Here is a 72,089-nt window from a genome sequence, read left to right on the forward strand (position 1 = left end):
GGAGTATTCTTTTTTTGTGTGATTTTTGCACAACATGACCCACGCTCGTCAAAGAGTACCCCTAGATAGGGGACCCTTTGGACATTATTTAGTTTGCCCCCCCCCCTACAGTAAAATTTGGCCTTAGATGACTTTCGGGGGCCTATGGACATGGTGTGTGATTTAGTGAAATTTGTAGTCAGGTCTAAAGAGTCCATAAAAGGTATAAAATCATCTTAAAGTAATTGGAGGCCCACGGTGGTTCTTGCAAGCAGGACCACATCATCTCCATATAGGAGTGCAGGGATCATCTTGGCACCAACGCCTGGGATGTCTTTGCAACTTGAAATTAAAGAATGCCCTAACATATTTATGTAAAGCGGAAACAGCAGGGGGGCCAAGATGCACCCTGCCAAACCCTTCTCTTCACAGCCCAGGTATCCGTCAAACTGTCGTCCCCATTATATCTGACTGTGGCCCTGCTATTTTCATGGGCAGAATGTAAAAAAGCTACCAGGTCAGCATCAAGGTCCATGTTACTTAAAATCAGCCATAATTTAGACCTGTTTACACAGTCGAAGGCTAGAGGCAAATCCAAAAAAGCCATATGTAAAATTCCCTTCTTGGCAATGGTATATTTCCCAACCAATAAGTATAAATTAAGACACTGATCGAACGTCCCTTTGTCCTCTCTAAACTGTACTGGACATCATAAATAACATTAATATGATCAAGCCATGCTGTTAAGCGATACAGTATCAGTTTGTCCATAATTTTAGCAGTGGAATACAAAAATGTAATTGGTCTATAACATGCGGGTCATCCTGTTCACCCTTTTTAAAAATGGAGATAATAACTACCATTACCCATGATTGGGTAACACCACATGAAAATCTGCGTTGAAAACATGTGCTAAAATCTTAGCCCAGATCTTTGGTTCAGCCTTATGTAAATCTGCTGGAACCCCATCTTTCCCCCAGGTGTAGAGGGGGTTGCATTATAGACCTTACCTATACTAAAGTGAAGGGGTACACTGGATGACCCACCGTCCCTGTGAACCTCATATTCTCTTAAGTTAGTGCCGCTAAAACTATGGCCAAAGTGCTGTACCCATTGGCGAGCCAGAATTATGCAGTCTATATTGGAATTTGGCATATCCGAGAAGAAGAGATTGTTAACCACTGACCAGAATTTAGAGCTATCTGCCAAGACACTTGCTTGCCCTAGAGCCTCGTAGGCCTGCTCTCTTATCAGTTTCTTCCTCTCCTGCACTGCAAGTGTGTATGCCTTTCTTCTACTCCTGACCTCTGCCTCATCCCTGGGGTTAAGTTTAAGGGCCTGCAGAAGCTCCCTGTGGGTCGTGGAGCAGGTGCCGTCAATCCCCCTCTTAGCCTTGGGGCATCATACTCTGCTCACAGTGGTTAAATTGGATAATATTAGTAATTTTATAAAAGGCCTCAAAGGTGAGTCTGCCATGTGTATTGGGGTCAATGCAAGCTTGGACTTCAGAGGCACAAACAGTGTACGGATTGTCCAGGAAAGTTTCCGGGACAATCCTTTCCCCAGCAGGCTTGATCTTTGGTGCTAATATTTTTATTTATGATGCAGGCAGTCTCCTCCCCTGTTGGAATGGCAAAAAGGGATTGCACAAGTGTGAAGGGAATATGATCGCTGAGGCTCAACCAGGAGCCACTCATGTGCTCTACAGCGCAATACTAGTGGTGCAGACAGCAATATATAATCAATAGTACTGGGTCTTCCATTTCCTGAATAAGTAGGGACCAACACCAATGTGCCTTTTTTCTGTAAGCAGTGTCGATTGTGGGATAAAAGAAGACCTTTCAAGAATGTGCCTAGTGGTGTGTGCTCAAAGTGATTAGATGATGGGAAAAAAATCCCCCTGCACCGACGTTAAAATACAATTGGATTAACATTGATGAATGTTAAAATCCTCTAAAAGTATCAGGTCATAGAGGACTAATTTAGCTTCCTCATAACGTTCCAAGAGATCCTCTAAAGCTAAGAGGTGTTGTAACTCAAGGCTTCTGGAAAAGGAGTTGTAAAAACTGACCACTAGCAGGGTGGGGAGATTCTTGAAAGACAACTCTACTGCTAACATTCGGGTCTTACAGGAAGATTTGAGTGAAAACATTAAAAGCAAACCCCATCTGGCCCTTCCCATATTTTAAGGAGTAGCATGTTTACAGAATGAAATGAAACCATCTAAGTACAAACTGTCATTACCCTCCCACGTTTCTTGTAGGGCGATGATGTGGTGCGTTGAAAGAAAATGTTCCCAAGATATGTTGCCCCTGCTTGACCTAAGGCCCACACTGTTCTATGAAAGAACCTTCACATATGGGGCTACAGAAAAGGTTGATGTGGGAATGGTACCAGGAGATTTATCATGCATTTGGTCAGGCATAGAGGCTGGAGAAATTAAGGTGTTTGGGACCATATGGAGTAATTTATTGCCCTGGGTCTTTTCCTCCTCCAGCTTTAGTCAGTCGTTTTCATCCAGGCCCTGTGGTCTTGCTTGGGGTTGGAAGCGGTTGCTCATGGGTAGAATTGTGTCCACATTAATTATGTGAACGGGCCTGGCTAAATTTGAGGGTAAATGGCCGTTGAGGGATGACCTGCAGCTGTCTGGGGGATAGAAGTATTGTAGGGGGATAGTTATACTTGTAGAAGTAGAACTCTCCTTACAAACACAACCCACTAGCAGCTTGGCTTGCAGAGAGTGCTTAAAGTTGACAACAATTTGAGTGGAGAAGCGTGGCTCAGTGGTTAGAGGCAGCAGACCTGGAAGCTGAGATCAGCCGTGGACCAGGGTTCGATTCCCCGCCTCGGCGGGTCTCGGGCTCAAAAATTCCACGGACTCGATAATTCTCGTTCCGGTGCCTACTCAACTCACGGGGTCACACTCTGCGACTCTGGGCAATAGCTTGCTTAATCTCCACTACGGCCCCTCGCGGCGGGATGCCTGGCTTTCACCTTGTGGACACCCTGCCAGGGTATCTCACAGGGGAATACCAGGACGGGTTCCCTAAGCAAGCGCTGAGATGCCTACGGGTAGTCGTGCGCTATACAAGAGCGTAATCATTTCATTTCATTTCAACAATGCAATCCCCCAAACCATTCTTTTTGTCCAATCTATCCTACTTTTCTGGTCATATTGATATCGGAAAATTAATTCTGGCCATTTACCACGTTCTTATTACACCAATGAGCAACCTTATGTATAAAATCCAGGGGAGTTTAGTTAGATCCATGGGAAGGTAAAGGGACCCCTGATAATGCTGCTACTAGGGGTGCAGATTTGGGGGACAGGTCAAGAATACATTTGCTCTCATCCTTGGACTTAACAAGTTAGGGCAGGGTATGGATAGATAAAGGCCTTCCTTGAGTGTTGGGGGCATGCCATCAGAACCGCCTGGGCTTCTGCGCTGCAGGAGTCAGTTCCCTAGGTATGATACTGTGCCTATGACTACAAGACATTTCATCTTTCTCTGGGTCTTTAAAACATAATGCCTGAAGGGTTTGATTTGGGTTTTCAGAAACAGAGCAGCAAACCCCCATCCCCCCATTGGTTTTGACATTGTGAAGCTTTTATTGCATGTGGCAAAAGAAGCATGGACTCTACTCTCAACCCCTTCCAACTTTAACATTATTGGTGCTAAGAGGGCTTTGGTTATTGACTCCAGTCTTACAAAAAGAGTGTCCAACAGCTGTTTAAAATTGGGGTCAGCAGATAGTGGAGATTTGGTCCATGTAGACTTGCTTGTGGCATTGTTACTGGCTATTCGCTTCCTCATGGTTGGAGGAAAGTCAAAAACTAAATCATCTCCATCTGTCGGTATAGCAGTCAAGGTGTTTGAAGATATTGCTAACTCATCAGGGAGGGCCACGGAGGGTGTTGGCACAGATGCAATGAAGCTTAAGAGTCCCACTGACATCCCCACAATATCCCCTATCTTTGCCAATGCCTCACCATTCAAATCCATGGAAGGCTTCTGGACAAGCTTATTTTCCTCCAACAAAAGCCTTCTCTCGGTCAGGGCTATCTCCTGCATTATCACATGTGCTGCCTAGTTAGAAATGAGTCAATGGTCGCTACCGTGCAACCTCCCGAGGGCCCCCCTTGCAGAGCAGTTGCTTTCCTTTTGCCCATGTTACCAGCGTTGAGTTCACCAACCTTGTATGAGGCACGAAATAGACTGATTGGACGATCTGGGGGAATGTCTAACATACTCAGTAAAATAAATTACTTTAACAGTACCTTATTGATGAAAAGGGAAATACGTCCTGGGCCCCCAATTACGGCAAGCCGGCAAGTTCCAGATGAGACAACCAAGGGCCCTGGCCCAGCCCAGCCTCCTCCACCTGCTGACAGGTGCCCGGGCATGCCCGCTTGCGTCCTGCGCTGTGGGAGCCCTGTGCCATCTTTAAGTGCACCTCTGGTCGCGATGATTGATGGAGGATAGAATCCCCTGGTGTGGCCCCTCGCTGCTTTGGGCTGCAATCTGTGAGTTACAGGCTCCCCGTCATCCATTTGGATTACAGACCAGTTCCGATGGGCTGCTTGAGTTCGTCAGAAGCCAGCCGGAATGACCAGCTGGCTTCAATTTCGACCAGCTGTAACATAATCAGACAGAAGCTTTCCGACACTCATTATAATCTGCCCCCCCCTAGTGTCAACGCTATGGCATTCAATAACGTCTTACTCTGATGATATTTCCCTCCGTGACATCAACTCGATGTTTGAGTATGGTTGTAATCCAGCACAAGTAGAGAAATTATTGTAGGCCCATATCTATTATTAAAAACAACTGAGAACGACATAAAGAAGAAGAAATCAACATAGAGAATGCAACAGGAGGAGAGATAAAAAAGGAAGAAGAGGAGAATAATGAAATTGATATAGACCAAGGGAAATAAAGGAAGGAGGAAAGAGAGAAGAAGAAAGCAAGAAATAGGGGAATGAAAAAAGAGAAAGAAAGAAGAAAAGGGAATAAATTAATATTTCACAGTTTCCCTGACCTCACATAACCAATGCAAAGTGTATTAAAGTGTTGCTTTAGCAGGTAGGCAGTTGCGTTTTTCCAATTCAGCTGAAAGGCATTTTTCATAATTCAGCTACTCATAGACCACCTATTAGCTAGCTCAAGTAGCTTGCATTTGACTTGTTGGAGTCCCTTTCACAAACAAATGTCATAATGGGAGTTGAACCTGTTAAAACTAGTATGTTACCATTATGTGGAGGTCTTATTTAACATTTTGCAATAGGGGTACCTAATCCTCAATAAATAAGCAAAACATGTAAGGGTGTCCACTACTAAAGACATGTCTACTGTCTCTGTCAAAATCACAGGCCTAAAGTCCATAAGAATATGTTTCATTAAAAAATGTTAACCCTATTGGTTTTATAAAGTCATAAAAGGCATCTCTTTTACCCTGTATGACAAAAACGTAATGGTTTTAAAATAAATACAACGTAAACAAGGCCTTTAGCATTGAACATAAACAAGTCTTTCCTTTACAATGGTTGCCTAGCAAACGCCTTTGGTCCACCTTTGGTCCACAGGAAGAAGAATGAGCTGCCACAGGACCTTCCAAAGACACTCTAAATGTTTAACACCATGACACCCATTTGTCTCTCATTGGAGACTTTGGGACACAGAGGGGCTGATTGTGATGTCAAAAGATATAGGTTAAATCCATTGTTCTTTTGCCCACTATGCCACTCCAGTTTGGACACAGCCATATGCAAGTCAGTCTTAACCCTGTGCCCCATGGGAACAGTCCAGACCTAACTGCCAGGCCAGGTCCTCCCTAGAAAGGAAACAAGCATCTTGGGATCAGTTTCAGAGTATGTCACCCTTCATCAGCCAGGCTAGCTTGAATCCAGTGGCACAGTGAGCAAGGGACCCACGTCTGGGCATACCCATCCCACTTAGGGCGAAAAGTGTTACAGCAATCAAATGATGGACGGAATGCTGACAATGCAAATATTCTCCCCAATGAAAAGATCTGGGTTAAATCCATTGTTCTGTTGCCCACTATGCCACCCCAGTTTGGACCCAGCCATATGCAAATCAGTCTTGACTTTGTGCCCCATGGGAAAAGTCCAGACCGAACTGCCAGGCCAGGTCCACCCTGGACCGGAAACAAGCATCCTGGGACCAATTTCAGGGTATGTCACCCTTCTTCAGCCAGGCTAGCTTGAACCTAGTGGCACATTGAGCAGGAGACCCACATATGGGGATACCTATCCCACTTAGGGTGAGAAGTGCTACAGCAAACAAATGATGGACGGAATGCTTGACAACGCAAACATTCTCCCCCAGTCAAAAGATCTGGGTTAAATCCATCGTTCGGTTGCCCACTACGCCACCCCAGTTTGGACCCAGCCATATGCAAATCAGTCTTGACCCTGTGTCCCATGGGAACAGTCCAGACCGAACTGCCAGGCTAGGTCCTTCCTGGACAAGAAACAAGCATCCTGGGTCCGGTTTCAGGGAATGTCACCCTTCTTCAGCCAAGCTAGCTTGAATCCAGTGGCACAGTGAGCAAAGGACCCACGACTGGGCATACCCATCCCACTTAGGGCGAAACAAATGATGGACGGAAAGCTGATAATGCAAGCATTCTCCCCCAGAAACACTGTCATTGTCTGCTGATGATAATTGTGGTCAATGCTTTCTGTTCCTTACAAGTGGCTAACCATTCTTGTACCCCATTCTGCTACAGTTCAGCCAGGCAATGCAGGACTGATAGGATTACTAACCAATGCATTAGTTTGAAACAGTATTGCCTCAGAGCAAGACACATAAAGCCTGAAACATGACTTGAAAACAGTCAGTAAGTGATAACTACGCTCTGGAAAGACTATTTTCACCAATGCTCAACTCTGGTGAGTTTTGTATGGGCACATGCAGATAGAGAGTACTTCAGGCACATACAATTCTCTACTAAATGACATTACATCTTCATTTGTAACCCCTCTTCTGCAGTTGAGTGCAACATCTCAGCAACCTGAACTTAATTATTCAGGTGCAATCCAATACATCTCCACCAGGAGAGGGAAAAAGTGTATTTTCCGTAAAGGCTTTTGTACTTGCACCTTTCAAGGAATGTTAGAGGGAAGTTACCCCACACTCCCCTGGAATTTGCAACTAGAAACAAGAATCAGATTTGAAAGACACAAAATAAACACATTTCTTGAGTTTAGTCTCTAACTCTAACATAGTGTTTAAATTATTATCTGAGATGGGTAAGGGCTGACCAGGACCCCAATTGAAGGAGGTCACTGGATCTCTTTTAAGATGTAGTGACAAAAGCAGTTCATGTTACATGGAATCTACTGGATGTGACAGAGTTGGTCCAGGTATACCACAGTCATTAACCTATTTAAGTGGTAAAAACAAGTCTTTACATTTTGAATTAAATGTCATCTAGGTGATCACAATACGTTTAAAGGCAACACTAAGTTGACCATTTTGCTACAACCATATACTCCAAGAAAGACTCAAATGAACATTTCCTAGAAGTGGTAAAAGGCAGTCTTTTCATTTGGAATTAATTATTATCATGGTGATCACATTACCTTTTAAGGTAACTCAGAATTGACCATTTTGCTACAAACTTAAACTCTATGATAGCTTTCATAAAGAAAACAGTGTTTTCTCTAAAGTTTCAATCTTTGTTGATGTAGACTCACATTAACATAGCAGACCTGCTAAGTTAAATTTAAAATACAACTTAGCGGGTTCAAAGTATAGAAAACAATCAGGAAATTGCTAGGGATACGAATACTCTCGTTCTACACACCCATAAAAAACAACCCTGATCTCCCCACAATTTTTAATGATAGCTATATGCTTAAATGGCAGGAGGCAGGAATTAGATAGGTCTGCTGCCTCTTTTCCTCTGTTGGTATACACTCCTTTGAAGAATTGAAAAATACATTTGGATTAGACTGGCATAACTTTTTTAAATACCTCCAAATAAGAGATTTTCTGACACGAAAGACAGGTGGGAGGGGAGTATGGGTAAAATAAAATAATTGACGCACTAGTATCTGGTACAAGGAATACGATTGGGGGCATCTACCTACACAATATTGCTATGTTTCCTGACGATATGGAAAAAATATCACAGAAATGGCTAGAGAAAGCAGACATATCGAATAATGAGTTTAATTATGCCTTTGAAATGTCACAAACAATCTTAATGTCTACCAAACTCCAGGCACAAATTTTTAAAACATGCTTCTTTTAATATTACACCCCGGACAGAATAGCAAAATGGGGGTGCGGTGTGAGCACATGCTGCCCTAGGTGTAAACTTTATAGTGCTGATTGCATACATATTTTCTCTACCTGCGAGGGATTAAAATCGGGCAAACAAGAAATAGAGAAATGTCTTTCTACAATTTTAAACAATACAATTGTACTATCCAATGGGGACATCTTATTGGGGGCCACGGATCCCGAAAGTCCCAAGATAACCCATGAACTCATCTGTATTGCAATGGTAGTCTTCAGGCTTTGCATTGCCTCTGCATGGCGGGATACCAATGCCCCCTTGTTTCAATAATGGCTAGCCAGATTCCTTGCTATTGCAAACGTTGAAATTGCCATCTATAAACGCAAAGGTAGGAAACAATGGAAAAAAGGCCTAAAAATTGGGACTCCCCTGATAGTTTTGCGTCAAACTCTAGGCTTTATATAGTGAGTTCTACACTTAAAAGATAATTAGATATGGGCATCACAAGACAGGTAGGGTTTGTTCTCTTGGTTCTTTGCTTGTGTTGTACCAAATTGCTCACTGTATCATCATGTATCCCTTCATGTAAGTTTTGGTTTATCTTGTATATTCGTTCTCTGTGTATTAATTCATGTTTTATAATGGCACACATATCTGTCTGTCCGGGAGGGTGGGGGGGTCGGGGAGCTTGAGGAAAAAAATGTTGCTGCTGTAAAATCTGAATAAAGATATATAAAAAAAAAACATAGCAGACCTGCTTAAATAATTGATGAGAATCCGAGTAAAGCCTCAGCTCATACCTACAGCCTGCAGGATGAGAGGAAACAAATATTTCTACATTATAGTAATTAGAGACATTACCAAGAATCTTAAAAATTATGATTGAGGACTGGCAAAAAACAGAGAGACATAACCAACAGCATAATTGGATTTAAACAACTAACATGAAAACAGAATCAACTGGGGCGACTTCCTGATATTCCCTCCGAAAGAAGAACCTCGTAAAGATTGAATAATGAAGAACAAACTGAACAATCATTGTGGTACCAATCTGTCATATTAGCAGTGCAGAGGAAGTAATCACAGTGTTTATCAACAATAATTCTTAGACTGTCAGCAGTCTCTATTGTGGGGAAGTTTTTGTAATGAATCACAAGAATAAACTGAAAAATACATGCCAAATTTGGAAAAATGTTGCTCATGAAATCAATTAAACATATTACCATTGTCAGTAATACAAATTATTCCTGAATCAAGTGGATACATTCCTACAACACAATTTACTAGAGAGATGACAATTAAGACAATTGAAGATGTGGGTAAGTCACCAAATATCTCATCACTTTGTCTGATGTCTGTACTGCAAGGACCAGGAAGCTCAATGTTCATCCCTGGCTTCTGGGACAGCAACATGAAGAACTCATACTCATAAAGAAGTCTAAGTTTACCTATGTGAATTGGGGCCTGAATGACCCCAGTTACCACCGTGAAACTTCATGATAGTGGAAATTGCCAATAGGTTGTTAATTTTACCAGGAAAACCTAGCTCTTGCCAGCAGTTAGGTAGATAGGGCTATGGCATTGAACCTACTATATATCTCTCATAAAGCAACAAGGGGCTATGAGGAAAGGGAAACACAAACTGGAATAGCGAAGAAAATCTAGTTAACATCTGCTTGGCACTACTACTTACTGACCCCGTGGTCATAGGCAAAGATTAAAAAAACTCCGAAACTAAAATACAAATCAGTAGGGGCCAGGTGTATGTAGGGAATGGTTTGCGATTACCAAATAGTGATTTTTTGCATTTCAGTATTTGGTAATTGCAAACACTCATGTTTGAATGTGTGCTCTACACTTTCTGCGATTCCTAGTGGGGCACAAATAGCTTTACCTCATTAATATTCATGAGGTATGTCTCGGTTTGCAACCAATTGTGAATCTCAAAAATCACTGGGATGGTGGCCTGCTGGTGTCAGCAGAACCCTTAATCTGTGATTGCGTTTCAATATAGCATTTTTTTTTTAAATGAACCCGTTTTTCTCAAAGGAAAAGAGGATTAATTAAAAGAAATAATTAAACATTTTCTTTTCATTTTTTAAGAGCAGGCAGTGGTCTGTGGGACAACTGCCTGCTCTTAAAAAATGTGTTTAACATATCCACAAAGTTACTAATGGGTTACAACCTACTTGAAGTAGGTGTTAAAATGCAAACTTTTCGGTCGTAAAACATTCACTCATACCACTCTGATTCAGTATAAGAAAGGGATGCCTAAACACGCCCTTTCCTAATACCGAAAGCCAATTTGCGATCGGTGATGGGTTACTGCATTGCAAATAGGGCTTTGTAGAATAGAAAATGCATTTTAGCAGTCAAAAAAGCTTGAGTCTGCAAATTGGTCCTTTGGCAACCTCAAAAATGTTTTGTACATCTGGCCCTAGATTGCTTTGTATCTCATTCTGACTTATTGTATCAAGGCAGACAAAGTATCTGATATTGACAAAGTCACATCAATTGATTACATACAAATTACCAGTATATGTCTCTTTAGTCTGAATTAAGCAAGTTAAAAAGATTGTACAAAACAAGATGGCGGGAGAATGACTAATCCCCTGGTTTAGAGTTTGTGGACAGGATACTCCATGGCAAAAGTGATAAAGTACTCAGCCTGCCAAACCCCCAGTCTGCAAGCCTCACGTACAGATGGATGGACCTTAACTTTCCTATTGAGAGAACCTCTTTCTTTTGTTGATGGAAGAATTTCAACAACAACCAATGGAATAGAGGACGTAAGAGGAAGGATATTATGCCCCGCCCTATTTAGGGTGGAAACCATAATGTTTTCTTTCTTCTGTCCTACCAGTGAGGGACAGAAAATGATAATAATTCCACCCTTTATCCTGGAAGATAAAACTCCCAAGATGGGGAGGACTTTATTTGATATTTTTCAAAAATAAACTAACAATTTAGGAGCTTGCTTCTGAAAACAAAAATGATAAAAATGTGGTGAACGGCGGTCAAAACCCATTTTTACCATCCACCAAACCTTTTGTAGATTCAAAGGAACCACTTTAAAGGCAATTCTTCTCAGTGTACAGAGATAACCTCTGGTTTGGCAGTCAGCTCTGATTTTGGTGCATATTTTTCTGCCAGGTTGGTGAAAATAATGTCCTCTGCCAACCTGATGGACTTTACTTCATCCCCCAAAGCTTAAATAAGGCAATACGAATTCCCGGGTAACCAAAAGGTGGGAAGATAATATCAATTGGTCTAAAGTTCATGACTGACAATATTTAAATAAATGCACTGCATCAGAATACAGCAGACAAATTTTTCAATGCGATCCAGCCAAATGACTGTTAACATTAGTCTCACCGATGGAGGCTTCATGGAATTCCAAATAGTGTTTCCAAAGCCAGCCTGGATTTTTGAACTTTCCCAATGACATACCTCTTTCAAACATATTTCAGCTCACATTTTTCTACACTCAGAGAGAGGGTCTAATTTCCACCATCATTCATATGAATTATCATGCAATTGCACAACTTAGAAGAAACAATCCTGCTTATCACAATTCAGTCCAGCTTTAGAAACATTTATGACTCAAAACCTAGGTCACCTTTTCTCGCAGATCGCAGAATGGCCTTAAAACCTTCGATCCTTGACACTGAAGGTTTAAGAACCACTGACATTGTGATAATGGAGAAGACCATTAATCAAAAGTTAAAGGTAGCTTGTTCAAAACAGGCCCAAGGATCACACACTCTTTTCCTTTCCTTTGCCTCTGGACCCATTTGACCACTCCCATCTTTGCTATGACTTGCATTTCACATGTTTGTTTGCTTCAATTATGATTATTGATAAATCATTATGATTCTCCTCATCGTGCTAACTGCCCCAGCATAGTGCATTGTGGTGGTTCTTGCTATTTCATTTTACCTTTCCCCATTTTGCTTTGTTACCTTGTAATTACATGAAATGGATGCAATGTTGCACTTTCTTCTGTTGTTCCTACCTCGCTTCTGTACAATGTTCAGTGATGTTGTGTGGTATGATGCTTGTATAGTTGACAGTTGATGCCATAATACTTTAGCTGATTGGTAATGATTAGTACAAATGACGATTTAAAGAGTAGGACAAGGAAATGTAATAAAACAATGGAGATTAATATTACATATACTGTCTTAATGAAAAAAAACTAAATGTGGGAATGTGTTACTACTCTGCCAATTTAAAGGCACAACATTTAAGACCTTCCATGATTTATATTCCTCACCGGCCAAAATCTGTATGCGGTGATGACGAACAGATTATATATATATATCCACAATGTTTGAGTACCGACACCGATGTGATACACATGCTTGCAGTATGTCCTAGAAAGCATGGCTACTTTTGTAAAATCGCTAGAGATTTTTGAGTCCTCTTACACAGTTGTCTATTATGATTACACCAACTCTTATAATATTATGGGTGGATAATAGAATTGCTATCATGGTAGTGCAGAAAGAGATGGTATTTCTAGTTGCTATAATTGTGCTTTTAAGTTGAGAGCAACAAAATGACTTTATATATAACCATTCAAATATAACAAATGAGAATAATGCTATCTGGTCTCAAATTATTTTGAGAATTTACTTTAACAATGTAAGAAACAAGCTTCCCATGAGAGGGGGGATGGGGCATGATCATCTCCAGCATGTTGATCTCAGGGCGTACAGGGAAATTTGGATGAATTTAATGTGATTTATAAATATGAATGCGATTCTCAAGAGTTATTTGAACTGATCATAAGTTCATGTCAATGTTTATTCCTATTATGGACTTGTTTCACTCAAAAACAAATAACTAAATAAATCAAGAAATATGGGCCAGATGTAGGTAAATACCATTTGCCGATTCTAAAATACCGAATGGAGGCCCATTGGAATGAATGGGGAATACCAAATCGGTAAATACCGAATCGGTAAGAGGGAGAATACCTACAAGGGTGGCAGGGTGTCACATTGACACCCTGTTGCACCCCTGAATAGTGCATGGGTGCACATGTGGCAGACATACATGCCCAAAGGGCACATGGCACTGTTAAAAAAGCACAAAATTGTTTTTTTAACGGTTTTTGTTATTTACCACCAACTTGTAGTTGGTGGCAAATAACAAATCCTTACAAGTGAAAAGCACTCACTTTAGTGCTCCCTACATTAAGGATTCGGTAATTTATCGAATCGGTATTTAAGAATTCGGTAATTTACTGATTCCTTAAATTACCAATTCGGTAAATTACCGAATCCTTAAATTAGGCCCATACATCTCAAATGCTTAATACCGGTCGGTAACGGCCGAAATTCAGTAATTTCGGCCGTTACCGACCGGTATTAGGCTTCCTACATCTGGCCCTATATGTTTTGTCTTCCACACAGACAGTATGGCCTCAACGTTCCAATTCAGACTTCATGAAAACTAGCATGGAAAGAATGAAAATGACTGATACACCAAGATTTATAACCACATATAGCCAGGAACATCTAAAGGGGCATCAGATCAAGTTCTAACATTGGTATCTTCTGAGGGAAGACCCTATTATAGGCCCTTCAATGTCTAGACGCCGAATGATTACCTACTAGTAATTTAGGGCAATGAAATATTATCTAGTTAGATGTGACTATGAAAGGCAAACTAGATCCCAAACATGGTTTCAGGAAGTGCTTTAAGAGCAAGGCGTGCCGCAATGGTGAAAATCGAACCATCATAGCTACACCGCACAATAAAGAGATCAAGATAAGGGGCAATCTGACATGTAAATCAGACTATGTTGTATACTTTCTTCAGTGTCTGTGCAAGAAAATCTATGTGGTTAGCACTACACTGCCGGCACACAGGAGAATTTTGCAGCATAAATGTGCCATCATACACAAAGACTGAAGTTACCCAGTTGCCTGCCATTTTGAAAAAGTGCATCATGGTGATCCCACAGCCCTGAAGTATAGCTGCATGGTACGAATATAAAAACAGAAAAGAGGTGGTGACAGGGAGAAAGCACTGCTCAAACTTAAAACCTGGTATAGCTTGCAATTAGATAGTATAGAACCGGTGGGTCTCAACATAGATGAGGAACTACACACTTGCCTCGTCTGAGAGGGGCATATCAGCACATGATGTCCACCTTATCCATTAACGGTGTAAATATGTCTATAAGTCTGTACAGAGTCGTACTCTGAAGAAAGCCCTTTACATTCTGAGCTGCCACATAGCCATCAGAATGGCTAATATGACGTAACATGTATTTCTCCAATCTGTAGTCTGTTTTCCATTTACTTTCCATTTTTTTAATTTTTGTCATCTATTTCCCATATCTTCTCTGTATTACATTTAGTGGTATCTATACCACTATTTAGAACAAGACTGGCCAACTGAAATTGTCAGGGTATGCCCGCAGGGCGAAGAAATCATTATGCCAGCCTTCTCCAACCATATTCCAATTCATATAAAGTATACCTATGCTAGGAAATGGGCAGTAGCCCAGGCTCCTGCATTATATAAAAATCATATAGGATGGGATGAGGATTCTCCCAGTCATAGAATCATTCCAGGAAGATGCGGATTCACGTTCTTAACCTTTAATGAATGAGAAAAAGTACCCATAGCTTAGAAATCACACTTGTACACACAAGCAGAAATGAAATTCACTTCCACAGAAAAAATTCTAACAGCGGTTCAAACTGCAGTAGCAAAAGAGAGAGCCCTCGCACAGGGTAAATGCATAATAGTTGTTACATCTGTACCTGCCTTAGAGGCAGTGACAAAAGCATCCCAAATGCAAAAGCTTTACATCCTAGATGGATACAATGGGTTAACTCTCTGGCTGCAACAGACGTTGAGTACGTTTTTGACCCTTATTTGAAAAAACAAGAATTTATAGAAAAAAAACAAGAATGTCTTCTGCCTACTGAGATTCTGCCTCTAGGAAAATATGAATGTATAATTTATACAGACGGATCAGCACAACCCGCAATTGGGTGTAAACAAGCTTATAGTGCTGCAAGCGTGATCGTTAAAGGTCGATGACTCGATGGTAAATTCCGACCTATGGTCACAAAAACTCAATCTCTAGGAGATTGTACAGCTCAGCGAGCGGAACTAAAAGCATTCAAGACGGCGCTTGAAAATACTGATTGCAAATTCCCCACACTCATAGTGTGCGATTCCTATTATTGCGTTCAATCCTACAATGATTACTTATACAACTGGATTCAAAACAGTTTCAAAGACGCAAAAGGTGGCACAATCAAGCACAAACTGCTTTGGGAACAAATAATTCTATTACAGAAAGAACTACAAAAGACTCATGTGATACATACACTGAGTCATCAGCGTGATGGCGTTCACATTGCAGGGAATCGATTGGCTGATGAAGCCGCGAAGGCAGCTGTACAAACAGCTTCCGTAGCTGCAATCACTCGTTCAAAAACTAAAATAGACAGCGAAATAATGCAAGCTGTCAATGCCTCAAGTAAAGACAGTGTTAAAACATTACCAAAAGGCTTTCCACTCAAATACTCATACATAACTGGTGCAAATAATGTTCCCTTTGCTCAAATCCCTGGAGAGGGGGATAGAGTAGTTCTAAACATGGAACATAGTTTAGGACTAATCTTAGCAGCACATGAAGGGCATGCCAGTGCACACGCAGGTGTTTCCGCCACAGTGTCATTATTAAAACAAAGATACTGGTGGCCACGCATGAGGAAACAAACTAGAAAGTATGTTTTAGAATGTGAAATCTGCCAAAAGATGAAGGTCTCTACAGTGAAACGTCCTGCGCTGACACCCCTTCTAATTTCAGATAAACCATTAGCTTGCATTTACCTGGACCACTGGGGTCCCTTACAGAGGGATGGTAACTATAAATATATCATGGTCGAAGTGGATTCATGCTCGACATTCATTTGGATGTGGGCTCTGCGCTCGGCTGATGCCCGAATTGTTATAGGAACATATGCAGTCGGCATGCTACATTCTGACCAGGGTCCTGTGTTTATCTCCAAAGCTTACAAAGAGGCCATGGCCAATCTGGGCATTGCATTGCGGTATTCTAGTCCATTACTTCAAGAGGGAAATTTGGTAGTGGAGAGAAAAAAACGGGACATAAAGCTATCTATAACAGCAAGTGTATTAGGCTCCGATGACTGGGGGGTCAAACATCTAATAAGTGTCCAACGCAGTCTTAACAATCTGCCAAGAAGTTCTCTAGGGGGAATCACTCCATATGAAATCCTTTTTGGTACTAGAATGATTGTCCAGGACCTTGATCGTCAAGCTTCAGTGGTGGAACATAAACCCTTTGATATCAAAGATCGTTTGGTTGTTGTGCAGGACATAAATGAAATACGGTCCGCAGACAGTAACGTACTCCTGAAGCCAACAACCACTGAAGAGAAACCACTCATCCAGGCCTGCCTGGATTCCAAAGATTAGGGATCTAGTCAGAGAAAAGATTGCAGACAAGAAGGAATTTGGGCCTTCAGTACCTGTCCTAGCCATCCACGGATCAAGAACAGTGCTGCTGCCACTCCTTGCTGGAAGAAATGAGAACAGCTTTGTGTCCATGGACCTTGTAAAATCATATTATATGGCCGATAATATGTAGTAGGCCAAGTGGACTCCAAAGTTGTAGCAGACAACCGAATTTGGCTACTATCCAAGAGGTTCAAACTGAGAGACTCATCACCTTTGAAAAATCTGCAGTGCGAAAAGAAGGACTATGCAACAAAGCAATGGAACTCGTGACTCTTGAGACCCAAATAACAGTTCATCAAGAAACTCCTGTCTACAATGAAATAGCAACTGACTATACAAATGTGGAAAGTGATCAAGTGGTTCCAGCGATTTCAACTAATCCTGATGCAATCCCTAAAATTGACAGAACTGCTTCTGGCTATTTCATTAACTTTGATAAGTTTTCAGAGGATCTCAGCGAGCCTGAAACAACGCCAGCTAATAACTTTTAAAGAAAAAGCAACAGAACTTTTATATCAACTGGAACAGAATTATCTGGTTTCACCATGGGTTGAACTTTGGATTGTGTTGGGTGTCCTTCTTCTTCTACTATGGTTGACTCTTGTAATTACTTTGGGAATGCTGATAAATGGAAGACATGTTAAAAAGGACACAACAAGTAAGAACATCAACTTACTCCTCAAGCCACCAAATCATCTCATCGTGAACAAAGAGACTTGTCATCAGTGAACATCACAGCCATTCCTATACCTGGTGGTATAGCTTGGGACAGAACTGATTATGACATCTTTGGTCCTGCAGAGCTGTTGAAGATTCTACACCAATTCAAGGTTCCTTGAGTGACTTTGTTTCATCTAGTTCCTTTTCGGATGATTGGGACTTTGAGACTGTTATTAATATGATGTCAGACTTAGAAATGTCTGCAACATTTTCAAATCATGAATACTTAGAAGGTTCATCAGATTATGAACAAATGTACTGTTATAATCACTATAGTCATCATTTCTTGCACAAATCTGCAAACCCTAGAAATATTTTGAAATATAATCAATGGGAACATTGTCCGACGCCGCCAAAGGGTAGCTCAAAAACATTTCTTGACAAATGGCAATACTTTTCAGGTTTTAATACCTCTAATCCAGAAACATTCTACTTTAAAAATGTTAATAAGACAGGAATGAAAAGTATGTTGACTAATACTAACCAAATTTATTCTGCGGCCGTTTATGCTCAACTGTCTACAGTAGGTTTTGACTTTTGGACAGACAACATTGGGACAAAAACTCTCTGGGGCACAACAGACTGGCAAGTGCAGGGGTTAGAAGCCTTATTTAGAGCCTGCATCATCCCTGAACAAATAATATGTTTAAAGGGAAACATCCTTTACAACGCAATTTTTACAACGCACTACCATTACAACGCAACTTTTACAACGCAAGTCATTACAACGAATTGCGCTAGAGGGCGCTCTAGGATAGGGAATAGTTTAATTACTATCCAACACCTTCCCTACTATCCACGGTGACAAGAGTTGGAATAGTAAATCAAACTATTCACTATCTAGCGCCCCCCAACGCAAGTCGTTTTAACGACTTGCGTTGTAAAACCTGCGTCGTAATGGCATGCGTTGTAAAAGCATGCGTTGTAACGTCATACATCCTGTTTAAATGACACTTTTCAACCGACCTCTTGTCTTGGCTTAGCTAACATAAAAGATTCAAGCACACCGTCCATACCTACACCTACACCTGATAGTAAGAACACTACAGAGAGGGTGGTAGACGTAAATACTATTTTACTTAAGAACATAACAGATCCTGATTGGAAAAAATGGTTAATCTGGCACACAGACACAAACAACTGTCAAGATAGATTCCTGAATAAAACACAAGGGTGCACATTCACTAGGCCAGATCCAAAATACGTCCAGTGACAACATCCAGGGATAATAACATCATACAGTGTAGGGAAACTGTGCCTTGAGTGGCTACAAACATCTACATTGAAAGAAGTGAAACAACACCTATCTTTACTTAAAGATGGCGTTGACTTGAGGGACTTCTTACAAGGACCTAAGAGACCACATCATAAACGTTTCATATATACCAGTATCCATGCTGCTTATAATGAAGCATGGAAAATTACGCAAGCAGAGAGTGCAGAACGTATACGAGAAATTGATCGTATTGATTTAGAGAAAACTCTCTCTGTAGTTGACAATGGGTTAACGACTCTGTCATTGAGGAATATATTCTTTGGACAGCATAGTATCCTCCGCCATAGACTTAATGGAACAGGATTTGGTCATGTTACAGCATGGTCAATCACAATTGCGGTATATAATGCTTTTATGCTGGACGTTACAAAACCTTCATTCTGGCTATGTGCATTGGCGTCTAATCAACACCACGTCATTGTTTTCTGAATTTAACATTAGAGATAAACAAATCACTCTGGCACAAAGAGGAGCAGACTATATGGTGCTGAGCATTAAAAAACTGGAAAGATTACCATTAACTGTTTCTGAGCAACCAGCAACAGAATGGATAATACACGGTACTATCTCTCTGTCTATTACAATTTTTCATTTTCAGCACTGCTTAAAACATATACCAGCAGGCCTATCTGAAAGGTTGGGTAAAGCATACATCAAGATAGCCTGGGATTTACCTTATATGCACAGATGTTGGAGTGGGGGTTACGAAGTGTTCCTTAGTGGTACAAATTGCAAAAACGCACTAAGGGGTTCTCTCCTTTGTCAGGGTATTAACTTACACAGGGCCTGTGATGGTTCCTCTAACAACTTATCCTGCAACCTGCAAGGTTCTCCAACTGCAGTGATTGATCCAATTTTTAGTCAACTTTCAAATGGGAGTTATTTTATGTTGAATGATCACAGCTACTGTGGCATGTTGCCAGGAATAGCCTATCTCGTAACTGTGTCAGCCAGGGTCACTTGCTGTATGCAAGTATTGTTTCCTAAAACCAAGACAGACGGGGAGTCGCCGTTATGACCTTCACTGACCATCTCTTCTATACGAATTGACACTTTAAGCAGCATTTTGTTGAACTAAGAACATCGTTGTGCTAGCGCTGGGCAGGAAACTTGCATTTCTGCTAGCAGTGATTTTAAAAATGTGTTATTGACTGTATTTTTAACATTGTTGAATCTCTGCCTTACCTACACGCTGACTCCCCGGTCCACCGCAGCAATTCATGCTGTTTGCTGTGGAGGGAGGAAAAGCGTCCTCACTTCCTGATCACTCCACGCAGGGCGGCCATCTTTAGGAGGGTGACGCTCTAGCTTCCACTGTCCCTCTGACTACTAAAGGGCTCAGTGCACTCGCGCACAAATTGTTGAACTAAGAACATCGTTGTGCTAGCGCTGGGCAGGAAACTTGCATTTCTGCTAGCAGTGATTTTAAAAATGTGTTATTGACTGTATTTTTAACATTGTTGAATCTCTGCCTTACCTACACGCTGACTCCCCGGTCCACCACAGCAATTCATGCTGTTTGCTGTGGAGGGAGGAAAAGCGTCCTCACTTCCTGATCACTCCACGCAGGGCGGCCATCTTTAGGAGGGTGACGCTCTAGCTTCCACTGTCCCTCTGACTACTAAAGGGCTCAGTGCACTCGCGCACAAATTGTTGAACTAAGAACATCGTTGTGCTAGCGCTGGGCAGGAAACTTGCATTTCTGCTAGCAGTGATTTTAAAAATGTGTTATTGACTGTATTTTTAACATTGTTGAATCTCTGCCTTACCTACACGCTGACTCCCCGGTCCACCGCAGCAATTCATGCTGTTTGCTGTGGAGGGAGGAAAAGCGTCCTCACTTCCTGATCACTCCACGCAGGGCGGCCATCTTTAGGAGGGTGACGCTCTAGCTTCCATTGTCCCTTAATCTATTAAAACTTCGGTTCGGCCGCGCAGCGGTGACGCGCAGCGGGAGCGCCGAAGAGGCGCCAAAGAGAAGCCAGTCTGCGCCAGTCCGCGTCCAGACGCGTCTGGCGCTCTGCTTCCACCGAGAATCATGGTAGGGCCTCGCATTATATACAGCGCTTCTTCTCTGTTGGCTTTAAGATCTAGCATTAACCCTTCATGTCTTCATTCGGTCTTTCCGACCAAGCCGATGGCCCACTGTAAAATTTGCACTTGGGCTACGTCCATCTCGAGCACACTAATACATCCTCCTAGACATGATCGGAAAATGTTCCTTCTCAATTGCAGGTCATTACCTAGACACTGTACCGAATTAGCCATGTTGATAGAGGAACTCAATCCTGACGCCCTCTTTTTGACAGAGACGTGGCTCCAGCTGGAAATGGATCCTACTGTAGTATGGGCTATTCCTCATGGTTATACCCTAAAACGACTAGATCGTAAGCTACGTAGAGGTGGAGGGTTGGCTATCATACATAGAGACATCTTCCGATGCCGCATTTCCTTCCCGGCTATGCGAGCATGCGAAAGTTTGCACTTTACTTTGGAGTTCTCCCCGACATCCACTTTTTCTGGTATATTAGTTTATCGACCACCGGGCCCGTTGAATAACTTTATCACTGAGCTGACAGATGTGGCCGCTAATCAGATGCTCCCGGCAGCAAATTTTACGCTGCTGGGCGACCTGAATCTGCATTTGGATGACTCCCAGGATGCAAAAGTTACTGGTCTTCGACTTAATCTGCAAGCCATTAACCTGTTGCAAAAAGGTTTTCATCCAACGCACAATAAAGGCCACCTCTTGGACCACATTTTTAGTAATCTTGACAGTCTAACAGTGGAAATCCCTATACCTCTGCCCTGGACTGACCACTATTTAGTACCCTTTATGTGGTCCACTAACATCCAGCCTATGCCACCAAATAAGAATAAGCACTGGGGTAGGAAATGGGCTTCACTGCCTCTTTCTGATTGGAGACTGGCTCTTGATGACCATTTACCTTCCAAATCAATGAGCCCCAGTATAGCCACCTCTAACTATGATAACTGGATTACTGATACTTTGGACCAGGTTCTTCCAAAAGAATTTCTACACTCCATAAAGCGATCCAAAGTAGCCCCATGGTACTCCCCCGCCCTCAGAACCATGAAACAATCGTGTCGTAAACTGGAGAGAGCTTGGAGGCGAGAATACTCGCAATCCAAGAAAACCGAGTATAGAGCGGCTATTAAATCATATGAGTGAATTAAAAACTGCACAAATCCAATTTTATGACTCTAAAATTAATTCAGCTGCAAATTCCCCCAAAGAAATATTTAAAATAGCAAAGTCACTAATCTCCCCCCCTCCTGAGTGCCTATCCTCTGTTGGTGCGCTCGTTCGATGCAACAATTTGGCTACCTTTTTCTCTCAGAAAATTCAGGCCATCTATTCCTCTTTCCCCACTGATATAGAGGAGCTGGTCACCACTGCTGGCCCTAAAGCGGACGTTCCAGCTCACTGTTCGCTCGATAACTTCCCTCTTCTTGACTCCATCACATTGCTGAAAATATTTTCTAAAGTCACCTCAGGATCTCCCAATGATCCTGCACCTCCCCAGACCCTCCTTAAAGTCAGCGATGCCATATGTCCTGTCATCCTAGACGTCTTAAATGCGTCCATTGTCTCCAGCTTGGTCCCTGCCCAGTGGAAATGTGCGATGGTTAGGGCCCTTCTCAAAAAGCCTACATTAGATCAGAACAACTTGGCCAACTTCCGCCCTATCTCCCTTCTCCCCTGGAAGAGTAAGTTGCTGGAGAGACATATTAACAACATACTGGTAGATTATTTGGAGTCCAACGGGCTGCTTTGTGCCTCCCAGACGGGATTCCGCCCTCAACATGGCACCGAAACCACTTTACTCGCGGTAACGGAAGAAACTAGATCTGTGCTGGACCGGGGAGGGAAGGCGGCCATTATACTATTAGATCTCAGTGCCGCGTTCGACACGGTTAACCATGCCACACTATTACATCGTCTAAGTGGCATGGGCGTGTCGGGCGCGGCCCTGGAATGGCTGACCTCCTTCCTGGATGAGCGCTTCTTCCAGGTGTTTGAGGGCGAGGTAGTATCCTTGAAACATCCACTGAGCTGTGGGGTTCCTCAGGGCTCGGCCCTGAGCCCCACGCTCTTTAATGTCTACATGAGTCCTCTGGCAGGGATAGTTCAGCCCTTCGGTGTGTGTATCATCACCTACGCTGATGATACCCAACTGGTGGTCTCTTTGGATCACACAGAGGGTTCATCCAACACCTTGGGGCCCTGTCTAGAGGCTGTAGCAAAGTGGATGCATTCCTCATGTCTCAGGCTCAACGGGGAGAAGACAGAGATTATGCTACTGGGCAATCTCGCACCGACCACTCTGGTTTCCATCTGGCCCGCCTGTCTTGGCTCTCCTCCCTCACCAAAACCCCACATCAAGAGCCTTGGAGTCTGGCTTGATAAAGCATTAGATTTTTCTGTGCAGGCCACCAAAACTGCTTCCATCTGTATTGGACTGTTGAGAATGCTCCGGAAGATCCTCCCTCTGCTTCCTTTCCAGGCGAGGAGAATCATGGTTCAGGCCTTAATACTCTCCCGCCTGGATTACGGAAATGCGTTATATCTGGGAGCCCCGGTAGCAGTGATCAACAGACTCCAAGTCACACAAAATTGTGCTGCTCGACTTTTGTTTGGCATCCCTCGCTGGCAATCAGCAAAGAAGGCCTTAAAAGAACTCCACTGGCTCCCAATAGCTGCCAGAATGCACTTCAAAGCTATGTGCATTGTGCACAAAGCATTTCATCGAACAGGCCCAGCTATCCTGCGCTCTTTGGTTTTACCCTACATTCCATCGAGAACCCTTCGCTCCAGCGTCCTGCATCTTGCCACTACAACTAAAGTCAATAAGGCTCGTTGGGGAGGTCGGGCTTTTTCACACATGGCGGCAAAGATGTGGAACTCGCTCCCGCCGAATATGCGGGAGATCAGTGACCGGATGGTCTTCAGGAAAACATTAAAAACTCACCTGTTTGCTAAAATGTGCTAAATCCTGTTATCTGCTCACCACACTATTCAGTTCAAGCGCTGCGAGGCCTTCGGGTATGTATGCGCTATATAAATATAATTTTTCATTTCATTTCATTTTTTTCAATGAAAGCCATTCTTTTACAAAAAACGGTGCCACTGACCTCGTCCATAGAGACGTATGATCTGCAAGTTGCAAGGACTACGGCAGAGATACATGCCCTTTTATCCACAAACTGCCCTATACATTTCTCAGAAATGTTAGGTCGTATCTTAAACATGTCTGATATGAGAGGTATTGTACATGTATTTAAGACAGTTTTTTCTGGACTGTTAGCACCCTTTCAAGCAGTCCTGGGAATATTTCCAAACTTTGTGCACTCTTTGTTTGGCGGTCTACCTCTAGTATTGGGACTCGCAGCAGGAATACTATTTTTGCTCCTACTGCTCCGATATGGCAAGCCAAATCACCAGCGACATTCAATTCACCGTGGAGAACACTCTTCTGGCGTTGAGTTGTCGTGAGCGTGTAATCCACATTTTGAGATTAACTCGTTTAAGAGGGCTGAATACCACATGGTTTCTATCATTCAGACCAATCTGGCAAGATTGCATCTTACCTGTTCTACGATGCCTGCTATGTGGAGAATGACGCATTTTAGACATCTGTTTTACACTACCATCAGTCATGCCAACAAATGTTGATACTTTGCTTGGACCAGTAACGGCTCATGCAATGTGTTGTCACCAGCAGCTACCAATCCTGATTATGGCATTCGTAGAGATCTCACAGACGCAACATGCTACTGCTGAGGTACAGGAGGAAAGCCGCACACAGCTACCTTCCGATCCAAAATGACTAATGCGGCAAGCGCTGACGGCGATGTTTCGCATCTGTGTACAATTAATCTTCTTAACGAGGTAATCCAACTTTCACCCACAATGGTTGACAAATTCTCTACTAACTTAGAAGACTTGATGTTTTCCACAAACAATAACACTGACTTTTGATTTGGCACGCAGTGTTCTGAAAGACTCTGAATTCGACCTTCATTTTTATTTTTTCAAAACAAAGTTTCTAACTTTGGAACTCTTTTTTCTATGATTAATTTTTGTTTTTCCCAAATTGTATTTGGCACAAAGTAATCTGCTTAAAGTAGAACTATTCACAGAGAACTAGACATTTTTTGGAAAACTTCCAAGAGACAATATTTGACCTTGTCCACATTCGAACAGTTTATATATTCTACCATGGAATGGTCTTGACTTTTTCTTCTGTAATTAAGAGACATTTCATATATGTATTTCCATGATTCATTCGGATAGCATTTTCAAATATGCTTTGAATGAAACATTGCCTTTAAAATGCGTACATGAACGACTACTTCAGTATAACACAAGGCAAGGTTGTTTTTTGATAATATTTCTTTTTATCAAAACATCTTATTCATTTTTTCGCTATTTTTTCTTCAGATATCGAATTCCTTAATGTACAACATAAATAAATATATATACAAATTCAAATACGGCAACCAAAAAACTGCTGTTGTAATATTTCTGTATCTATAGCAGTATCAGATACCCTCTGTACACTCGTATGGACCATATATCACCATACAATGTCACAAGTTCACACAATTTCCATTTCTTCTGTTGTGTTGTGAATGTACTTATACAACCAAATGTAAACATTTTGAAGCCGAATGCCGGATGACTGACTAGTTTGGAGTTACCGCATTTTATACAAGAAAGTGAAGTGAAGAGGTATACTGGAATATGGAGAACTTATTGGTGAAAGTCGTACTATCGAGAGGATCGAATACTGATGCACCCGACTTGGTGTTGGAGTTAAGTGCAACCTCTTTGTCCTGAAGATGGTCTCGGTAAACTAAGTGTGGGGAAGACCGAAACATCGACACCTGTATACCCTTTGTTGGTTGTATAAGTACATTCACAACACAATAGAAGAAATGGAAATTGTGTTAACTTGTGACATTGTATGGTGATATATGGTCTCTCGTCCATACGAGTGTACAGAGGGTATATGATACTGCTATAGATACAGAAATATTACAACAGCAGTTTTTTGGTTGCCGTATTTGAATTTGTATATATATTTATTTATGTTGTACATTAAGGAATTCGATATCTGAAGAAAAAATAGGGAAAAAATGAATAAGATGTTTTGATAAAAAGAAATATTATCAATAAACAACCTTGCCTTGTGTTATACTGAAGTAGTCGTTCATGTATATGACGATATTTAAATAACAAAAATAATTTTGATGAATAAATCCTCAAGGATTACTGTCTTTTCAATTGATCTTATCCATTTCCTTGGGGAATAGTGGGTTGCCCTGTTTTTCGTTAGTTTAAAATGCGTACAGCACAAATGCTCTTTTCGTGTATAACGAATGTCAATGCATTTTTATGTATTTTGGGTGGGTTTTTATCACATCATGTTTAGATATGTTTTAATGTGTTTAGAACTTAGTAATGTACATAATAAAGTGGAGTGAATTTGAGAAAGTTTCTAGTGACCTTTGAGCTAGCTGGCACTGACTATTAAGTTTAGTATATTCGATAGAGACCTAGTTGACCTCAGTCCTACGTCTAATCTATAGGATATATTAATCCAATGCACAGAACCTATTGGGAATATAGGAACTACACTACACTCTTGCACCACGAAACATGGTGCAAGAGCTACCCAAACGTTAATTCAGATTTGTGATGCCACGTAAGGCCAAGATGGAGCATGGCAATGCAGTGCAAATCACTGCAGTGCACTCCTCTGCCCTGGGAAGGTGTTCAATGGGCATTGTGTGGGTGTTCCATGTAACTATCTCACACAGACAAAAAGGGGGAGAGGGTCAACTACTCCACTACCCCAACCCTCTAATTATAACCTTAACACACCAAAAGGGGTAGAGAGGAAAAAGACCTAGACAAAGCATGCAGGGTAAAACTGCCCTCACTTGCTTCATCATCGGGTCTGCTTACAAAACACCCTGGCGTAGCCACACACAGGGTGGAGCATAGGGGAGGAGATAACAGAGACAACACAACCAAACAAAACATATATGGGTGAGTACAAAGTGCTACCAACCCTGACTGGGAATAGTGATGAGAAAAAAGTGCAGTAGAAAGTGACCTTAAAGCTGCCTCATGGGTACCCTATTGATTATTTTATTCCAGAGTCCCATGGACAGGATTAAAAACTAGAAAGGATGGGTATATTTGTGAGCAAGTTAGGGACTCACATCAACTCTCCCAAGACTGCCAAAGTCAACATGTTTTGACCGAGTTGTAATGTGCCCACACTAGAGGGACACACCGGTCTTCTTCAGGACTCCTTATCAGCCCCAGTGTAAAACCCTGTTACCTTATTTTGGTTAGTGTCCAGGGCATATATGCGCAATAATCCTGCTGCGTGGAGGTACTTCCCCTAAAACGCGAAAAATGTACGAGTTTATTGCTATCCCAGGCTTAAAATGGCAGCGGGCTAGATAAACCCTCGTGGGTGGTCCACGCCTCGTCGGTTAGCCACGGTCCTGCCGTGAGTTCCATGTAACTCCCATGGTTTATACGCATTTCCAGATTTATAAGGACTAATAAAGAGGAGAGGCATAACAATGAGAAATATTTGTATTTCTCCTCATTACTCCGTCTTTCTATGTGTGCAGCATTATACAGCAAACATAGATAGCGTACTATGCCTCAAGGAGAGTATTTTTGTGCAGGAAGGTGGCCCTCCCTGCACAAAAACAATCCTACATGTAACACCGTCACCCTAACACCTGGCTAAAAGGGTGCCAGAGCAGGAGAATAGGCCGGAATGTGCTGTATTGACTTACATCTGGCCCATTCTTGTCCTTCTCCTGTCATGCAAGTGACTTGATTTGCTGCACTTGGTGACTAGGCCATAAATATAGCCCTTAGGTTGCTGCCCTCAGTTGTGTAAACTCTTAGTAAGACCGGATCATAATGATCAGCTCCACAGTTTTATCTAATATAGTATTTCAAAAACATCCCAATAAAACTAAATGTAATATTTTAGAATGATAAAAGGTCATGTCAGCTTTGCTGAAATTGTATTCCAAGACCTGCAGTACAGTGACAAATCTAAAATACACCCCTTTTGAAAATTTTATATCTGGTGAATATTAACTATTGAATAGGTGCATTATTATTTAATCTTTGTAGCATCGTCTTTTCCTCAACCTTAAATAATGTCATTGATGTTGTTTATGTTTGTTTTCAGGTTGTCTACAAACACAGTTACTTGTATCGTTGGACAAATGAAGAAAGAAAATCTGAGTTCTGTAACTTATTTGCTCATTGTAGGATTTTCAGACCTTCCACAACTACAAGCTCCCCTCTTTGTTGCTTTTTTACTGGTTTACTTATTAACTCTGGCAGGAAACCTTCTAATCATTATAACCATTTACTGCAGCTCCCATCTGCACACACCCATGTATTTCTTCCTTATAAATTTGTCCTTTATTGATATATGTTATGTTTCTGTCATTTTTCCACACATGCTGGCCCACTTTTTTCAGGAAGGCACACATGTTTCATTTACACAGTGCATGCTGCAGCTGTACTGTTTTATGATTTTGGGGGTTGGAGAATATATCCTTCTATCAGTGATGGCTTTTGATAGATATGTTGCCATTTGCAATCCTTTACGTTACACATCCATTATGAGTATGTCTATGTGCATCCGTCTGGCTTTGGTATCATGGTTAGCGGGTTTCCTTGTTCCAATACCACACACTGTATTTATTTCTCAACTCTCCTTCTGTGAGTCACACATAATTGACCACTTCTTCTGTGATGCGACTGCTCTTTTGAAAATTTCCTGTAGCAATACAAGCTCAATAGAAATCGTTACTTATGTAACGGCTACTATAGTAGCGCTAATGTCCTTCAATGTAATCATTATTTCTTATATCAACATCATCTCATTATTCCTAAATATTAAGTCTAAAGGAGGAAGGCACAAGGCATTCTCAACATGTCTGTCACACCTCACTGTAGTTCTTTTATTCTATGGTTCTATTTTTGGTACCTATGTGCGGCCACCATCAACATATTCAGTCAACAAGATTTCTTCTTTGTTATACATTGCTGTCACTCCCCTTTGTAATCCCATGATATACACCCTAAAGAATACAGACTTTAAAAATGCCTTGATGAAGTCAAAAATAAGAAGATAAGCTTCTGAAGAAGAACTTGGAAGTTGTTCTAGGTGGGTAAACCCACATTGTTGAGCAATTGCAAACTTTTTTGAAACATGACTCCTAAAATGTAAGCAGTGAACCCAGAGTGATCTTAATGTATTTGCAGCTTTAATGTTTAATACATTTTTATCCACAAAATGTTAAAATATTTATATTTTTTACAAGATTAAAGCTACAAACTGTAAAGAAATGACCACTTGTTAATAGGACTGTCTCTCTCTTTCCTCTAAATACAGCTGGTGATTTCTTCCGCAACAGTGAGAGGTTAACTACTTCTGATATGGTGTCATTTGCTTTGCCTCAGTGACCCTAAGGAACACTTACACAATTTGGAAGATTGAGCTAATGTTCTGAAAAAAGATTTACCAAAGCATTGTGCTGATGTTTTTGTGACACAATCTAAATGCAAGACCACACACATATTTACTTTTAGGCACATATTTTTGGTGTGGAATGTTTATGATTATGGGACACTAAAATTAGTTTTCATTGGTCTGAGCCGAGATAGAAATAATGAGATGTTGGATTTGGCCATTTCTGCAGGGTCCTCCCCAAACCTTTGCCTTCACCCTCCAGTTTTCTAACCCAATTTTTGTTGGCTCTTAGGACTCAGAGCTCTTTACCAAGGTTAACCAGTGATAAAGTGCTTGGGCCCTCTCCTCTAAACATAGTGAAATTGTCTTACACTCAATTGACTCATGTAATTTACTTGTAAGTCCCTAGTAAAGTGGTACCATATATACTGAGGGACTGCAAATTAAATGCTAACAGCGGTCCTGTAGCACTGATTTTGAGCAAGTACCAGGTCCAGCTCTACTGTGCTGCTGCAATGCTTTGTATCCTGCAGGTCTTTCTAAGTGCTCCTGCTTTTGCCTAATTTAACAGCTTTCTTTTTCCTTTTCCCCCGTTTCTCTGAGCACTTTCTCCTGCTAATGCCTAATTTTACTTCTTTCTTCTTCCAACCCCCATCTTTGTGACTGCTTTCCCCTGTATTTTCCTCATTTTAAATGTTTTCTGCATCCTTTCCCACATTTTTCACCTGCCTCACCATCTTTTTTTATCATCTTTCTTCTTCTTTTCCCCCATTTTTCAGCATGCTTTCTCGTACTGTTGCCTCCGTGTTTGTACTCCTTTCCCCGCCCTTTCTCAGCTTTTCTTGAGTGCTATCTCCTGCCTTGTTTTTTACTGCTTTCTCCTTCCTGTCCATCACTTTTCTGAGTGCTTCTGCCTGCTTCCCCCCTCATTTTTTACTGCTTTCTCCTACTTTTCCCCTGTTTTTCAGACTTCTTTTTCCCGCTTTCGCCTTGTTTTTTACTATTTTCTTCTCCTTTTCCTCCTTCTTTCTGAGTGTTTGCTCGTGCCTCATTTATTACTGATTTCTCCTTCCTTACTCCCCATTTTCTGAGTGCTTTCTACAGCTTTGCCCTCATCTTTCAAACCTTACATGGCTGGTCTAATAAACAGAGCACCACAAAGCAGCTAGCACCTTGAGACTTTCAAGAGTGATATGACGCACTCTATACACTTTGATTGATTGATTGAATGTGCCACCAATTTAAGTAGCCTATGTCTCAGGCCTGCCTTAAAGCCTGTGTGGGCAGTTTGAAACTGCTGATTTGTCCTGATCTTTCTTTTTAATACATATAAGTCACCACTGGGGTAGGCCCTAACCACCCCATTGGGCAGGGTGCACTGTATTTAAATAGCTGGAAGCGTATTTTTTACTTTTACATGTTCATGTGGTGAAAACTTTGGTTTTCATTACTGCAAGGCCCCCCTCTCATATGATACCATTGAGCTGCCTTATTAAATGTAATAAGTGTTAACTTTCACTTAGGAGCCAGTAGGAATGTTTAACGTTTAACAAATTGGAATTTAAAACTCACATTTATGGTAAAGTGTGATTTTAAATTGCAGTTCTGAAAATGCCACTTTCTTGGCCTAGTTGGTCCCTGTAGCCTATACCCTGGGTCACATGAATTAATGACTATGTACAGCTGGCAGATGGGCTGTATATATTGCTCACAGACAGTCAGACAAATGGGGAATAGGTGTTGGCAGGAGGGGCCATTTCTGAATTTATGAGGGGTGGAGCTGTCACCTACCACACTCACTTGGCTCTGTCTCAGCACACTCACAACGGGTTTCACACCAGTCTTTTGGGTCCCCAAACAAGCTGGGGCCAGGACAGGGAGGCAGATAATTCCATGCACCTCTAGGAGGTGGAATGCTTTAGAACTATTACCTACTTCAAAGTAGGCACCAAGGATAAATAGTGCTCCCTTAGCTCCCAACTCTTCAGTACACCTCTGCACCTGTGCATACCACAGAAAAAGGACTGGTGTGCTGCTCAACTGCCCTGCTAATCTGCTGCCCTGCTACCTGCTGCGCTGCATGCTGAGAAGAACAAGTGTACCTGCACCCTTCATTCCATGCTGAGCTAATTCCAAGAGTCAGATGGCTGACCTACTGTCTGAGCCACAGGGACATAACAAGCTCCAGAGGCCTCCCTGCAAGTGCCAGACGTCATCTTCCCTGGACCTTTAATTGGAAACACCTGAGCCCCGATGGCCCCTGCTAGAGTGTGTTCCTGATCCCCAAAAAGTGCCCCTCAGGTCTGGGACCCTTGGTGTGGCATCAGTTGAGCTCTCCCTTCAAGAAAAGGAAACATTTTGATGTTTTATGCTCTTCATGACAAGAAACAGACCTGTTCTCACCACGATCTTGCTGCCCGTGCTTCTCACCAAAATGGAACTCAGATGAAGCCTACTCTCCACCAGTGAAGACTGGCAACGTGAGCCATGCACTGCGCCCTACAGCATCGATAGACTATGGTGATACCAGTGTGAATGTCCAGCAATAACCATCCACGATGCTTAACAGGATCTTCTTTCTATAGTGACAACTATCCATGATGCCTGGGCTATGCTCTACCTGCTCCTCAGGGCCCCCTACACCTGTTCAAGCTGTATTTTAGAAGGTTACCTTTTCGGTTGGACTAACCTGGGTCCTGTATCCGGACCATGCTCTATCATGGTTGGCCTAAACTTCCGACTTTCACCCGGTCTCGCACAACCAGATAACCGCAAGTGACACTTTGTGCTTTTAGGCACTATACTTATTTTAATTTTTTGAATTAGCTTTTCTTCGGCTCTACTGATTGGAATTTCTTTGGGTTGGTGCCAAACAATTGATTACATTTTAATATTGTTTTCCATTATGGTTGGTCTGAGCTTTTGACTTTGTCCAGGCACTTATTTCCTATAAGCTAAGCACTATTTTACAGTTTAATCTTTATACGTCCATATCACAAATTATTGTATTTTTGTTGTTTTGGTATTGCTTTATTTTTTTTCAAATAAGAGCTATTTCTTTAACCTGGTGTGGAATCTTTTTCTGTGGTGTTTTCACTGTTTTACTGTTTGAAGTGTTGCACAAACACTTTACACATTGCCTCTTAAGACTGACTGCTCTGTGCCGAAGTACCAGAGGGTGAGCACATGTTAAGATAGGGTATGTTTGTGACCTACCCTACTAGGATTGTGCTTACTGCTGACCGGGGCCTACGTTTCAGTCAACCAGAAGCACAATTTTCAACAGAATTTTTTTTTCTGTCAAATGAAAAAGGAAATGTTAGTGCATCATAACAAACATGATGTGTTTGGTTTGTGTATCAAAAAGGAAGGTATGTTGTGCATATAAATACATACTAAGCATTTAATTGACACCACTAAACTAGTTGTTCTGAAAAATGGTTTCCTGGAAGGACAGACTTTCAATACAAAACCTGTGCACTGTGGTGCAATGGTGTACGTGTGTGTCACTCAGCTGGCTGATTGTGCCTGTGCAAAGGAGAGAGCGTGATCGTGACATATTCCTGTAAATAAGGTGTTTTACTACTTTTTCCCTGTCATGCAACACAGTACAGGAACTGAGAATGGTAGGACAAATTATTTGACACATCTTATAATGGATTGTTGTCTTCAAAAATGAAGTAAAATAATCAAAATTTCTATTATAAATGTGTTTACATTGTAGGTTACATTTCAGCAAACCAAAAAGTTCTCCTGAAGAAGCATACAATTTAGCACAACGTAGGACACATGGCATAATTGAGGGAACCTTTGGCATAACTAAGTCAATGTTTCGATGCCTGGATTTATCTGGAGGCAGACTGTTGTGCAACCCATACATTGTGTGCAAGATTATTGGGGTTGGCTGTACATTACAGACCATTGCAGTAAAAGGATCCGTTGATACAGAAGAAGTTATTGTTAAGAGGCAGGTTTCTGAAGAAGATGTCATGAATGTGCATGAACATAGAGAAATTGAATCACAAAAGGGATGCTTATGAATTATGTAGCGAATAATTTCTTTGCAAAATAACCTTATTTTAATATGAACTGAATTTGTATACATATAGGTGGCTCACTAAATGTACAAGATGTAATGTATGCCTATTATTGTTCTGGATACATTTTTGTTCCATTATAGATCTATAAATACCGTCTCTTTGCATAAATGTCTTACACAGTGTATTGTAATACGTGTCCTCAATAACAAGATATCAGTGCTTTATCTCTGTATGTACTGTAGTGGCACATAATGAAGAAATGTACATAAATTGAACGTATTGTTCATTTAGACATTTACACACTAACTAAATATTGATATGTATGTAGTTCTAACTCTGTTTCCTTACATAGTCATTATAGAATGAAGATTAGCTATATGAAGCAGATGTTACAATCATCAGTCTCCATTTGATGGAGCCCCTAAGCATACATATGTCCTGTATTTATCACAACCGAATGCACACACACCTCACAGTACTCTCTGACTCTCATGTAGTGCAAGCCATTTGCAAATACACTTGGGGAAAATCTACTGAATCCCTTTATGGTGCTGCCTATGACACATCATACAGATAGAAGTATGCAATTTTCTTTACATGTGTCTGCTCCTACCTCCACACTTGTGTTCAAAAAGCCTGTGTGAGGACAGTGCCCTAACACACTCAAAGCTAAACATATTTGAGGACCCTAACAATCTATGAAAGTCAACAGCCCAGCAAGATTGCACATAGGTCATGGAACACACACACACGATCCATCCCAGGTGCATGATTATTTTCATAATAAGTGTTTCTACATACTGCTGACCCACTCAGACCGAAGGTGCTCATCTTTTTACAAAGAGGGGATGTTAGGCATCCAATAGACTGAATACTCCCATCAGGCATTCTTCACGGTGTAATGTAACTGTAATGGCACCATGTGATATGTACCCAATTCCTTCTCCCTCTGGCATGCTATACAACACAGATATCAATCAACACAAGGCTTACACACTGTGCAATATATGAAGTTATTACATGTGTATGAAGGAAGGTGTGAATATTGGCTATGTCAAACTTCATGCCTATGTTGATGTTATATTGCATTCATATGTTTGAGGGTGAGATGCATTAGTAATTTTTAGCCCTCCATAATAATCTGTTAGTCATGGCATTCAAGTATTTAGAACACTGACTCACATGTAAATAGTATTTCAACATACATCAATGCTACCTTCTGCAACTGTTACAGAAACAACCTAACAGTAGCTTGGTATAACTTTCAATGTGCCTAATGCCATCATTACCTATGTAAAGTTGTGCATCTCAATGTGGCTCATTGTATCTATTCCGGTAGAGCGAATGAACACTTGCCGAATAATATCAAATGTTCATCTGTCAACAATATGTACTCTATTATCTAACGTGCTTAAATAATCTCTTGTGTAGTGAACGTGGCACCACACTTGGCACCATAGGATATAACATAGTCATGATGTAAATGCCATGTGGCTTGTTAAGATACATTTAAAAATAAAAGAAAACACATTATGCTACATTAAAATGGTGGAATGCAATGCAGCACTCAAAGGTGACTTGAGAAGAGTAGGAAAGTGACACATATAGCGGAATATTTCACAATCCTGCTCTCTTCCCAGTGGTTATGCACATACATAGGGGCCCATTAGGATGTCAGGCGGATTGCCTCCGCCAGGGTAGCGGTGGCCACTGCCACCCTGGCAGAGGCAATCCGCCCGACATCCTTCCCTGCATTCCCCCCCCCCATATTACGATGGCGGAGGGGACAGCAGCGGTGGGAAACACCGCCAGCCTGTTTTCCACCCCGGTCGCCTTGCGGCCGGGGCGGAAAAGGGATAACATGCCAGCCATATTATAATGGGCATTTTTCAATGCCTTTCGCCACAGATAGGCAGGCGGACTTCACTCTGGGGGCCCCCTGCGGGCCCCCCGAGTGAATCACAGTAGGGGGGTGCACACGGGGGGTACCTAGGGTACCCCCATGCATTTGCATAATGAAAGCGGCAGGCACCGGGCGGTGCCTGCCGCTTTCATTATGCAAATGCTGCAATGCATTTTCAGCATTGTGGCGGGCGGTGCAGTGAGCACCGCCCGCCACAATGTTAAATTGAGGAATGCACCCGCCACTGTGGCGGGCGCATCCTAATGCCAATGTCGGGACCCCTGCCCTTTAGGCGGGCGGTCCCGATCTCCTTTAGGGTGGCATCCTAATGGACCCCTTAGTGTGGACATCACTTAGTATATGTATTGACATGGAAGGATACAAATCCAGTGCAAAATAATATTCCTAGACAACCAGAGGCATGTGATTCAGATTTCAGATTATCATTATAAAGTGCATAGTTAAAACCATTGCACCAAAAAACATTTTAGAACAAATACAGTAAAAAATGACATGATAAAATGCTAAATACGTCGAAGACAAGGTTTTTTCATGACGAGTCAGAAGATAACAGTGTGTCCTTGTTACATGTGTTAACATATATTTGCATGGGGAAACTACTTCATATGTCTGTTTCATCTATATTTTTTGTTTTGCGATCACCGGCTGGGCCTTTAATTTTGCCCAAAATAACTGTGCAAATCTGACAACCCTTATATCCAGGCGAGTATTTTTGGGGTGCAGGCCCTGTATGAGTGCCCATCTACTGGTTCCTACTCTGGCTTGAGTGAATAAGCCCAGCATTCATTGTCTTCTTTCAGCAAGTAACACCGGACAGACAGACAAGATGAGAACCATCGTCTCCTTTCCCACTTCACAGAGCCTGCATCCATCCCCTCCAGGCGTCCTGGACCAGGCGGGGACCAGAACCAGGGAGGGTTGATCCCCAAAACGCAGGCTCATGAGTGCTGACTTCAGTTGGACATGCTTGATAAAAATAAGGCAGAGATTCTAAGGCTTTGTAGGGATTAATAACTTGCCAGGCGTGCAGTTTTTCAGCCAGGGAGGCGTTGTCCTGCTGTAAGGAAAGTGACCTGCTGTTACAGTTACTATGCCTCTTGAATTCTTTGGATGAGATTTGGAGGTTCCATGGGGCAGATTTACGAGGAACTGACTCATCTGCATAGATGCGTCAGTTTCCTTGCACCAGCGGCAAATGTCCTTTTGCCACTATGGATGCGCTATATTTACAATACCGTGCTCCATGGCGCAAGGATTAACAGATGCGTCAGAACTTCCGATGCATTTGTTGGCCTAAAAGTGATGCATTGCTGGAGTTATGTTGCAAGCACAACACAACTACAGCAATGTATTTTAATGCCTATTCTTACTGTACTGCGTCACTCCTTAGGCCGCAGTGGCGTCCTAAAAGTGGCGCAGTGAAATCTTGTAGATTTCACTGCACCACTTTTACAAGGCCTTCTTGCGTGGGAACCCCCCACCCTGCATACATTATACCTGATGCAGGTATAGTGTGACGCTGGACTTTACATTATATGTTAAGTACATTTCATTTTCAGCATGACAACATCCAGTGGTATGAGCCAACCTCCACAATTTTTAAGTGAACGAGGTGAACCTGTGCTTCCTTGGAAGAAATGGAACCCACTTTTTGATTCTCTCTTAGCCATTGGTGGTGAATAATGCTCTGCTATAAGAAAACAAACTATTTTACTCCACAGTCTTGGTACTGAAGGAAGCAATATTTACGACAGCTTAGATCCTATACCAGAAGGCAGAGGAGCAGGGTGAACCAAGTGATGTTTATGAAATGAGTTTACTACAGTTACAAACACATTTTGTACCTCGCCTGAACGTAGTCATGGAAAGACACACATTTTTTATGTGTGTACAAGCCAAAGAAGAGAGAGTGGGCTGCTATGTGGCAGCATTAAAGTCATTGGCACAAACCTGTGAGTTTGAGCAATTAACTGATTCTCTCATCTGTGATCAACTTGTGCGATGCAGTAATGACTCAAAAATTCAGTTAACGTTATTATCTACAAATCCGAATCTTAAAGAAGCTATAATGATTGTTGAGAGTATTGAGCATACCTCCTTGTGGGTCAAAGAGATGCGTAGCAGCACAATTTCTAGTGTTCCTGTTTTCAGTGTTTGTAAAGTGGATCATGAATGTGTTCTGGGTGACACGTCAGTTGCAGTGGTTAGTAAAGTGGATACTAAACAGGACAAGACTGCTACTAAGTTTGAGAGACAAAAATGTAATTTTAATCTTAATAAGGATGGTAAGTTAAAATGTCCTAGGTGTGGTAGCCAAAGCCCTGGACCTAATTTCCCTAATTGTTTTGGGAAAAGTACCAATTGCAGAAACCGTGGGAAAAGAGGACATTATGCTCGCATCTGTAGGAACACTAAGGTGAACATGGTAGGTGATGATGATGAATTCTCACAATTAGTAATTCATTGTATCACTGACAGAAAGGATGAGGCTGTGAATGATATAAAGATAGTAGACACTGGTGATGTAAACATGCCCTAATGTGATGGATACATTGGAGAAAAATGTGTTCCTGTTTTAGAGGCAACAGGTTCACTATATACGCTTTTAAGTGACAAATTCTGGTATTCCACCTTTGGTTCCTGTAATATAAAACTTCTATCACCTGACATCAACCCTGTGGGTTATGGAGGACAGAGAATTGATTTAATAGGTTAATCAATACATCCTATTGTGTTCAAGGGAAGAGAAACGGTAGGAAAAATCTACGTTGTAAAACAAGGGGATAATCTCCTAGGTTGGCGCCATCAAAGAGACTTTGGCATTATTCTGAAACCCAATGCACCTGATCAAGATATGCTTGTTCCGCAACAGGGTGATGTTCAAGACATCACAGAAAGGTTTCCAGAAGTTTTTAGCGGCAAACTAGGTTGTCTTAATGGTTTCAATCATGAAAGTATTTTAAAGGAAAAAACAAAACCAGTTGAACACAAAGTAAGTAGGTTCCCAACCTTATAATGAAACCCTTACAGGAACAAATCAACAGACCGCTTGAATTGGGAGTAATAGAAGAAATTGAGTCTTCTGAATGGGTGGCTCCCATAGTTTTGGTCCCTAAAGATAATGGGAAAAAATCAGGATGTGTGTGGACTTGAGAAGCTTAAACAACTCTATCTGGGTGGATAGGCAGCCCTTACCCAATATCAATGAAGCTTTATCAAAGCTTGGAGGTGCCAGTTTGTTCAGTGTGATTGATTTATCTGCGGCGTATCATCAGATTTTACTTCATGAGGATTCCAAACCACTAACCTCTTTTGTAACCCGTTTAGGTGCTTACAGATTCTTTCGTATGCCATTTGGTTTGGCAAGCGCTGCAGCAGGTTTTCAGAGAGTGATGAAAAATGTTTTGAGTGGAATTGACTCTGTTTTATTCTTCCAGGATGATATACTTGTCCATGGACAAGATAGAGATAGACATGATGAAGTTTTATTTCGTGTTCTGTCATGATTGAAAGAACGTGGTCTCACTTTGAAAAGTGAAAAATGCAAATTCAGAGTTACCTCTGTTTCTTACTTGGAGCACTCAATTTCTGGTGAGGGGATCAGCCCTAAAGTTGATCTTGCTGAGGCAATTTAACAGGCACCAGCTCCGGCAAACAAAGATCAAGTAAAGTCTTTTTCAGGCTTATCTGAGTATTATTCGAAATTTGTTTATAATTTTGCTAGCGTAATGCAACCCTTAAGGTTACTTTTGAAAAAAGGTGCTGATTTTAATTGGTCTGATGACTGTGAAAATGCTTTTAAAAAAGTAAAAGAAGAAATTGCATGCATGCCAATTTTGGGTCTTTTTAATGTACATAAAAAAAACATTTTGACCACAGATGCCAGTGTGCGAGGGTTGGGTGCAGTTTTATCGCAAGTGGTTGATTGCAGTGAGAAAGATATTGGTTTTGCTTCTCCCTCATTGAAGGGGGCAGAAGAGTATTATTCAGTAATGGAGCGTGAAGCTTTAGCCTGTTTTAGGGCCATCAATCATTTTAGATTCTACTTGATTCTGTTGATATTGTTTAATGCAGTCCTGGGGGGGATGAGAATACCGGACACTTGGCTGGGAGCGGAGGTGGTCCCTATATTCAAAAAGGGGTCGCCCCTGCTTCCAGCCAATTACCGTCCAATTAGTCTCATCGATGTGACCCAAAAGTTGTTCGGTAGACTAATCCTGGATAGGCTCCAAAATTGGATGGATGAGACAGATATTTTAAGCCCTCTTCAGGCAGGATTTAGGAGGGGAGTCTCAACAGTCGATCAGTTACTTAGACTTAACATTCTGTACTGGAAGACAACACACCTAGAAGGGGGGTCACTGTATGCGGTTTTCATTGATCTCCGTGCCGCCTTCGACCTGGTCCCTCGGGCCAGGTTGTGGGCAGTACTGGCGGATATGGGTATCCCCGGCGATATACTGCACATTTTAATAAGGCTACACACAGATAATTACACCCGTGTAAGATACGGAAAGGGTGGTAGGCTGACAGATAGGTTCCCTGTCCAACGAGGGGTAAGGCAGGGATGCGTGTTGGCGCTGACTCTTTTCTGTCTTTTTACAAATGGGGTAATAGAACACCTGAGTAGGATCCCCAATGTTGATGCTCCACAATTAAACAACAGCAGGGTACCTGCGATTATGTTCGCCGACGACACCCTGCTGTTGGCAAAAACACCAATGGGGCTGCAGAGAGTTTTGGACGGTTTCTTGGACTTCTGTAACAAAAGGGGTCTAGAAATAAACCCCTCCAAGACCTAAATTCATGATTCTCAGCAAAAAACCCAAAAATTGCCCAAATCCCCGTCTGGGATCTGTAGTTCTAGAAAGAGTTCAAGCAATCGAGTACCTGGGCATTACACTTAATCAGTCTCTGACCTGGCAGCAACATAAAACAAAGGCCACCATAAAATTAATTCAGAGGGCGGGAGCTATTTCTAGAATTGCCAAGAAATCCTACCTTCGACCTTTAACACCGGCAATACACATTTATAAAGCGCAAGCTAGAGGAGGTATTGCCTACGGGGCAGAGCTATGGGGACACACATCACTACAAAATATCCAGGTCGCTGAAAATAACTTTATAAGACAGCTAGCGGCTCTTCCATCGAGTAGCCCCCTCCTCCCCCTGAGAATGGACTTGGCACTCCGCCCAATTACTGAAGAACTGGGCCTAAAACCTTTGACTTATTGGAGACGTCTGTGGAGCAGCCAGGATCTGGGCCACTACAGAAGCGAACTACAGGAGTTGCTCAGGCTAATACATGTGTCCAAAATTCCTTGGCTAAAGTATATCCGGGACATGTGTACTACACTTGGAATCCCTGAGTTGTGGTGTAATCCTGAAACAACTGCCACAAACCTCCCAAGGAAAGAACTCTCCAGACTGTTTTACAATTTCATGCTCGAGAAAGCTCTGGGTTCAATCAGAGAAGGGTCTTTAAGTGATATTTTTACGAAAGCAAAAGACTACTACAGACCTGAGTATGTTCTGGACGCTATGACCCCTGTGCATGTAAGAAAGATTTTCCTGCAATGGAGATATGGCTCGCTACCACTGAGGGCCTTCACCAAATCCTGGAATGGTAACCTTGAGTTGGCCACATGCCCAGCATGCAATTACAAGCTGGAAAGTGAGCTACATGTGGTTTTCTTTTGTAGAGCGTACAGCAAAATCAGTAGCTACTGGCTGGCTCCATACTTAAAAAACTTGGGCTTCCGAACCTACGCCCCAGCATATAGAGTGCTAAAAACAGACTTATCACCTACAACCGTCTTTGCCATGGCAAAATTTCTGACGGCAATGTGGAGAGTACGCGCAAGAATTATAAAAGACTCCAACATGGCATCTTCTACCAACTTTTAAGCTTAAATCATATATTTTTTTAGACTCCAATCATGGTTTTTAAAAAAAAAAAACCTGTAATACAGAAATCGTTTTAATGTTTTATAGTATGTTTATGTGTTTATCTTTTATGATCTGAAATGATCGAAATAAAGATTATTTGAATTGAATTGAATTGATTCTACTTGTGGGGTCTGCCATTCCTTGTTAGAACTGACCACAAACTACTTGTGCACATGTTTTCCTGCAGGAATGTTGAGAGTACTACGCCCAGAATCAAAAGGTGGATTGAGGGACTATGGAAATACAATTTTACGGTGGAATATTTGCTTGGTTTAAAAAATGTTCCAGCATATTTTCTGTCTAGAAGGCCTTTAGAAGAAAATGTCACTAACAGCCTTGACAATATTGTTTCCGGGTGAAAGAGTCAGCACTTGACAAAGGAGAACGGGAAGCTAGTTTTGAGAGTGATGAGGTGAGAGGTCAAATCATGAATTTTATGGTCAATGGTTGGACTTCTTTGAATGATGTTCCAAATTGTGCGAAAGGATTTTGGAATGTTCATGATGAATTGAATATTTTGCAGGGTGAGCTTTTCCGTGGGGGGAGATTGATACCCCTTTTGAGTATGGGAGAGAAAATAATTAATTATGCACATGAGGGACATCTTGGTCGCAGTTTGACAAAAGCTAGAGTTAAAGAATCTTACTGGTGGCCCGAGGTTGATCGGCAGATAGAAGAGGTTGTTAGGGATTGTGTAATTTGTGCTGGTAATGACATTGAGGAAAGTTAGGGCTACGCCTCTCTCTCCAGTTGCCATACCTGAATGCCCTTGGTCCAAGCTTGCTGTTGACATTGTTGGCCCTTTTAACACCTTATCTCCCTCAGAAAGGTTTGTCGTTGTGCTTGTTGATTATACCTCAAAGTGGGTTTCTGCTTCTTGCATGAATTCTGTTGTGACAAAGAATAATATTGCATTCCTTAAACATGCTTTTACATGTGAAGGTGTACCTGATATTCTTGTATCAGATAACGGGGTGCAGTTTACCTCTCAGGAGATGTCAGATTTTCTAAAAGATCTCTCCATCACACATCACAGAACTGCTCTTTATGCTCCTCAGGCAAATGGTCTAGTTGAGAGCATGAATAGATTAATTAGAACTTCTGCCCAGACTGCCTTTGAGATGAGAGTTCCTCTCAACCCCATTCTTAGAGAAAAATTGCGGGCACACAGTAATACACCCAACAGTGTGACAGGTTGTTCAGCATTTAAAAAACTCAAAGGGAGAACAGCTAGTTCCAAGTTAAACCCACTTTGGTTAAGTGTAAAAGATAGGGGTTGTGTAGTGAGGAATTTGAGAGTAATAAAATATCAAGAAAATTACAAGTGTAGATTTGATACAAAAATGGGGGCTCGAAATTCCACTTGGAAAGTAGGTGAATTTGTGTTTGTGAAGAAGGCATGTTGGTCTCCTAAAGGTGAAACCCAATATTTTGGTCCCAGGCGTATTACCAAAGTGATGAGGAATTTTGTAATGCTTGATGGGGGTGATGTTTGGAGCATATCTCGTCTGTCAAAATGTCCAGGGGAGGTTGGAAATAGAAGGTTTCTGTCTCAGTCTAATCTTCCCAAGTGTAATGACAGTAGTGTTTGTTCTGATCTAGCTACTCATGGTTCTAGAGTCAGGAGAACACCATTGTATCTTCAAGATTATTGTGTAAAGTATTAGAGTCAGCAGTGTACCACAAATGTATCTTCAAGATTATTGTGTAAAGTATAATTAGAGTCAACATTGTTTTCAGGATCTCTGTTTGTTCTTGTAGTTACATAAGCTGTATTTTCTTTCTTTTCTTTCTTCTTTTCTTTACATTTTTATAAAGGGGCAATGTGTTTTAACTTCCCCTTTAAATGCATGTTCTTCATAGGAATGTTATGACATCAGCGACAGAATGTGTGAGCAGTAGTGAAGGGAGGTGAGTTGCGATGTCAGCTGATGTCGCAGTTTGTCTGGTGGGTGTTACAATAAACTCTCTTTGAAGTTCCTTGAGGTATCCTTTTATTAAAATCATATATGTCTTTATTTGGGTTGCCTTTGCACCATGGGATGTGTATTAACAGCCTGATTCATGTAGGTAAATTGCACTCGCAAAGGGCCAGATTCTGAGAATCTGGCCCTTTGCGAGTGCGATTTTTGCATTTGGTATTCATGATACCAAATGCAAAAATCGCTATGTAAGAATTCGCATATTTGCGTGGAATGGCATTTAAGGAATCTCTAATAGAGATTCCTCAAATGCTATTCATGACACAAAACAAAATAGCGATTTTGGACTTTTGGGGCCGCTATTTACCGACAGGTCAGACCTGTCGGTAAATAGCAAAAACTCAGAAAAATGCTTTTAAAAGCATTTTTCAAAGTTGCATGTAGCACACACACATGTCCTTTGGACATGTGTGTGCGCAACACCTGTCCAAAAGTGCATTTTAGGGGTGCTACAGGGCGTCCTTTGGACACCCCTGGCACCCTTAAAATCGCTATCTTAGTTGCGAGTAGCAAATTGCTACTCGCAAATCCCCATTCATTCCTATGGGCCTCTTGGCCCATAGGAATGAATGGGGAGTATTTGCGAGTAGCAAATTGCTACTCGCAAATAAAGAACATGTAGGAATCGCTATTTAAGTAGCAATTCCTACATGAATGCCGTTTTGCGTGTCCTCAATAGCGAATCGCTATGATTCGCTATTAGGGACACGCAAAACGGCATGTACATGAATCAGGCTGATAAATCTGTAATTGTGTAGACATGGACTTCCAGTATAGTTAGCTAATCACACTTTGACAATGTGGTTGTGGACATTATACTGATGATATAAATCTTTCTGTTCTATGTATTGTCTTCATACTGATCCCAAGAGACACATCACTTTGAATCCCCTAAAACAGGCATGTATAGATTTAGATTTAGATGTATAGATTTAGATGTTACACCTTGAATTACACTACAAATCATCATCATACATAGTATTCCATGTCTACATTAATGTTTTTGATAATGTAATAGGAGCACTACAATGTTCATATTCTATATTGAGATTTGTATTCCGTGTGCAGCAGCAATGTGCTCAAGCGCAGAAGCAAATTTTCCTTGAGTAGACAAAATGTATATATTAAGTGCTAGCAAATACATAACGTCCTCTCTGAGACTAGTTACTGAGCGCAAACTTTGCTTTAAGGTGGTTGATATTTCAGCAGAGCCACATGGCACATCTTCTGTTACACTGTTTTTTGTTAAAGAAGAAGTAAAAGTAGATACTGTGTAATGTTCTTTGGATTTCACACATTTTAATACGTCCTCATGTATATCTATCAGTGATCATCCATCCCATGATAAAATAGTACAATCCTTCATTGTAGACTTTAAACAATCTGTAACCTCCCTCACATCCCCATGAAGTGTTGCAAGGCCTTCATCAACTACATCATGAGTTTCTTCCGGGATCTTCTGAATGCAGCTTTCACATTAGAGTACTTGCATATGTAGTGTTGATTTATGTGTGTGGTTGAAGCACCAGTAGTAATTTGGTTGATTTCTACTGTAGTCTGCGTGTGAACATATGTGTGACTTTGGTCTATATACTTTGATTTCCTAAATCATCAAGGAGCGTGTATAATGTGTCATCATGAAATGATTTTTTTTCCAACCAGATTTTATTGGTTTTCAAGACATCATCAATATACGTAAGCATTTTCACATCTTAACCATTGATGATTTGGTGCTATATAAATGGCAATTAACATAACATAACATAACATAAAATAATATACTTAGTCGTTATTCTCTAGCGTACTTCTCTAACATCCCCTTCTACCAAAACTGTCCCCCTCACCCTTTGAATCGTGCTTAGGTGGATATGTTACTACCTCTGTGTACTGTTGGGTTTTCGTGGGTCGATGTTCTGGGCTCTGTGTGCAGTGTCAGTCGTCTCTATTCTAAGTGCTTCTCTTATACGCTCTCCTGTTCTGGCTCTGCCAGCCATGGCTTGCTTGCCCCCCTATTATTGTCCTGCATGCACATCTTCAGTTCACACACTAGAGTTTCCCATGCTCTGGCCCTGTCTATTTCGTCCATCCCTCGACCTGCTTCCCTGAGCAATAGTCTATCTTCTGCTTCTGCCCACTTCTCTAGTTCTTTTTTTCAGGCAACAATCCATGGCCCTCCTGGTGCTTTCCTGTTCCTAGCTATCTCTGTCTTGGCCATGACATAAGCGAGGTCCTGGAACTTTCCATGTGTTTTATTTTTAGCCATGTGGGGAAACCACCCTACCAGCAAGTGCTCTGGGGTATGCGGAAGCTCTCTGTCATTGCAGTCGCCTGTCACTTGTCATATCTCCTCCAAAAGTATTGGAGCATGGGGCAGCTCCAAAACATGTGAAATATTTGTGCTTCCCTCTCCCTGCATCTTGGGCACGCTGCCATGTCTATAACAAAGTATCTCCTAGTTCGGGCCGGCGTTGGGTACACTCTATGTTGCACATAATTTAATTGAAATCTCACATTTCTAGATGCTTTTGGGGTTCGCTCTATGATCTCGTCCCACTCTACCTCTGGTATCTGCTTCCCAGGTCTTCTTCCCACTGTAATCGCCGGCACTTCAACGGCTTTTGCATATCGAACCTCATTGCTGTGTTTAAGCAGGACACTGTCTTAATCATTCCTGCAGACAGTGCAACATATCTGCACCACCTAGCATCCATGGTTCCATACCTCCATGTTCCAGTGCTTTTTAATCCTTCGTGTGAGGGCTGCATGCTTCAGGAAGTGACTTCCTGGGAAGACATATGCAGTTTGTAACTCTTCAAATGGTATCAGTGCAGAATCTTGATACAAGTCCCCCATCACTTTCAGTCCTGCTTCTACCCAGTTCTCCAGCTCTGCCCAGTGTTCCCCCTGTGGCGGATAGCGCAGCATTGTGATAGGTATGTCTGGGGTATAGGGGGTCGCAGGGCCTGCTCGTCTCAGGTATCTAGCCCAGCAGCGCATCACCACCCTAGTGTTGGTTATTACTTCAGACGTATTTTCACACCCTTTGCAGTAGAATTTTAGCCAGGGTTGCGGCATGTGGCACAGCCAGATATTGTTCCCTTTCTTGGTCTCTGTCTGCTGATAACCATTGGATCAGCCAGTAAAGCTGGGCGGTTATATAATAATTCTCAAAATCAGGGAGTGCTAATTCTTCTCCCGCTGTGGGGTGCCGCATCAAGGACAAAGCAGCCCTTCTGCGTCCTGCTTCCCAGAGAAATGACATAGCCATTGAGTCAAGCTCTTTGAATGTTGCTTTTGGGATCCACACCGGGAGAGTCCCAAAATAGTATAGTATGTGCGGTAGTGTTACCATCTTCAAGACAGCTACCCACCCAGCTATCGACAGCTGCAGCGTTCCCCAGAAGTCCATTGCAGGTTTCGTTGACCGCGTTGCTCTACCCACATTACCTTCTAGTAATTCTGTTGCGTCGTGGTATATTTTGGCTCCAAGATACTGCAGTCAGCTAGCTTACCATTTCAGGTATTCTAGATCAGGTGGTGGGGCGGCGTCGGGCATCACTTGGTAAAAGCTGGATTTTTGCCAGTTAACTTTGAAGTTGGACACAGTGCCAAATCGGACCAGCATGTCATGCGCTCTTCTCAGTTGTCCACCATATTACTGAGGAATAGCAAGAGGTCAGCTAAACACAAGGTTATGAGGTGCTGCACCGCTCCTGTCCCCAGGACGTTATAGTCCTGCCCACTCGTGGCCCTGCGCGCAAGTAGCTCCATTGCCAGTGGAAACAGGAGCAGGGAGAGGGGGCATCCCTGCCTCGTGCCTCTCTCCACCCTCTGTCTAGGCGAAATAGCCCTCCCAGTGTGTACACAGGCCGTAGGGGATGTGTACAGTAGCCACACCCACGCTAGAAATCCTCCTCCCAGGCCCATCCGAACCAGGACTTCATAAAGGTAAGACCACTCCAGGCTGTCAAAGGCCTTCTCAATGTCCACTATGAACACTGTCGCCTCTCGCTTATCGTATCCATCAGAGCACATCACATCCAGGAGTCGCCTAATGTTTGTGGCCGAGTTCCGACCTCTGTTAAAACCTGCCTGGTCTACATGGACTAATTCCGGAATGTGGGGGAGTAGGCGTGTTGCAAGGATTTAGCATAGAACTTTGTAATCCATGTTTAGCATGGAAAATGGCCTGTAGGCCGTATAATCGTGTGGTTCCTTTCCTGGCTTCGGTACCGGAACAATAAGGGCCTCCCTAGCACTCTGCGGGCCTCGTGGTACATTGTGACCAGTCAGGGGGCCAACTTCACCACATATGTTACGTAAAACTCAGCCGGTAGATCGTCTGTACCTGGTGTCTTGTTTCTTGCCATGCCTTTAATGGCAGCCCGCACGTCCTGCTTCCCTTGTGTCTGTGGGTTTGCCTTCTCACAACCGTCTATAGAGCTTAGCATAGTTACGAGCAAAGACTTTGTTGATCTTTGCCTGTGTATAGTGTCTGACCCCATCTCATCTTCTATTTCCACCATGGATGGGCCCCTACTCACCGGGTTCATCAGCCATGCCACGAACGATCCTGATTTGTCCCGCTCAGCATGAGTACCCTCAAGGTATTTCTTATAATCGAAGCATCTAAGCCTCTCTGTCTGTTATGCCACTTCCTCCTTGTCTTCTAAGAGTGCTTGCTGAAGCTCCTGGCGTTCTGGTCTTCTACAATCCAACCATCTGAATGTTGCCTCTGCCCTCTCCATTTCTCCCAGGGTGACGCGCCTGACCCCTGTGGTACACGTTATACCTTGGCCCCTCAGGACCACTTTGAAAGTGTCCCACTTCCAGTTCGACGATGAGGCTGTCCCCGTGTTGGCCTCAAATTAATGAGCTATTTTGTCCCTTATCTCTTCCCTGAAGATCTGGTCATCCAGGGTGTCCGGGTGAAGCCTCCATGTAGGGATCGCTGTTACAAGGTGCCTCCTCTTCAAGGATAGAATTTAGTGGGTTATGATCCAATATCGTTCGTGCAAGGTATTCCGCGGCAGTAACGTTGCGCTGAGCATCTACTGAGCATAAGAAGGTGTCTATTCGTGCATGCACCTCATGAACCATTGAGAAGTAGGAGTAGCTCCTTTTTCCTGGGGGTGTAGGTTCTTCTAGGCATCTGTCAGTCCCCAGCTCTGTCTAGAGGTAGTGAATGCATTGGAGCCACGTGCTGCTTGGGAGTTTCGCAATGGAGGGTGGGTGCTGTCTAGGAGTATATTGTCTATGCTGTTAAAGTCACCCCCATTATAGTAGTGCCTGTCAGGTATTGCATTAAACTGTTATTCAACCTCACAAAAAAGGCTTGTTGTTCTGCATTAGGGGCATATATACTAATTATACTAATCTCTCGACCCTCTAGCTGCCCCTTTATGGCATATCGACACTCCAGATCTACCAGCGAACTCGTCAGTTGAAATGGAACCCCCACGTGCATATACCGACTAGTCAGTGTAAAAGAGCTAAAAGAGCTGGCCCCTCTATCGTCTGTTTTAGGTGTGTTTCTTGTAATAGAGCTATCCTGGCTCCCTGCCTCTGGATGTATGAGAGGACCTTGTGGCATTTCGACATTGCATGCATGCCTCTGATAGTCCATACATTTGTATTGCTGCTTGTCAGCGATTAGTAGGTGTTACTATGCCCAGACCGCCTCTCACTGTGAACTGTGCCACCTGCTTATGTTTCCCACTCGATCTCACATGGTTCTCAAGGTGTGTCCCCATGTCAACATAACATTTTTTCCCCAACTCCACTCCCCAGGATAAGCAGGAAAACACCCCAATCCAAACTAAAATTATAAGACCCCAAGTGACTGCTTGCAGTTCGTTCAGTCAATCACAAGGGGGGAAGGCCACTTGTCCGCTGCTCTCCGAGTTTCTGAGGCTGCCATCTCTTTCTTTATTTTCAGAGATCACCCCTGCAGCACCTCACCCTCTATAAACCCCTGTACCTTATTGTTGAGTCAAGTGCGTCCCGTGTTATTCCAGACCTGTTCGCCACAGCTCACTGCTCTCTCCAGCTAGATGATGTCATTGAGCCATCTGCGGAGTTATGTCTGGAAGCACCTGTCTCTGCGCTTCAGAGTTACTGGATCCACGCTCTTAGCCAGATTCTGCTGCAGTCTCACTGCTCTCAGGGGGCATAAGGCTTCCCACTTTGCCGCTGATCAGTGCTACAACTTGCACCATGTATTGGCGCTCAAGCTGTGCCTCCTCCTGCTTAGGCACTAGAGTCTCAATCACAGTCCGCCGTCCCCAGGAGCGAATCTCTCCTTGTCTTCTCCTCTCTGGGTCCCATAGTGGCTCTGTCCCTTCTGAAGAACTCTGTGCCCTTTTTGTGGTGACTCGCAACGTGGCTGGGTACTCCATCACATATTTGTAGTTCAGTTGCCGAAGTCTCTGCTTTTTATCTCGGTAGGACCCTCTTTGACTTTGCACTTCTCAGTAGAAATCTGGGAAGATTCTTACCACTGATTTGTCCACTGTTATGTCTCCTCTAAAGCATGACTGGGTAAGGATGTGATCTCTGCCCCGGCAACCCGTGGTGGTGCTCCTGGTACAATAGGTTTTGCATGGGCTCAGTGCGCCCACTCTAGGCAAAGAAGTTCGATAAGCCGTCCGGTTCTACTACTTCTCAAAGCCACTTTTCCAGATAGTCTGTCATGTTGCAGCCTTCTATTTTTTCTGGAAGGCCTATGATTCCAAGGTTGCCTCTGCACCACCAATTCTCTGAATCTTCAGCCCTGCCTTTTCAGTGTGCGCAATTTCGTCTCCAGTGCTGTCATTCGCTGCTGTTTCAGCTAGTTGTCCCTCATTTGACGTTACCCGGTCCACTAGCTTTTTATGTTTTTTTCCCTGAGCAAGCCCATGTCGAGGATCAGTGAGTCAATTTTTCCTTCCAGGCATACACTGGAGGAGGTTATAGCCTGAAAAATTTCCTGCAGTGTGGGGTCTCTGGGGTGCTCCATCTGTGTTGGGGTCTTCCCCCTCTCTATTATTGATTTACCAGTCAGGGTCTCTTCCCTGTCCTTATTTTTGGGGAGCTTTCCCATGGTGTCTTCTCACTCTATGAAACTTCTGGCACTGTGCGTACTCATGGGATGCTTCGGGCTATCCTTACAGTCTGTGAGATCATCTGTTTTGGCAGGCACTCTTCAGTCCAGCGCTTCCCTCCACTCAGGCTCAGATTAGGCCCGCCAGCTTATGTGAAAACTTCCAGCTGTCATCCCGCCACCCCCTCGCGTACGTGTCCATGTGCTCGGTATGGGTCTGGTTTCACCCTTTTCTAGGCCTGCATGGGGGCTCTGGATCTTGCTGCGCTCTGGCGAATGTGCCACCCGTACTCTGCTTCAAATTGACGTGGATGTTTCAGCCTCAGGTTGATGAATCCACTTTCTCCTGATGTGCTTCCCCGGGCTATGCACGCTGGTGGGATCTCGCTGCGGCTCTATGAATTAGGCCCAGATGTTGGCAGCTCTAGGGCCTGCTTTCTGGGCTCAGCAGCATTTCCAGCCTCGACAAGCCTCTTCGCTTAGACCTCCTCTCTACCTTGGGGTCTCCAGGGCCTCCCTGTTTGAGGGTGTGTGGCCTTTTCCTCAATTGCTCCAGGGCTGCTGCCTCAGTCACCCTCACCTGGCACTACACTGGTGCTTCCTGCTGTGGGTGTCAACCAAAACCCCAGGTCTGGGCTTATTTCATCTCACCGAGGGACTCAGGGGAAGGCGTCTTCACAATGCCAGTCTCTGTCCCAGCTGGCCGCTTCAGTGCCGCTTAGTCTCTGCTCTCCGCATGACCTTAGCAGGGCTTATCTGGAGGCATTCAATTGCCTCCACTGCTCAATTATCCGCCCGACTTAGCTCCCAGGCCTGTCACGTGGGGCCCCCAGGGTCCCCAGCTTCTCTCTGCCGCACTCCCCCGGGTTTACTTCAAGGGGCCTCTGGGTCTGACACTCAGTATTCTGCAGGGGGGCGAGCAGGGCTGCGCAGACAAGCCAGCATTTGCTCTAGTTCCCTCAGTCCCCAATTGGCGCCGCAACCTTGCTACTGCTTTCAGCTGCATTCATGTTTCAAGCTCACCAGGAGGCATTCAATTATCTCTGCCGCTCCGGTGTCCACCAAACCCAGCTCCCAGGTCTGCCACGTGGGGCCCTCTGGAGTCCCAAACTTCTCTCTGCTTCACTCCTTTCTGGACTTACTTCAAGGCGCCCTGGGCCCGGCACAGGGGACAAGGGAAAGGTACTCCAGGCCCATAGCAGGGCCACGCCAACAGACCAGCACTCACTCTGGTTCCTTCAGTGCCCAATGTGTGCCACCATTTTGCGGGGGTGCTTTGCAGGGGTTCTTGTCCCATTTAGGGCTTCAGGATTCAATTAGATGGGGCCGGCCTACTGAGCAGTTCTACTCACTGAGTTGTGAAATGGGCTCCCAACACAGTGCTATGTATGTGGTGGTGCTTTTCACTATATGGTCCGTTTTAGTGTCCACAATAACTTTGTATTGCTACAACAGTCCTCCCTGATAAATGCAAATGTCACTTGGCACCTCCACAAAGGATTTAATCTTTTCACCATGTCAGTCAGGGGCAATATATAGTGTTATGAATAATGAATCAATAAATCAATCAATCGATCAATCAGAGTACTTGTAATGCACGCTACTTACCCGTGAGGGTCTCAAGGCGCTGAGGGGAGGGAGTGCCGTTACTGCACGAAGAGACAGGTCTTGTGGAGTCTTCTGAAGGCGAGTAGGTCTTTGGTCTGCCGTAGGTGGGTAGGGAGGGTGTTCCAGGTCTTGGCGGTGAGGTAGGAGAAGGATCTGCCGCCAGAGGTAGTTTGTTAGATCCCGGGGACAGAGGCGAGGGCGAGGCTTGCGGCGCTGACTTGGCGGGTGGGGGTGTAGAAGGTGAGTCTGCTGTTCAGGTAGGCTGGTCCAGCGTTCCGGAGTGATTTGTGTGCGTGGGTGAGGAGCTTGAAGGTGACCCTCTTGTTGACGGGGAACCAGTGTAGGTCTCTTAGGTGGGAGGTGATGTGACTGCGGCAAGTGACGTTGACGATCAGTCGGGCGGAGACGTTTTGGATGCGTTGTAGTCGTCGTGGGTGTTTGGCTGGGATTCCTGCGTAGAGTGCGTTGCCGTAGTCCAGTCTGCTGCTGACGACTGCCTATGTCACCGTTCATCTTGTTTCGGTCGGGATCCACTTGTAGATCCTGCGGAGCATGCGGAGGGTGTTGTAGCAGGAGGAGGAGATGGCGTTGACCTGTTTAGACATGGAGAGGGAGGTGTTGAGGATGAATCCTAGGTTGCGTGCATGGTCGGTGGGTGTTGGTGCTATTCCCAGAGTGGTCGGCCACCAGGAGTCGTCCCAGGCTGAGGGGGTGGTTTAGAGGATGAGTACCTCCGTCTTGTCCGAGTTTAGCTTCAGACGGCTGTTGCTCATCCAGTCGGCGACAGCCTTCATTCCCTCGTGGAGGTTGGTTTTGGTGGTGTGCGGGTCGTTGGTGAGGGAGAGGATGAGCTGGGTGTCGTCAGCGTAGGAGATGATGTTGAGGTCGTGTTGGGTGGCCACTTTTGCGAGGGGGGCCATGTAGACGTTGAACAGCATCAGGCTGAAGGATGAGCGCTGGGGGGCCCCGCAGATGATGTCGGTGGCCTCGGATCGGAAGGGCGGGAGGCGGATGCTCTGGGTTCTGCCGGAGAGGAAGGACGTGGTCCAGTCAGGGGCCTTCTCTTGGATTCCGGCTTCTAGAAGGCGTGCCTTTAGAATGCGATGGCAGAGCATGTCGAAGGCGGCTGACAGGCCCAAGAGGATGAGGGCTGATGTTTCGCCGTTGTTTAGTTGGCGTCTGATGTCGCCTGTGGCAGCGATGAGGGCTATCTCTGTGCTGTGGTTTTGTCTGAACCCGGACTGGGACGGGTCCAAGATGTTGTTGTCTTCCAGGTGGCGGGCCAGTTGCATGTTGACGATTTTCTCGATGACCTTCACCGGGAACAGGAGCAGGGAGATAGGCCGGAAGTTCTAGAGGTCCTTGGGGTCCGCCTTGGGCTTCTTGAGGAGGGCACTGATTTTGGCGTGTTTCCAGCTTTCTGGGAATGTCGCTGTTTCGAAGGAGATGTTGATGACCTTCCGTAGTTGGGGTGCGATTGCTGCATCTGCTTTGTTGAATACGTGGTGTGGGCACGGTTCTGACGGAGATCCTGAGTGGATGGAGTTCATGACCTTGCGTTTCTCGTTGTCGTTGAAGTTGGACCAGGAGGTCAGGCGGTTGGCGCTGGTGGTGTTCACACGGGAGGTGGGGTCTGGCGTAGTCGAGGCAGTCATGGTGTTGAAGCTGTCATGGATGTCAGCGATCTTGTGGTGGAAAAAGATGGCTAGTGAGTTGCACAGTTCTTGTGAGGGCGGTATGTCGTTGGCGTTGGCGCTGGGGTTTACAATGCTGAAGAGCTCTTTGCTGTCGTGTGCGTTGTTATCCAAGTAGTCTCTGAAAGGAGGATCTTTTGGCTAATATGATGAGGTGGTGGTGTCTGCGGGTCGCGTCCTTGTGGGCTGCGTGGTTGTCCGGGATGCGTTCGTGGAGCCATATCTACTCCAGTTTCCGGCATGCGCATTTGGAGGTCTGCAGCTCGTCGGTGAACCAGGTGGCTCTCTTGCTGGCGTGGTTGTTGGAGGGTTTCTTGAGCGGGGCGAGGGTGTTGGCGCATTCGTCGATCTACTGTCTGAGGTTGCAAGCTGCGGTGTCTGGGTTGGTGGGGTCGGTGGGTGGGTTTTGGGCGAGGTTGGTGATCAGCAGCAGCGGCGAGGTAGCTATTGGGTGCGGTGGTGCGTTGTTGGTTTCTTGAAGGTGAAATGGATGCAGCGGTGGTCGGTCCAGTGGAGTTCGGTGGTGTGGTTCAAGGCAACGTGGGTGCCTGTGGAGAAGACGGGGTTCAGCGTGTGGCCGGTGGCGTGGGTGGGTGCGGTGACGAGTTGTCTGAGGCCGAGGTTGGTGAGGTTGTCGATCAGGGTGGCGGAGTTGGCGTTGTTGTTCTCGAGGTGGAAATTCAGGTCGCCCATGAGGATGTAGTCCGTGGAGGCGAGTGCATGGGTGTGTGTGGCGAGGTCGGCGATGGAGTCGCTGAACTGAGCCCGGAGTCCGGGGGGTCTGTATATGAGTGTTCCTCCGAGGGTGGTGTTGGGGTCGGTGTGGATCCGGAAGTGCAGGTGTTCGGCGGTGTTGAGGGTGTCGTCTGCGTGGGTGGTGACCTTGAGAGTGGACTTGTGGACAATTGCTATTCCTCCTCCGATTCCGTTGGCGCGATCCCTGCGGGTGATCTTGTAGCCGTCCAGGATGGCTATGGCGATGTTCGGTGCCAAGGAGTCGTTCCACCAGGTCTCGGTCAGGAAGGCCACGTCTATGGTGGAAGTGTCGAGCAGATCCCAGAGCTCGATGGTGTGTTTGCGTGCGGAGCGGGTGTTGAGGAGTATGCAGCGGAGGTGGTTGGGGACTTGAGCTCACAGTTACAATGATAAGAGCAGAATTTCAATTCTCAGAATGCAATGCGATGTTGGTTAAAAGGTAAGGACTGACCTTACTTGAGACATTTACAATTGGGACTCTTGACATCTATGACTGTCCACACAACAACAGCACCAACGCAATGTAGTCAGGAAAATAGTGCCCTTGACCCTTTTTAGGCAGGACGCACCCCACGCTGCACAGCACCACCTGTGTGCCCATGCACTAAGCTCAGCTGCTACTGCTGCTGATGGAGTTCGAGGCCCTCCTCCATCCACAGGCTACCACCTGCGCCTCATCGCTGATGGCCAGTGGTGGGCCAAAGGTTTGCTCTTGCTCGTGCGCTCTGTATTTTGTTTTAATTTGTTTTATTGTCTTTTTATCAATGCCCTGCTCAAAAAACCCAAGGCGGACCCAAAAGACCTCAAGAACATCCATCCCATTTCTCTACTCTTGTTCCTGGCAAAGGTCATCGAGAAACCCGTAAACAAACAGCTGCCCCGCTACCTCGAGGAGAACAACATCCTGGACCCGTCCCAGTCTGGATTCTGCAGCAACCACAGCACCGAAACCGCCCTCATCGCCACCATCGACAACATCAGGGCCCTACTGGACAAAGGCGAAACAACGTGAAAGAATCCAACGTGCAACACGGCTTACTGCAACTCGAAGATGAACAAGCACTGCTTATAGCAAGACCATATCGCCAACAAACATTGCTACATCCAAGATTCATACTAAGGATAACTTTTGACATTACATACAAGGAGCATAATAATATACAATGCAATTGAGTGTCAAGAGGGACAAAATGTATGGAACTTATTCAAGTGGCGATTGCATGTGAACTCATGACAGTAACAGCGGTTGCTCTTCTGGATCCTGAGAAGGTGTTCAATTCTCGTGAGTGGCCTTTCCTACTGGCAATGTTGCAGAAACTAGGACTGCCCAGAGGGCTAATTGCGCTTGTCTAGTTATTATATTCACAGCCCCCGCGTGCATATAGACCATGCATAAAGACCATTTGCTCTCTTATGGCTGCTTTTGACATCACTAGAGGGACCCTCTCCTACTTATTATTGCTATGGACCTCCTGGTACGACATTCTTCAGGAAATGCACCTCCACCGTGGATTGCAACCACAGATACAAACCTATACATTATAAATTCATCAGGCATTACTTTGAAAAAAATCCCTAACCCATTTTTTCATATACTCAATAAAAACATTGTCCAGAAGAAGTTTTCTGTCAAAAGTAAATCCCCTTGGTGTAAAATGATAGCCAATGCTGGGTTATCCAAGACAACTGGAGCATGATTAGAGGTAATTCGGGGGAATTTGTGCTTCTGTCAGTAAAAGAGGTGAGATAAAAAAATAATCAAGAAGCGCTGATTTACCGTGCGGATGAGAATAAAACGTGTAGCCAGAGTTATGGGTTTTACGCACAGCCCCAAACATCAACTAAGCCATGATCGAACATTAAATGATTAGCAGAATCGGTCCATTTGCGGCCGGTAAAATGCAATTTCCGATGCATCAAACCCAAAAGTAATTCGCAATATAGGTAATCGCAAATTTTGCAATTACCTAAATTGCAAATGCTTTTAGGGAATCGTAAATTGTGATTGCCTATTTGGGATGCACAAAGCGTTTCCTAAATTCGACTTCGCATTTCGGAAACGCTAATTACCATCAACTGCAAGTTGATGGTAATTTGCAAATACTTTGAAAAATGCACAAAAGTGCTTTTTTCAAAGTGCCATATGGCGCACACATAGTCCCTTAGGGCATATGTGTGCGCCACATAAGCATACATGCCAAATTTGGGGGTGCAGCAGGGTGGCCTTTAAATCCCCCTAGCACCCTTCAAATTGCATTCGCAATTTGCAAGTACCTATTTGGCTTCCCAATCATTCCTATGGGCTTCTAGGCTTTTAGGAATGAATGGGAAGGCATTCCTTAATTGCGAATCACAATTTGGGACCTGGTCCGGACCCTGGTCCGGACCCTGTTCAGTAATGAAGTCAATGACACTCGGTCATGTTGTTGCAATTCGTGTGTGGGCCTCCTTGATAAGGCCCAACAAGATGTTCCTGCATTTTGAGTTACTGAACAGGGTCCATACCAGGTCGGACCTGTTGAACCCACGTTTCCTACTTCATAGTCATTTACTAACTCTTCCATGATTTTTTTTGCCCTGCCGAAGTACAATCCTTGAATGAAACGCGTTGGCTGATGTGTTTACAAATCCTAAGGATTGTTGAAAATAAAGATTGTTACACGTTTGCAAAAAAGACACTGATCAAGCTTCCTTATTTTTTTTTTTTTGCAGAGTTTTATATAGCGCAAACTAGACCCGAACCGAATCAGGTATCAGAGCTCTCTACATATTTTCCAGTTACGTTACATGAGGACACACTTTCATTTTAGGCATGGGGAGATTTAGTGATTTGCCCAGAATCACAGGAGGTTTTGGCGTCGTTACCGAGACTTGAACCCAGATCCCCAGGTCCGAGGTCGAGCGCCCTAGCCGTTAGGCCAACTCCTCTCCACCATTATTGACGCGATATTGACTTGGGAGTGCACAGCTCCATTGTATTCATAGTTCTGTATTCCTGCCTGGCAGGTGGCATCCCTCAACGGTGGGTGCAGGAGCGGAGTGTGCACACCAATTACCACGATATAAATAACCTACCATTTGGGGATCAATCTGAGGAAAGTGCAGCAATTGGAGTCTGCCGTTGGTTCTTTGTTCTCATATTCGTTCCAAAGATGCTTCACAAAGAATAGAAGGCATAAAGAATGCTGCTGGTAGCTTGGTACATTATCTTAAGGAGATTTTAGAGATCTTTCATAGTTTTTATCAAGAGCTTTATACAGAATAATAATGCTGTGGAATTTGGGCTCTTGGATGTGCAATCTCAGCGCTTAGCTCATGAAGATGTATTCCCCATGTGCCTCTCATCTCAGGTACCTGTAGAGATGTGGGCCCTTAAGGATGGACCAAAGAACAGCACATAGGTACTCATGTTGATTTCACTGCTGTATCTACACCCAGGCATATTTGGTTTCCCTAAGTGAATGAAACTGTGGGGAGAGGACCCCATGATTACCACATTCCAGCATTCATAGAACCATCCCTACTTGCAACAACCTTGAGCCTTAGTCCCCAAGAGTTAAGGGAACTACTAAGAGCAGATCTTCACACAATATAGGTCTGTACCTGTCCTTCAAGCATATCAAACTTCTTTCAGGCCCTGAAGGGATGTCTTGAATGGTTAGGCTTCATTTAGCTCCTAGTTGCCTGGTCTAACCACCAGGAGGGGTGTCATCAGACCTTCTTGTCTCTAAATTAAATTTTCTGTCCTTTGGAGAACTGGATTTCGTTGCTTTTCCTCCTCAGGAACCAGTCTTTCACCTACCACCTGGTGTACACCTCAGCTTGAAGTCACAATAATGTTTTACCCACACTCCTTCAGGCAGAATACCTTCCATTCCTGAACTGTTAAGGTCCCATACCCTCCATGGCCAAATGAAGGGCACCTGTGTGATAGTAGAAGTCAGGGGCGGTGCTCTGCTGAGGGTAACTTCTATGTGAGTCTAGTTCTAACAAGTTCTAGAGGAATTCAGCTTCTCCATAGTCCGCGAGCAGGTCCATCCATATACTGTTCCTCAGAGGCAAAAGGGCCAGCTTTTCTGGTCCTTGAATCCACTATATCCCATCCAGGCTAGGCCCTGGATGCTCTAGCATGATAGACAGGGTTCTGTTTTTTTCAATATCCTGCAGAATCCATCTTCTCTGTCCCTTTCGCTTCTGTGCAGAGGTTTTTAAGTGGGGACACATATTTCACAAGGTTGGCGCTTTTGTCCTATCTTGGGACTGCATCCCATCATTCCGCTCCTGTCCCAACTCTCCTGCACATCATCTTGGACCTCCTTGCAAGCCTTAAACTACATCCATAATTGGCACAGCTGCCTGACCCTTCACTTTAAAACTTCATAAGAAAGCCCCTCCTTTCTGTGGCTCCAGAGTTCCGGATGGCCTCCTTTATTTCTGTGGGATTGAGCCTTTCCAAGACAGGTGCAGTGTGAAAGATTAGCAAATACTGTTTCGTCCCCACCCATTCCTAAGAACAAACCCACGCACTGATCCTCCAGCTGGCCAGCAGAGTAATTATCTTGGCCCATCAGGAGGAACAAAGGCCTGGAATTTTAGTTGAGTTAGAGAAATGCTACAAATCCTCGAATGCGAGAAGGAGTGCAAGTATAATAAAAGCGACATTGGACTCCATGTTTACTATATGATCAGTGCATCACACTGCTCTCCAAATCCCATGGTCCTGAAACTGTAGTTTGGTATAGAGTTTTTCTATACCGTATTATTCAGTGAAGCTCACAGAATTTTTTCAGTAATTGTTACAGGTGACCCTCCTCACAATATTAATGCAGACTCTCATTAGCAGGCCTACACCAGGTAAGCACAACTCCATGAAAGGTCTCTTCTGCAACAAGTTAACTGTGTGCAGATACTGGACAGAGATAGATGATAGTCTCATATGTTGAACCTGCACATGAGTGCACAGCTATGTTTATGGGCAACCAGTTGAGAGTCAATTACCTTAGCTGCACAGCAGGAGACCTTATCTTAAAAAGTGGACAATGGTGGTTTGCACTTTCAATTCATTATAACAGAGCTTACAATGGATGAAACTTACATAGTGAGGCCAACCCATGCCAGATGTCCATATTCAAGGTTGTCTAAAAAGCAAAAAGTCTTGGGGATAACATGGGAGAAAACTCACTTTTCTACCAGCCCATACTATCTTTGCAAATGCTTCTTTTTAGTGAATTTAACATCTGTTTCTACTAGCCTTGGTCATCACTATTATAGTGATAAATTAAGGCATAAATATCCTTTGGTAGGGAGTTGATGGAGCGAGATGTAGAGTAAAATTTTATTCTGACTCGCAAAGTTAAACTTCCATAATAAAATAACCGTATTAATGACTTTGTGAAGAAAAGTACTAATCAACCTAGTTTAAAATGCATTTACACAACACAAGGGACTAACCTATGTACTCTTTGTTGTAACTGCAAGTACGTGGAAAATAATACACTAACCTTGTCTATTGTCTTTGTCAGTATTAAATGCTCCTCTTTAATTAATGGCATGTGCTTATTTGTGTGTGCTTATGTTATGTCTTTTTGTGACAAAAACGCAAAAAAGAGTTCCAGCAGTTCCAGAAGAAGAAGGTAGATATAAAAATGCAGCTTTGTGTGCACAGCTAGGTAACTTAAATTAATGGGTTAATAATTAGCAAAGGGGGTGGGTAACAGAATGGGTCTCAATTCTTTAATTAATTAATGTTTTGTGTTTGTTTAAATGACAGTTTTCGAAAAGAGGCCTGAGGCCTGTATAGATGGTGTTTGGAATCCTGTCGTGAAGAGCCTATGCACAAAGAAGTGGAAAGTTTTACCACATTGACGTTTTGACAGAAAAATTAATAAAAATGAACAGTGCTAAACGTGCTCTCGAAGTGACAGATTCAAGGACAGGAAACGGCAAGTTTGCCAAGCTAAGGAAGTAACAGACTGTTACTCGTGAAAATGTTGCATTTTGAAGGAAGCCAAAAGTCATGAAGTATATTGAGCAATAGAGTCAAAGAAAAGGCTCGATTTTGGTATGGAAACGTGATGACCTGACATGAGCTGACATCAGTCCGCCAATAAGGATTCTGGATGGCAAAAGAAAGTATACTTTTTAGTGTAGATTAGCTAGTTAGAAAGGTATAAAACCTATCCCCATGGGCAGGAGGACGCTTCTCGCTTTCCGATTCCTGAAGGGCGGGACGTGCTGTTGGACTCTTTGGCGCACGTAAGGACAGCAGTCTTTAATGACTATTCTTTTTAGGTGGAGCGAGTTCTAGACAGGGAAATTGAACTTAGGGGATGGAAACTGTTTATTTAATTAATTCATGATAACTGATTTTGCCTTAAATAATGCCAGTCTAATATGCCTTTTCCTCAATAAAATGCTGCTTATATACTGCTAATAAAATAAAGATTTATTTGAAAATGCTCTTTCTTTGAATAATAAAGTTAATAAATGAGATTTTGAAACAACAAGCTGGTCTTGTTTATTCATGGTCTTGTTACCATTAGTTGATCCATTCACCTTAGTGACTTAATTAAAATGATAAATGTTTAAAACCATGGTGAAAATTGTTATACTGCAGTTGTATATAAATGTATAAATAGTTTAGTGAATAGTATTGATTAATTAGGTCACATGATTCAGTTGCTCAAAAATGGTCTCGTTGGTTTATGGGCCTTGGTAAGTGATTCATGATTAATGGTGAGTATTGTGGAGATTGGTAGCATTGGTGAGACAGTTTTTAGTTAGGGGCGCTGGATCAGAGTGTTCACAGTTATTTCGTAAATATCAATTAAAGGTTATACACTGATATCCCTGGTTTGTCATTTGATACCCTTGACACAGTATGTAGTGGTTCTAGCATTAAGGGGTATGAGCCAGGGGAAGGTCCACTATCAAAGATGAAACCCCTATTAGCAATTGAATGAAATATGAAGTCATCCTCCCGTGACGGTAGAGGAAGTCACGGACACCATCAGACGCCTACCGAACAACAAAGCACCAGGTCCTGATGGATTTGTAGCGGAATTCTATAAGGCATATGTAGACCTCCTTGCACCACACTTAGTGCGAATGTACGGGATGGCTCATGAGACCCAGAAACTGCCAGCGTCACTGAGGGAAGCCCTACTTATCACACTGCTAAAACCGGGCAAAGATGCTACTAAATGCGACTCCTACCGTCCGTTATCTTTGTTAAATGTAGATACCAAAATCATAGCAAGTCTGCTGGCAGACAGGCTGAAGCCACTCATGCCTCTTTTGATTAGACCCGACCAGTCAGGCTTCATTCCAGACAGGGCCACAACACACAACACCCGGACGCTGTTCGCACTGGCACACTATCTGGCACCGGAAACAAAGGCGGTGGCAGTGCTCCTAGATGCTGCCAAGGCGTTCGACACAATAGGCTGGCCCTTCATACACGCGGTGTTGGCGCGCATGGGGTTCCCCGGGATATTTCAAGGGTGGATAGCGATGCTCTACACAGACTTAATGGCGCGCATAAGAGTGAACCGATACATATCAGAACCCATACAAATTTGCAGAGGTACCAGACAGGGGTGCCCACTCTCACCGATGCTCTTCGCTCTGGTCCTGGAACCTCTAGCCTGCAAAATCCGACAACACTACCACCACTCAGCGATTCAAATGCCCTCCCGACCGATACACATCTCATTATACGCAGATGACATGGTATTATATGTTAAAAACCCGGAACAGCACCTAAATCCCCTGCTGCGGGAATATATAAAATTTGGTCACCAAGCAGGCCTACAGATAAACTGGGATAAGTCTCTGGTGATAGCACTAACTGACAGCACGACACCGACCAAACTTGACTATCCATTGGAATGGCAAGACGAACCCACTAAATACTTGGGTGTATGGTTCCACAGAGACCCAGAGGTGGTCATTAGGACGAACTACGGGAGGGCGATAGCAACCCTGGAGGATAAAATCAAAAAATGGAACAGACTGCCTCTCTCCTTGGCGGACAGGGCAGCGATAATAAAAATGGTGCTCCTGCCGAAATTTCTTTATTTATTCAACAACATCCCAATAAAACCTCCCGCCGCTGTCTTCCGCAATATCAAAACGCTAGTGCTTAACTTACTATGGGCGGGCAAGCAGGCGCGGATGGACCTGCACACCATGACATTGCCATATGCCAGGGGGGGGTTCAGGGTCCCAGACTTTTACCTCTATTACTTATGCGCGCAAGCGCAATACGCACATTTTTGGTATCACGAAGTGCCCTTCCTGACCCATGTCGCGGTGGAGGCGGGCGACACGGACCCGATTCCATTGGCAAATATACTCACACACAAACGCACCAGGCTACATGATCGGGACATTAATACAGTCAACGCGACCACTGAGGCTTGGCGGCTAATAGGCAAGGAAGCGGGATGCCTGCCACTGTATGCACCCGCGCTCCCACTGGCACACCACCCAGCCTTATCGGTGACACAGGAAAGAGTTGGCATGGATCTACTCAGGCAGGCCGGAATAGACACAGTAGGGGACCTATACAAAGATGGAGAATTCCAGACACTAGATAAGCTGCATTACATAGTAAACCCATCTCCGCTGTTTACTTTTAACTTCTACAGGCTGCAGCGAGCAATGCGAGAACACTACCCAACGTATCCAGAGGAGCCACCAACCCTGGTGCCTCTACAACTGCTCTTGACTGCGCCCAAAGCATCACACATGGTGTCCAAACTGTATGCGAGTACACAAGGGGCGGTGGGACACGATACACTGAAGGCCAGGGAAAGATGGAGTGCAGGGCTAGCAGAACCCCTGACAGAGGTAGAATGGGACACCGCATGCATGCTTACGGGTATGCTGACACCAAACGGAAATTTGAAAATTATACATTACAAATATCTACACCAGGTCTACCACACCCCTCAGAGGCTGCACAAACATGGCCTGCGGGAAGATTCCAACTGCTGCCGGTGCGGACAAGCGGATGCGGACTTCATGCATCTAGCGTGGCACTGCAGAAAGGTGGCGGGATATTGGGAACAAGTCACGCTAGTTTTGAATGAAATGTTGGGGGTCAACATGCCGTGTGAAGCGAAAGTTTGTTTATTGGGTATAACTCCGAATTTGAGAGCCCTGAGGCGTAAATTCTGCGCTGTTGCCCTACTGTTAGCTAAAAGGAGGGTGTCCATCCATTGGAATAGCAAAAGGGCACCTGAGGTGAAACGCTGGATTGAAGACATGGTATATTGCCGAGACACGCTCAACACGTACGAGGAGGAACTGCCGATTGGCTCTAGGCCCAAAGACTACTGGGGGTACCTACGTGACTATCTACACGCACATGGAAAATCTGATTCAGAATCGGAAACGATGTAATTGGTCTTCTGATGGAGACAACATAGAACGAACAAATGTAAAGTGCTGGCACCTGGGGGGGAGGATGCTGTGATGCAGGGGAGGAGATGCAGGGAGGGTACTACAAGTTTGGGAATGTACAGTTAAGTTACTTATAAGTTTACAGAAAAGAAAAATGGAAAGTAAGATTATTGATGTAACAGACAGCGGCCATGGCACTGTCTTGCGACTGGACTCTTCCTAACAAGGCGCCGCCGGTCCTCTGGATGTCGGCTGATGGGCTGTGTACATCTCACACTGTGATTGTTGGTACTGATTGCTGAACGCCGGCCCATGTGGATGTAGGCAGGCAAGCTATTGATGTTACATGATTTGTCTTGTATGTAATGTACAAAAGTGCAACAAACTTCTTACACCAATAAATAAATTAAAAAAAAAAAAAAAAAATATGAAGTCATCCACATAGCAAATAAAAAACAGAAGAACTTAAGTATGGACATTCCATCACCATAAAAAAAATCAAATCATTAGAAGAACAAAGATGCAACTGGGACTCCACAAAGAAGCTATTAGAGTTCAGTGAACAGGTACCAACTTCTTTGCTGGATCAAGAGTTACCTCCGATTTGGATATAAGACGGGATGAAGTCATTGCACAGCAGAGCACAAATCAAATAGAATGGAGGTCAGTTTACTGGAATAAAGAGGAGATGTATTAGAGTATTTATGTAGGAAGACAACAAACTTAGAGAGTTTTGGAAATAACAGGAAATGTCTTAGAGAATCCCCTTGAAGTCTAGGTCCTAGATGACATCTGGGAATTGAAGGAATACTCATAATTAACAGAATAAAAGAATATATAGTTGGCGTTATGAGAGACAAATTGCCAAAATGCGGGTGAGATAAATAGTTATGTTGACGACTACAATAAACAGTATCTATCCTACAGCTGGTAGTCAAAAATGATCCAAATGGCAAGAAAAAATTCTTACCTAGAAAATGTTTAGCATCCTAGCATGCCTGGTATGTTGACTGCAAAAAAATGAGGGAATATCTTAAAACATCACACAAGGAAAAGAAACCATACTGAGACGTTTAAGAGGCCCAAATATCCAATAAATATTATAACTCAAGAAATAAATATTTAAACTCAAGAAAGAAGAAGTATCTTAATGGGCTGTGCAAGAAGCCTAAACTTGTGACTGCAGAAAGAAATAAAGAAAATATCTTGAACAATTCACAAAAGGTTCAGGGCCTAATTTATGAGAAGTGACGCATCGCTGCATGAAAACAGTGATCCGTCACTTTTCATTGCGCCCTCCTTGCGACATCAATGATCCGTCATATTTACAGTATGATGCATCATGTCGCAAGGAGTTATAGGTACGCCAGTATTTCTGGCGTATCTGCAGGCGCAAAAGTGACGCATTGCTAGAGTGTGTTACAAAAGTGACGCAACTCCAGCAAGGTGTCCTTTCATATGGGGCAAGCCCCATGTGAAAGGGCCTGCGTCAGTCTCATGCTTGCTGTGAGGCAGGCGTAAGAAATTGACACATTTGTGTCCTAGAAGTGGCGCAGTGAAATCTTGTAGATTTCACTGCGTCACTTCTATGGCCCTTTCTTGCATCAGAACGCCCCTCTTGCATACCTTATACCTGGCGCAGGTATAATGTGGCGCAGGGATTTACAAAGTGACGCATCTACCTAGATGCGTCACTCTGTAAATATGGTGCAACAAGGCGCATTTTTTACGCTGCTGATGCGTCACAAAAAGTGATGCACCGGCGGCGGAAAAGTGACGCAGGGCCTCATAAATGAGGCCCTCAGTGTGCAGCTAAAATTGCAGAACAATATTGGATACTGCACTGCACTGTTTTGTATACAAGGGAGAGCGCAAAACAGCTCCATTTAAAAAAAACTGTACTTCTTTATTTTTGGTTTGCAATAAGTTCCTTTCATCTTTGTGTATGTGCTGTACATTCCAGCACACATTCAATATTGGAAAAAAACAAGGAGGAATGAAAACATGTGTTCTCTTTACACTTCTGAATTGATGAGGTGACGGATTATGGCACAAATCCCCATTTAAAACCCCCATGCACCACCCAAGAGCACCCCCTTGATGCAAAGCAGGGCAAGTCAGATAATTCCTCAGCTTTGCGCTACTTGAGGTGACATTCCACTAGAGGCACAACTAGAGCCACATTTCAGGGGGGCTGGAGGGGCTATGAAATATTTCAGGGGGGCTACGAAAAATTTCAGGGGGGGGGCTGACTCTTGCAGTAGTAAGCAGAGTGGAGATGCAGGGGCTCTAAGAAGGGATGGAAAGCAACAAAGCCTCATTAACACGTAAATGGTCTTTTAAAGACCTGTGAAGTACTCGGGCTGTGTGTGTGCCTGGGAAGCTGTCTCAGCCTGGTCTGACACACACGACAGGGGGGGCTGAAGCCCTTTGAGCCCAATGGGCGTTGCACTGGACTTTAGTGCAGAGCCCACCAAAATATTTTGCATCAAGTTTGTGATAAATTTGGGACTAAATGTGCAAATACCTGAACGAAAATGTACATGTTTTGAATGAACAGCAAAACCCGCCAATTTTGGAATTAAGACCTTCAATGTTGACAGATCTTCAAATCTGTAATTGGATGTGGTTTGTCTGGCTCCAAATATCGGATTTACCAGCCCAATGTTTGCTTTTCACTTTGCCAATTACTAACTATGGGGTATATTATCAACACAGGCGATAAAATTATAGCTGCTTTTATCGGCAGAAAACTGCCGCTAAAGCAGCTTTTGCGGCAGAAAACTGCCGCTAAAGCCGCTTTTGCGGCAGTTTTCTGCCGATAAAAGCAGCGATAATTTTATAGCCTGTGTTGATAATATGCCCCTATATTCCCTCTCTAAAATGCACAATTGCATCCCAAACAGAAAGGGGTCGACTTCAAAATCAACATTTGACTTAGGGGCCATCAGGGTGGACGCCTTTCAAGCTGCGTTTGGTGCGCGCCCCTCTCACCTTCTCTAAAAACAGCTGCCACTGGAACCAGACATTGGGGCCGATTAGGATGGCGGACGGACTTGCGTCCGTCTGCCACCCCTGAGTTGGAGGGACCGTCCGCATGGGCAGCGGCGGTCCCTCCATAGCAATTAGGATGTGACCGCCACCCTGGCGGTTACATCCTGTATGTTTTACATTGCGGCGGATGCTGCTTGAAGCAGCATCCGCCGCAATGCAAAAAACGAAAGGTGTGCATTTGCATGCACAAAGCGGCAGGCACCGCTTCGTGCACGCAAAGGCAGGGGGGTACCATAGGTACCCCCCATGTGCACCCCCCACGCAACCTTCACCCAGGGGGCCCGCAACGGGCCCCCAAAGTGAATGTCCGTATGCTTTTCCACGGCGGAAAAGCCGCCGCGGAAAAGCATGACTCACTCTGCATCCTAATATGGCTGGCGGTGTCTGATAGACACCGCCAGCCATGTTATTGCTTTTCCGCCGTGGTCGCCTTCCGACCGCGGTGGAAAAGCGGCGGACAGATTGGGAGACCCACCAGCCATCCTAATTTGGCGGTGGGTCTTTCAGGCCTCCTCGGCGGATTTTCCGCTTACTCCGGGCCGGCGGTGGCTTCCGCCGGCCCGGAGTAAGCGGAAAATCCGCCATCCTAATGAGCCCCATTGTGTGTGAAGGAAAACTGCATGTCTGTGCACGAGAATTTCCAGCAGAAACAATGTGTGAATGTGCACTATTTCCACCTTTGTAACTTTTCATAGTGAAGAAAGATGTGTGTGTATAAAACACTTTTGTAATTCTGAAAGTTCTCTGCTGCAAGTGGTTACGTTGGAAGGATGTCTGTTTTCACCATTTCTGGCAGCAGCAGTGAGGGTCAGCCAGGCTTAGAAAGTCACCATTAGACATGGACATCACACCCCCTGTTGCAAACTATTTCCAGCACAACCACACAAACTTTTTTTTAATCCAAAATGTCTTTGTCAGGAGGGAAATCTTGCCCAGCCTTTAATGAGCATTGAAAGTTGGATCACCTGGTCTGCATCTCTGGCACTGGCTCTCCTGCTCCATCATCATCATCACCAGGGACAGAGTCCTGGTGGGAGAGGAACATGGTCACCATTAAAGCTGAGCTCCTGCTGCGTATAAAGGCAGAGGGCGAGTTTCAGTGAAATGCCCCTTTCCCTGCATTGCTTGTTTTCTGACTCTGTGTTATTTGTTTTGATGAGTGAACCTTCTTCCTCTGGCTTTGGGGAGCTCTGTGGTGATTGGCTGCAGCTCTCCCGCTTCCCCGGGGCTCCCCATATGATGCACCCTGCACCATAACATGAAGTGCACCCTGCATCCTGCACCCTGCATCCTAACATGAAGTGCACCCTGCATCCTTTACCCTGCATCCTAACATTAAGTGCTCCCTGCTGCTCATCCTGTCCTCAAGCCAACTTTTGAAGCAATAATCTTATCCAGAGGTGTTGAACTTTGTTTTCAGGAGCTGCAGAGTGCACCAACTTCACCTTTTGTTCACTAGTAGGTAGAACTCCTAAAGGTGTAACACGAGGACTGTGTTAACGAAAACATCACACAGTGAGTAACTTATAGAGTGGAACAGGTGATATGTTCACTCATTTCACCACTTATGCTCTTTAGGTGTGACTTGCGCGTGCACTGTATGTTTCACAGGTAGCTCTCACTCGAGTGCACCTGAAGGTAATTGTTCAGGTGTAATAGGGGTGATAATAGGGGCAACGTTGGTGATAGAAGCTGTGTCCTTCTTAGCTCTTTAATACCACCACGGAGATTATCACTGGGTGCTAATCCTACCTGTTAGCTGCTGTTGATGTGATTTGCACCTGGCCTCCTGTGTTTACCGCATTAGGGGCATATTATCAACTACTAGTGATATTTATTGCTAAATGGGCTTAGCGCATTTTTTTTCACGCTGCCCATTGCCGGATATTATCGCAGATATAACATGCTATTAGCAACGTTTATGTCAAATGCGATAAAATATCCGGCGATAGCGGCTCAATGCGTAATATCGATGGAAATACAGCGATATTCAGGCATTATCGCCGAAAGGGTCTTAACCTGAATATCCACCTCCCATTGGATATAAAGTTTAAGAAGTGGTCTGAGCAGGCGTTAGGTTTTGGCGATATTCGTGCTTAGCGCGAATTGTTTAATCGCTTCGCCTGCCTTGCTAATAGGCGATAGCTGTGTTAGCGACTGTTTTCAGTCGCTAACAGGTTGGGTACGCCCACTTTGCATGTCATTAGCAATAAATATGGCTGACATGCAAAGCGGGCCCCAAACCTGTAGCTATCGCCTAAGAGCTGTCGCTAACTGCTGTTAGCGACAGATTGCTAAAAGGGCAATACAATTATCGCCGCTTTAGCGGGAAAATGTCCAGCTAAAGCCGCGATAATGCCCTTGATAATATGCCCCTAAGTTTTACCACCCTGGCTATGGCAGAGAAGGACTGCCAGCCTCAACCAGCCTGCTTCAATATATAGGAAACGACCCTTAATGCATCAGGCTCCTTTATAAGATATTATATTATATGACTTTATCTACGATGTGCGTGCACACCCTGTTGTGCTTTAAATAGGAGTAAGTCAATTGTGCCCAACCTCGGAGTTTGCTCTCGAAATTTATACCAGGCATGTTGTGCCAAAAAATGTGGGTGCATAAGGTACTGTTTTGTCCACCCTTAAATGGATGGATTCATGCAAAAAATGTGTATGCGGTTTCCCATTCCAGATGTGAAAAGCGTATAAGTTGAAAAATGCCAAATCAGTAATGTGTACACCTTGCTTTAACACACTATATATATATATATTTAGCTCTCATCTACGCAGCGCGCATGCGCTGCATAGAGGGGACCTTTTGGAGTCGATCCGCTCTTTTCCCCAAGAATAAATATTAAATAAATATAAAAATAAATAAACAAGATATTGTGGGGCGCACTCCCTACCTCCGCAATAAAGAATACGGTTTTATTGCAGCATCTTTCGGACTGCGAGGCTCACAGATACAATGTTCCGGTTTCACATGTTGCACTTGCCATTTAGACCAGGAAAACAAGCTATTCTACAACTTGCCTCCTCCCGTTGCTCAGCCACCAGAAAAAAAAAGCTTCACACTCTCCATTGCTTATAACTTCTGCATGTTTTGTACCTGGCCCTGCATGTATTACATTTTTTCTTAAGCAGTTTTATATACCTCGCATTATCACACAAAATAGTGCAGTGCTTTAGGTATTTAGCAGTTACATTTTCGCACTCACACACTGATTTATGATTATCACGACAGATTGTGATTTGCCCAAAAACACTGCATGGAAATTTACCTACTACTTTCCAAACTTCAGAAATCAGCAGGTCTGATCGTTACGCGGCATACATGGTAACTATTTGGTTCCAGCCTTATGAATGCCGGCCTTGTCCCCAGCCCCACTGAACGGACATAGATACAATTTTTATAATTAGCATTTAAATATAGGTCAAATAGTTTCTTCCCTAACGCTCTTTTAGGAACTGCAGATTATATGTATAACTGCTTTGAAAATGATGGTTTTCTACCTAGCGCCACCATCCGGCTAAAGGCAAAGGGGCAGATTTACAAGCCCCTGCACCCCTTTTACGCCGTTGTTGCGTCACTTTTGTGATGCGGTGGTGGCACCAAAGATGCGCCATGTGTGGGGTATTTACAACCTGGGAGATGCGTCACGAAGTAGGCGTTCCTGCACAGGGGGGGGCGTTCCGGTGCAGGAACGCCTCCTAAAAGTGGCTGAGTGAATTCTACACGATTTCACTCAGTCACTTTTGAGCCCATGCTGCGTCAAAACCCTGCGCCTGCTTGAAGCAGGCGTAAGGATTGACGCAGCATTGTACAGATAGGGTCCCCCAGGTCATTGCTGGAGCTGCGTCGCGCTTGCGATGCAACTCCCACAATGCGCCCGTTTTTGCCCCATGGTGCGCTGGATTGTAAATGCGGCGCATCCGTGGTGGCGGAGCCGCGGGACACAATAACTGCTGCATCCCTGCTGATATGCAGGGATGCACCAGTTATTGTAAATCTGCCTCACAGTTTTTAACCATTTCACCCTCGTATGCTTTGATTCTTGCTTATGCATCAGCATGTGCCAGTTTCTATTGCTGTTGCCTTGTTGGGAGCTGGGACTCTGCACGCCTGTCGTGCTGCGTTTTCTATTCCTAAACCCACATTCCTTTCAGTATTACAAACAAACACTGGCAACAACAGCATTGTGTTTACATGGGCTTTAGGTAATGTATGTTATAGTTTGTTGGTTTGCTGCACACTGTTTCGCTTTGTCAGCCCTTCAGAAGAAACATTCCACTTACAAAGCCATGCATATGTCACATCCCCAGCCCTACTGTCCGGAGAGTAGTAGAGGATCCTTGTATATAACTAACAGCAGCAGAATTTCTCGAATTTAGACTCGCTTCACCAGCCCTTGCTGGGCACAGCATGATTTACTTCCCCAACCCCTGTACCCTTTCAAAACAAGACGCTTTGTTTGACTTCCTAATTCCCAATGGCCATTCAAAAGCATTTTTGTATTTATTTTTTTACATACCACTGATTTTTAAATGCTTGCTTCATCCTCTGGCCTATTGACAGATTGGATTCAATTTAATTTGATACAAATGTTATTACCTCACAAATGGCTTCATTCCCATATAAGTGCCTGTTTCTTTCCTAGCCCTGCATGATCTATTTGTTTCTGAAAGCAGTTTTATATACCACGCACTTGCATACAAAATATTGCAGCGCTTTACAGATTCGGCTGTTACATTACACAAAGACACATTTAGTTATGGTTGGCATGGGGAGATTTTTTGCCCACAAACTGCATGTTAAGACAAACTCAATATCCCTCTCTATCTTCCTTTCTATCTATTCTGTGCAGCTCTCTCCCCTATCTATCCACCATGCCACATTCTTCCACTACCCAAATACACTCCACACCACACAATTCCCCAACTAGCAATTCCAATACAACCCACATAATTATCTCCTCCAAACCACATACATCCACTCCAAACCAAAGCACATGGGCAAAAGACATTGTCATTTACAATGCCAATAGTTGAAACTCACGCCAATGCAAGACGATTGCATTGCAAATGCTTGTTTTTACTTGAGCGTAAGAGCTGCCTTTGATGTGTTATCGTGTTTCTCCATATCTTCTTGAAAGAAAACGGCATGAGAAATATCTCACAATATATTTTTCATTGTGCTTTCGAAACAGGCTAACGCTAACCTGATCGGCATCTTATTCAAATGGTAGGCCCCCCCAATAGGGTAACAAAAAATGTAACGTGC

The 72,089-nt window shown here is 43.7% G+C and overlaps 1 protein-coding gene across 1 annotated transcript; it reads left to right on the forward strand.

Moving 5' to 3' along the window:
- Positions 1-28,399: 28,399 nt before the first annotated feature.
- LOC144769837 (olfactory receptor 5V1-like) lies at positions 28,400-28,975 on the forward strand. The gene has a single exon (XM_078654023.1). It carries the CDS (start codon positions 28,406-28,408, stop codon positions 28,973-28,975), a length of 570 nt encoding a protein of 189 aa, XP_078510149.1. The 5' UTR covers positions 28,400-28,405.
- Positions 28,976-72,089: the final 43,114 nt, after the last annotated feature.

Source organism: Lissotriton helveticus, chromosome 7 (genome assembly GCF_964261635.1).
Source record: "Lissotriton helveticus chromosome 7, aLisHel1.1, whole genome shotgun sequence".
NCBI lineage: Eukaryota > Metazoa > Chordata > Amphibia > Caudata > Salamandridae > Lissotriton > Lissotriton helveticus.

Excerpts from the sequence above, each read along its gene's own strand:
- LOC144769837 (XM_078654023.1), top strand. The coding sequence starts at position 28,406 with ATGGCTTTTGATAGATATGTTGCCATTTGCAATCCTTTACGTTACACA.